At 47.2% G+C, this 65,832-nt stretch overlaps 2 protein-coding genes, 1 long non-coding RNA gene and 2 pseudogenes across 3 annotated transcripts; 3 read left to right on the forward strand and 2 right to left on the reverse strand.

The window, feature by feature from the left end:
- Positions 1 to 1,032: 1,032 nt before the first annotated feature.
- On the forward strand, positions 1,033 to 31,191 carry LOC144116251 (uncharacterized). The gene is made up of 2 exons (XM_077650968.1): positions 1,033 to 1,281; positions 28,775 to 31,191. Exons 1-2 carry the CDS (start codon positions 1,101 to 1,103, stop codon positions 29,131 to 29,133), a joined length of 540 nt encoding a protein of 179 aa, XP_077507094.1. The 5' UTR covers positions 1,033 to 1,100; the 3' UTR covers positions 29,134 to 31,191.
- LOC144116250 (uncharacterized) lies at positions 6,295 to 10,787 on the forward strand. Its single transcript, XM_077650967.1, has 2 exons — positions 6,295 to 8,195; positions 10,106 to 10,787. Exons 1-2 carry the CDS (start codon positions 7,841 to 7,843, stop codon positions 10,147 to 10,149), a joined length of 399 nt encoding a protein of 132 aa, XP_077507093.1. The 5' UTR covers positions 6,295 to 7,840; the 3' UTR covers positions 10,150 to 10,787.
- Positions 31,192 to 31,323: 132 nt separating the features above from the next.
- On the reverse strand, positions 31,324 to 33,371 carry LOC144116252 (uncharacterized; annotated as a pseudogene).
- A 4,525-nt stretch (positions 33,372 to 37,896) lies between these two features.
- LOC144116253 (uncharacterized) lies at positions 37,897 to 50,738 on the forward strand. The gene is made up of 3 exons (XR_013311806.1): positions 37,897 to 38,048; positions 42,866 to 43,028; positions 50,629 to 50,738. It is a non-coding gene; the product is annotated as an uncharacterized LOC144116253 (long non-coding RNA).
- A 1,208-nt stretch (positions 50,739 to 51,946) lies between these two features.
- On the reverse strand, positions 51,947 to 55,220 carry LOC144107473 (uncharacterized; annotated as a pseudogene).
- Positions 55,221 to 65,832: the final 10,612 nt, after the last annotated feature.

Raw genomic sequence — 65,832 nt, forward strand, 5'->3', positions numbered from 1 at the left:
TAAAGGAATCTTGTATCGTTCATTGAGTGCGTCCTTTTTCCCGATATTTGCTGTGAATTTCCTTTTAACCCCATTATTTTCCACATCTTGCGGTTCCAGGGTGCCGCATCGCAAGTTATGTAATCAACAAATAATCCTGCTTTTTCTGCTAGCATGACAGCTTCGGGAATGATTTTTGACAATAAATGTCCTTTCACATTGGTGTTTGTCGCAAATGTGCCCAAGATCTGGGTCCACCTTCCAGTTAGAGGCACAAACATTACCACGAGGCCATGATTGGAAAGGACATGCTTTTCTCCTTTTGTTGTGTAGAGCTCGAGATCGACGAAACCAGCCACTTTACCCGCTGTGTAAGCAGAGAGATGCTCCGAGAGTTTCATCTCGTCAATTACTGAGCCCCCATGGCACTTGAAGGTGCCCATCCCTGATGTCTTTTGTTTTAATGTTTCAAGCATCTTTTCATTAAATCCAAAGCTACCCATGTAGTTTGACATGTACTTCCGTATTGTCGTCTTTCCTGGAAGTACTAAAATGTTTTGTCTCCGAATGTAATCGTAGATCTTGGGACTACGCATTTTTAGCAGAATACACTCGAGCATCCATTCCTTGTTGAAATTCATTCCTCGTGTGTTCTTTCGCTTCGCTGCCTCAAAACATTGCCTTTCAGCTAGTTGCTGCTATGGAGACAAGTGTTTTAACCTGTCTTGCAGAATTTTCTCGCTTGTGTCTGCAGTTTCATTTTTCATCCTTGGAATGCTTTCGCTCAAGGTCTCAACTTTGGATTTTAGCCTCTTGATATTCATATTTGCAGCTCGGAGTCGGCGGGATGTCTTGCAACTAGGCTTGGGAACCTTTTTCTGCAGGCGACATTTTCTTGTTTGCAGAGATTTACGTAGCGGTTCGCCGACCGGTTCGCGCCGCACAGCCCCGCAGGCGCAGCTAGCATAGCTGCGCTCGAGAGCCCCGGAAGCGGCGCCACTCCCTCTCCCGTCACCTCGGAAGGTCCCTGCGACGCGCCTTTCACCGCGGCGGAGTTGAATAACGCGCTGCAGCGCTGCCGCCGTCGGTCGGCGCCCGGACCAGACGGGGTGACCAACCAAATGCTACGAAACCTGGATTCGGAGCAACGACAGATCCTCCTGCAGCAGATCAACCTGGTGTGGGAACGCGGGGAACTACCGGAGGACTGGCGCACAGCGGTCGTCTGTCCCATTCGCAAGCCAGGGCGCCCACCCACGGATCTGAACGAATACCGTCCAGTGGCGTTAACATCGGCAGCGGGTAAGCTCATGGAACATATGGCGTTGCAGCGTTTGAACGAGCGAGCCGCGGATGCTAATTTGTTTGACGAGCGGTAGACGGGTTTCCGTGGGATGCGGTGCACGGCAGATTCGATTTCGGACGTTGTCACAGCGCTGGAGCACGCCAGGACGGCAAAACAGGTCGCGCTGCTGCTGCTGCTGGACGTCTCGAGCGCTTTTGACAACGTCCACCGCGCACCAATTCTCGCGGCGCTCGAAGGAGCCGGTGTGAGCGGGCGCTTGTTGCAATATGTTCGCGGCTTCCTTACGGGGCGCACTACGCGCGTGCGAGTAGGGGGCAAGTTCTCCGAGCCTCGCCCGGTGGAACTGGGCGTGCCGCAGGGCTCTGTCTTGTCCATTATGAAAAAACCTGGCGCTATCAAACGACGACACAGAGGGGACACAGCGCTACTCGCAACTACAAGAAATTTTATTCAGAGGCTTCTATATATAAACAAAAACCAAAACAACCCAAAGTAATCGCACGCCACTTGCCGACCGATGTACAGGAAGAGATTAACACACGGATTTCAATCGCTCTTTCAAATAACCTATCTCTCCTTCAGACAATCCAACTGAAGGGTCACTGACACATGTATGCCCCGTTTCCGCGATATGATAGGCTTCAACAATCTCCCGCGTTACACGTTTTTCATAATGAACGTGTACCAACTAGCTCAACTTTCTGCCCTGTTGCAACTAAACTCTGTCTTGTCACCGTTCCTGTTCAATGTGGCCATGTCGGTGGTGCCGGCCTGCCTCCCCGCGAGCGGCCGACACCATGTGTACATGTCCATATACGCGGACGACATAGCTCTGTGGTGCCGCGGGCCACCGGGCGAGGCGCTCCGCGTGCGGGAGAGGAACGTGGAAGCAACGTGGCTGGGAGCTGCAGCGACTACGTCCGAAGCTAAGTGCTTTTGGTATTTACACTTGTATACATGCTGTCGGGCGGTAGTTTTAGACCGAGTTAAGGGTAGGGAGGCCAGCGGAGGTGTGTGAGAATAATTTTTGGCGGGCTTTTACGTTGCGCAGGGTCGAGGGCTATCGGCATAGGAATTTTGGCGGGCTTTCACAAGGCGTAGTCGGCCGGACGATGGGTCGGCAAGCTAGGAAAGTTACGGTGGACGAGGACGGGGAGTTAGTACAGTGCCAGGAGTGCGACCGTTGGTGCTACTTAGATGAGACCGGGTTCGGGAGCTTAGCCGAGGCGGATGAGGCTAGCTTCGTGTGTAAGATGTGCAAGCGGTTTGGGGACGCCGTTCATGCGTTAAAAGGGGAATGGGAAGCTGGGTTTGATGCACTTAATGCGGACCGGCAGGTCGAACGAGTGGCACGGATTAAGCTGGAAGCCCAGGTCGCCGATTTGATTAAAAAGGAGGAGAATAATGCCGCCCTGTTGAAGCGAATGGTGGGCGAGATTAAAGAAGAGCGGGAAAAGCGGACCCAGCTAGAAAAACAGGTTGAAGCGCTCAGGTCGCGGCCGGCTGGGCACCCCAGTTCGGAGAAGTGTCAGGTGGGGGACGAGGCTCGTCGATCGTACAGTGCTGAGTGCAGCGAGCATTGAGTGAGAAAAATGAGAACGAAATGAAAAAGGTTAAAGCGGGCATGGAAACTCGCGACAATAGCGTACAGCGGCAGGAGAGTCAGCTAGAGCGATCCGGAGGCCAACAGATGGAATTAGGAAGCGAACGTTTGGCGCGCAGGAGAGTTCTGGTGGTTGAGGACTCGAATGTAGCGAGGGTTGAGGGAGGCGTTCTGACGGCAGTGAAGGCAGACAGGCGGGTGCAGGTGGAGGCTCAGTCGGGAAAGTGCATGGTGGATGCAATGGCAAGAGCCCGGGAGGTGGTGGTGGGCAGCATGGATGGCGAACACCTTGTGGTCATCCATGCTGGTCTCAATGATGTACTGCAGGGGAGGAGCCAGAATCTTGTAACGCAGTTGGAGGTGGGGATGCGTAGGCTTAGAGAGGCCTCTGAGAGTGTGCATGTGACCATATGCACAATCCCAGAGGTCCAGAGGCAGGCTCGCGAAACGGAAAGGAGGGTCGTGGAAACTAATCGGGTAATTAGGCTATTGAGTCGACGACTAAGATACGAGGTGATGGAGGTCAACAGGGAAGTGTACGAGGTTAGGCCCCACCCTTTTGCACAGCATGGCATCCACTACGGTGGTGCCACTGGCAAGAAGGTGGGTAGTAGGATAGGTCGCCAGGCAACAGCTTTTTTGGGGGGACCCAGAGCTCTGAAGGAACCAGTGTAGAGAAGGAAGAATTAAGATCAAACGGACAATGGAACCATAGGGGAAGAAAGAGACGCAAGCGCCAGGGCCAAGTTAATTCAGATATAGGTTTCATTAACATGCAAGGTGGCAGGAATAGACTGAAATGGGAGGAAATAGAAGAACAGTTAAGACAGGAGGAATTAATGGTATATGGTTTAGCGGAAACACATCTTAGAGACATGGAGCAACCACCCTGTAACCCAGACTACGCATGGGAATATTGCAATTGAACAGAGGGCAGCAGAAAGGGAGGTGGAATTGGGGCATTCATTCATAAAAGTATGAATTTTCAAAGGGTTAGACTGGGATGCAGGGAACATTTATGGCTAAAAGGAACAGTGGCAGGCAAGCAAACACTCCTTGGCTTTGTATACCTGTGGACAGGGGTTAATGCCAAAGAGGAAAACAGGAAAATGTTAGAATGTATTGCAAGCGACATTGATGAGCTACGAGGACAGGGCGAGATAATTATATTAGGCGACATGAATGCACACATAGAAGACCTGGATGGGTACACGGATTCGACAGGAAGCATGCTGCAGGACATGTGTGACAGGCATGATTTAGTTGTATGCAACAGCACCGAGAAGTGTGAAGGGCTCATAACATGGGAGGCGGGGAGTCTGCACCAGACGATAGATTATGCACTAATGTCACAGAGGATGTATAACAGATTAGGGGTAATGAGCATAGATGAAGATGGTTCCAGAAGTCTAGGTAGTGACCACAAGCGTATCAAGTTGAGCTTCAGAAGAAAAAGCAATGTAGGACTGAAGCAATATGAACAATCAGGGGGAAATTTTTACTCAGAAAAGCAGTTGGAAGTAGCAACCAAACAAATCGAGAAAGTAATTTTTCAGGATAGTGAAACAGAATGGACTTATACCAAATTAACTCGATTACTGGAGCTAGAGGTAGCTAAGGTGCGAGTAAAGCTAAAAGGGAAAAGATGCAAACCCAAGAGTTGGTGGGATGAGGAGGTCAAGAGGGCAATAGCAAAGCGCAAGGAAGCATCCAGGGAACACAGATATTCCAAGAGGGGGGAACCAAAACCCGAAGTAGACAGAAAATGGGATACCTTCATAAAGTGTAGAAGGGACGCATCCTATTTGATTAGTGAGAAAATTAGAAGAAAGGGTGCCCAATGGATGTCAAAAGTAAATAAAAAGGATAGAAAAGCAGCCCAAAAATTCTGGAAACATCTAAATGCAATGAGTAATAAAACTAGGCTAGAACAAAGGTTTATTGTTACAGATGAGGGTATTCGACTAGAAGGGGATGAAGCAACAAAACACATAGGAACAAGGATGACGGAAAAATTTTCAGCAAAGCACGTGGTACATAATTTATCGAAGGATAGACCGGTTACAGCAATAGCTTCACTTGAGCAAGGAGAGTGGGAAAGGGCAGAGAAGAAGGTTCCTAGCGGCACATCAACAGGACCAGATGGTATCCCGATTATGTTGATAAAGAAGTTAGGACCAAAATCCAAGCAAACATTAATACAGGTAGTGAACAAAATGATAGTGGATGAGAAAGTCCCCGATGAATGGCGATTAAGTAGAATGAACATGATATATAAGGGAAAGGGGGACAAAGCAGACGTAAGTAACTATCGCCCCATAACAGTGACATCCGTGGTTTACAGGGTGGTGTTGCAAATTATAAATTATAGACTGCAGGCTTGGGTGGAGAACGAGGGGGTGTTAGGGAAACTACAGAATGGGTTCCGGAAACAAGGGAGGTTGGAGGACAATCTATTTTCATTGACACAGTGCATAGAAATGGCGGAAAAGGAACATAGGCCCTTATTGCTAGCATTTCTGGATATTAGGGGAGCCTATGACAACGTTACTCAGGAGCATTTGTGGGACATATTGGACACATTGGATGTGGAAAATGGAGTAATTAATCTTTTAAAAGATATATATAGAGGTAACAGAGTGCTCATAAAATGGGAAAAAAATGTATCAGGGCCTGTAGAGATACAGCGGGGGCTTAGACAAGGATGTCCTCTGTCCCCTTTGTTGTTCATGTTGTACCTGCAAGGTTTGGAGGCCAAGCTAGAGGGGAGCGGACTAGGCTTCAACCTATCTTTTTTCAAGCAAGGGGAATTGATTAAACAGACATTACCGGGACTAATATACGCGGACGATATAGTGATAATGGCTGACAGCAAGGAAGACCTGCAGAAGTTGTTAGACATATGCAGTACAGAGGGAGATAGATTAGGCTTCAAGTATAGTAAGGAAAAATCTGCAGTCATGATATTTAATGAAGAGGGCGGCGAGCATAGAATACAGGAGTTCGTGCTAAATGTAGTGAATGAGTACAAGTATCTTGGGGTGTGGATAAATAACAGTGTTGAGTATCTGACAGAGCATGAAAAATATGTAATGAATAAAGCTAGTAGGAATGCAGCTGTCATGAAAAATAGGGCACTGTGGAATTACAATAGGTATGAGGTGGTAAGAGGGATCTGGAAAGGGGTGATGGTCCCTAACCTGACCTTCGGGAATGCGGTCCTGTGTATGAGGCCAGATGTTCAAGCAGGGCTGGAAATTAGGCAACGGGGAGTAGGGAGGTTAGCTTTGGGATCACATGGCAATACACCAAATCAGGGGGTACGGGGTGATATGGGATGGGCGTCTTTCGAGAGCAGAGAGGCTAGCAGTAAGATAGCATTTGAGGAACGATTGAGAAAGATGGAGGAAAAGCGGTGGGCTAGGGAAGTTTTCAGATACCTGTATATAAAGAATGTTGACACGAAATGGAGAAAGCGAACTAGAAAATTGACAAGCAAATATCTGGACAGCAGTAAGGGGGCAAATCAGCAATTATCGGTTTAGAAAAAGGTTAAAGGAACAGAGAGAGCTTTGTGGAAAACAGGGATGCTGACGAAATCGGCACTGGAAACATACCGGACCTTTAAACAGGAAATTGTCAAAGAAAATATCTATGATAATTGTAGGGGAAGCTCTTTGTTGTTTGAGGCCAGGACTGGAGTTTTGCGGACTAAGACGTAAAGAGTCAGGTACCATGAGATAGACACTCTGTACATGGCGTGCGGAGAGGAGGAGGAAACGGCTGAACACTTGATACTTTTCTGTAAATGGCTTCACCCTACAGTGGAAAGCAGCGGGGCTGACTTACCCAAGGCATTGGGGTTTAGGGATAGTGAAGGGAAAGTGGATTTTAAGAGGTTAGAAGTAACCAAGCGAATGTTATCTGATTGGTGGCTAAAAGCAAGACAGGAGTAAAATTTCACAAGACATGGCTAGGTGGCTTGAGCCACCGCCCGATGTAAAGGGTTCAGCCGTATCCATCCATCCATCCATGCCTTCAGGGAGCGCTGACAGCAATCGACGTCCGCTTGGACGGCATAGGTCTGTCGCTGAGCGCGGGCAAATCAGTAGCCATGGCTTGCGTTTCGCGCTCGCGCGCGCGCCCTGCGCCACTGTCGCTGGGCGGGACTCCAATTCCTTGGCGCAAATCGGTGCGGTACCTTGGCTTGGACATCGACTGGCGCCTTTCCTTCCGCCCCGCGGCGACCAAGGCGTGTCTGCAGATGAAGAGGATCACCGCCGCCGTACACAAGCTCACCGCTCGAGGCCAGGGCATCAGCCAGCAAGCCGCGCTGCGACTATACAACGCCGCAGCATTGGGGGGCGGCACTCTACGCGTTGCCGCTCGTCTCGGTGCGCAAACCGTGCTGGAGGAAGCTCGAACTCCAGAACCGCAAGTCCCTGCGCGTGTGCCTCGGCCTGCCGAAGGACTCGCAGTGCGCCGCAACACTGGCCGAGGCAGGAGCGTGGCCGCTCCAGCTCCAATTAAGCAGCGCTCAGGGCACTGCACCATATTGATCGTCTACATCGCGCACCAGACGGCGGCCCGCTATTGCGACGGATACGCACGCACCCACGCTCGCAAATGGGTGCGGCGCTATTGGACTATGAGCGCCTCACAGAAGCCGCCCCCCCCCCCCCTACGGCCCCTGCCCGCCCTGGCCTGCTGCCTCGGAGATACAGCGCGAGATCGTCGGCATCGCGGGAAAGCGGAGCACACCCCTCTGCGCTGTGCAGCAGCTGACCAGAGCCGTCATCCAGGAGGATCTTCAGGGCCATGTCCTCGTGTACACAGACGGCTCAGTGGTCCGCGACAGCCGTTCCATCGCAGCGGCGGCTACCATCCCAGCCCTGCGACTGCACAGCCAGACTCACGCCAACTTCCTGGGTTCCTCTACCACGGCGGAGCTGATGGGGATAAAGCTGGGCTTGGACCTGCTGCTCTCCATCGCACCTCCGCCACCCAGGAGTGCTCTGCTCTGCGACTCCCGCACCACCCTCACCCGCCTACAGTGCATCGGCCGCGGTACCCCCCTAGTGCGCGGCATTCGTGCAAACATCGAGCGCCTTGCACAGCAAGGATGTGTTGTGCGCGTGCAGTGGGTGCCCGGTCACTGCGGCATCGCGGGCAACGAGGAGGCCGACGAACTTGCGACCGCCGCACACCAACTACCTCCGAGCGATCCCCCGCTAGCGCCGGAGGACGTGCGAGCGGTCATACACGATCATCTCCGACGGCAGCATCCCGACCCACGCATCGCGGGAGGTGAGCGCATTCCCAGGATGAATGGATGGATGGATGGATGGATGGATACGGCTGAACCCTTTAAATCGGGCGATGGCTCAAGCCACCTAGCCATGTCTTGTGAAATTTTACTCCTGTCTTGCTTTTAGCCACCAATCAGATAACCTTAGCTGGTTACTTCTAACCTCTTAAAATCCACTTTCCCTTCACTATCCCTAAACCCCAATGCCTTGGGTAAGTCAGCCCCGCTGCTTTCCACTGTAGGGTGAAGCCCTTTACAGAAAAGTATCAAGTGTTCAGCCGTTTCCTCCTCCTCTCCGCACACCATGTACAGAGTGTCTATCTCATGGTACCTGACTCTATACGTCTTAGTCCGCAAAACTCCAGTCCTGGCCTCAAACAACAAAGAGCTTCCCCTACAATTATCATAGATATTTTCTTTGACAATTTCCTGTTTAAAGGTCCGGTATGTTCCCAGTGCCGATTTCGTCAGCATCCCTGTTTTCCACAGAGCTCTCTCTGTTTCTTTAACCTTTTTCTTAACCGATAATTGCTTTGCCCCCTTACTGCTGTCCAGATATTTGCTTGTCAATTTTCTAGTTCGCTTTCTCCATTTCGTGTCAACATTCTTTATATACAGGTATCTGAAAACTTTCCTAGCCCACTGCTTTTCCTCCATTTTTCTCAATCGTTCCTCAAATGCTATCTTACTGCTAGCCTCTCTGCTCTCGAAAGATGCCCATCCCATATCACCCTGTACCCCCTGATTTGGTGTATTGCCATGTGCTCCCAAAGCTAACCTCCCTACTCCCCGTTGTTTAATTTCTAGCCTTGCTTGAAGATCTGGCCTCATACAAAGGACCGCATTACCGAAGGTCAGGCTATGGACCATCACCCCTTTCCAGATCCCTCTTACCACCTCATACCTATTGCAATTCCACAGTGCCCTATTTTTCATGACAGCTGCATTCCTGCTAGCTTTATTCATTACATATTTTTCATGCTCTGTCAGATACTCAGCACTGTTATTTATCCACACCCCAAGATACTTGTACTCATTCACTACTTTTAGCAGGAACTCCTGTATTCTATGCTCGCCGCCCTCTTCATCAAATATCATGACTGCAGATTTTTCCTTACTATACTTGAAGTCTAATCTATCTCCCTCTGTACTGCATATGTCTAATAACTTCTGCAGGTCTTCCTTGTTGTCAGCCATTATCACTATATCGTCCGCGTATATTAGTCCCGGTAATGTCTGTTTAATCCATTCCCCTTGCTTGAAAAAAGATAGGTTGAAGCCTAGTCCGCTCCCCTCTAGCTTGGTCTCCAACCCTTGCAGGTACAACATGAACAACAAAGGGGACAGAGGACATCCATGCCTATAAGCCCCCGCTGTATCTCTACAGGCCCTGATACATTTTTCCCCCTTTTATGAGCACTCTGTTACATATATATATATATATATATATATATATATATATATATATATATATATATATATATATATATATATATATATATATATATATATATATATATATATATATATATATATATATATATATATATCTTTTAAAAGATTAATTACTCCATTTTCCACATCCAATGTGCCCAGTATGTCCCACAAATGCTCCTGAGTAACGTTGTCATAGGCTCCCCTAATATCCAGGAATGCTAGCCATAAGGGCCTGTGTTCCTTTTCCGCAATTTCTATACACTGTGTCAATGAAAATAGATTGTCCTCCAACCTCCTTTGTTTCTGGAACCCATTCTGTAGTTCCCCTAACACCCCTTCGTTCTCCACCCAAGCCTGCAGTCTATCCTTTATAATCTGCATCACCACCCTGTAAACCACAGATGTCACTGTTATGGGACGATAGTTACTTACGTCTGCTTTGTCCCCCTTTCCCTTATATATCATGTTGCAGCATCAACGGCTGCCGCGCCCTCTCGCGGGCGCAACGCGCAATGATCCTCCGCGCGCGCATTGGCTGCGTGTGGCCTGGGGAACGACGGGTGCGCCACGGACTAGCGACGAGTGAAGTGTGTGTTGGATGCGGTGCAATGGAGACACTGGAACATCTGCTCCTTCGCTGCACCGCGTTCGCTGACGCTCGTCGTGATATGCTCGCGGCCTACAGGGCGCTGGGCATCCTACCAGACTCGCTCAAGACGCTATTGTGGCCGCAGGGCAGTGCGCGTACCCGCGAGCGAACCATGGTGAGCTTGTGTGTATTTCTCGAACAGACGTACGGGCCTCACGTCCCGTCTTTTCTGCGCCAGGTAGTGTTATGCAGTGACTGAACGTTCCGCTTGTGCTACCTCGGACGCTTAAAACAGCTGGCCGCCCCACCCCAGCTGTTGTGTGCAAGTGCTGTGCGCGTGTGTCGCGGTTGTTTCTATGTTCGTTGGCGCACGCGCGCAGCCTGAACAATTGAATTATAATTTGTAAATAGTGTATATATGCCCTCACCCCTATCTCTTTCCTACTATCCCCTCACCTCTTTCGTTTCACTTCTTCAAACTGCCTGCTATCCTTTATTTCCGCTACCCCAGCTCAAGTGCCGCCGATTAGTGATGGCAGATGCCGGGGTGAGCAAACATCTTTTACCTTCCTTTTTGTTATTTTAAATAAATAATCACTTACTACCACTTACTTACGTAGATATTTGCAACGTAAGCAAGGTTGCCCTGGAAAAAGACAATGTAATTTTTTAGGTAGGAATCAAGACACTTCACAGACATAAATGCTAAGAGCCTAATCAAACACTTTCGGATCCTTCTCACAATCAGCGCACACACACACACACACACACACACACACACACACACACACACACACACACACACACACACACACACACACACACACACACACACACACACACACACACACACACACACACACACACACACACACACACACACACACACACTTCTGAAATGGAATTGAATAGATGGTGACTGCTGCCAGCGAGACAGATTTTTTTAAAGCTATTCCAGCTAGACGCAACGCGGAATTATTCTTTACAATTAATAGATTCCTTGACGCATGCACTATAAATGACGAATTGCCTTAAAATTTCACTGAACCTGTTAAAGTCATGTCACAAACTAAGCTTAGCGGTGCTAATTTTACGGCAAGTTAATTCGTTCATGTTTGAGGGTGGAAAAGTTTTAGCGCGCCACAGTGCCTTTTGTATACAGGTTGAAACAAGCGCTGTGTTGCGCTAAAAACAATTTTTCTCCCTCAAATTAAACTTTAGCAGAACAATTGTGTTCAGCTTGTGCTCATCTTCTTTTGGTGCTTTCCCAATGCAGTTCACGCTGAAGTAGATGCCTCCATATTAGTTTCCGTTTGTGCAAAGAGACCTTTCGTCAATTCGAACGATACCGACGACATTCTGCTGCTCCGCAACAAATCGGAATGCTAGCTGCCCTCCTCAGGACACCTTCAGCTTGTTGAAATGACACAATATTACTCTCTTTTACTAGCTTGCCCAAAAGATGCACCTTGCACGTCACGACCGTGCATTCGGCCTCAGTGTCGAAAAACACTGCTCTTGCGACAGTAACTTCATTCGTCGCAGCATTTAGTGCCCAGCACACGTAGCACACTCCGGTAAATCCAGGGAACTCATGCAGCGCCCAAGATTTCGAAGGAGGTGTGAGTCCACGCAGGTCGACGACATTAAAAACTTTGTCCGTTGCGGCAACACCTTCGCATTCTTCGTTGTCCACTGCAACGTCCGCACCATGATCTCTCTCTTGATCGCGGTCCGAGCGGCGAACTTTACATCTGGTATCGCATGGCTCCTCTTGCTGCCGTCTTTTTCTTTGGAGCCTTGGAGTCGTACTTGTCTTGCTCAAATTGGCGGGCAAGTTCGAAAGAAGGGTTGGAACTGCATTAGGGGCGAGCTTTGCAGTCCCCCTCGGGTATCTGACTTCCTTTCCATCTATAACGTGGACATATTCACGCAAAATGAGGTGCGGTTGAAAGTGGAGTTCGCAAACTGCACAATCGGGGCCAAGCGGCCTGTCAAGCCTGCGCATATTTCGCTGCCAAACAAGCCTTTGGGTTTGATCTTCGGGAGCCTTGAAAAGAGATAACTTCCGCTCTTGGGCTGTCCTTGCGTACCCAGTTGTGCAGCCTGGCGCGTAACAGTGGTTTAACCGCCGCTTGGGCGGCATCATCAAGACACTGACGCAGAATAAGGCACGAAAGAGGCGAGGTGCCGCGACGAAAGCAATGCGAAGCGATGCCAGTGCTGTGGCATGTTGCAAGTTGCGCGTCCGCGCCATAAGTGTCGCCACGGTCGGAACGATTGCAGCGATCCTGGTATCTGGCAGCAAACGCGGCTGGAGTCAATGACACAACGCGTCTGCGCCGCCAGTGCCGCCGCGGGCAACGCTGCAGCGCAGTGGCAGCAGACGACAGCGACCGGCGCAAGCATAGCGAGCAAAGTTTTGAGCAATTTATGCCTTTACCGCCAACTCCCAGGCACCGCCACCGTCGCATTTCAAAATCGTCCCCATTGGCTCTACGGGAATGTCACACCCATGCGCAGTAGCAGACGACAAGCGCGCTCGCTTCAAGTGCGGGCGACGACAGCGCCGCCGCTACTTTCTCCCGAAGGAGGCACGCGTGGTGGTAGTGATTTATTTAAAATAACATAAAAGGAAGGTAAAAGATTTTTGCTAGCCCCGGCATCTGCCATCACGTGCGGCGGCACCTGAGCTGGGGCAGCGGAAAGAAGGATCGCAGGCAGGTGGGAGAAATGAAATAAAAGAGGTGAGGGGACAGAAGAAAGACATGGGGGGAGGTAAATAGTACACTACATAAAATAGATATGCACTGCATAAAAACATTAAAAGTGAACACTATAAATGCAAAATAAATATACTATATACATTATTTACACAAACAGTCAAAAAGTCAGTTGTCTTCGCGGCGCGCGTGTGCTGATGACGGGAAACTCGGCAGTCATTGGTCACACGCGCGCCGCACTTTGCACACAACAGCTGGTGTGGGGCGCCCAGCTGTTAGAGCGTCCGAGGTAGCACACACGAAGCGTTCAGTCACAGCACTGTACTACCTGGCGCAGAACAGGCGGGACGTCAAGCCCGCCTGTTAGGAGGCACGCGTCGAACGGTGAGCCGGGGGCCTCCGCTCGAGCCACTGTATATGTTCTAGTTCACTGTACCATAGAGCTACTACTAAACAGACAAACGCAAGTCGACGCACTGGGTGTGGCCGAATTGCGTTCAGTGAGTACTTTGTTACTGTAAAGTACCATTCTTTATGGTTGCTCGTTCGAAGTGCCCGTTTCAAGGCAAGGTCTATTTTGCCCGCTCTCTTTTAGGCATGGAGCCGGAGAGCAGCCGTTATCACGATCATCGTGACGCCTTCGATATACCTGGCGAAATATTCCGTGGACATTACCGACTCACGAAGGATTTGGTGATGGGGCTGTGCGACGAACTGCGCGACGATCTTGAGCGGCAGCGCGTGTATACACAAGTACTGCTCTGACAGTGGAGCAGCAGCTGCTGTGCGCGCTCCGCTTTTACGGCATACGGCACAGGCAGCTTTCAGGGAGTGATTGCCAGCGACGAACATTTGACCATTAGCGCCTGGGACAGGAATGGATTTCGTTCCCATACACTCCGGCGGAACTGGTGACTGAGCAGGGGAAGGGGGGGGGGGGGGGGGGGGGGTTCAGCGGCTGGACAGCAGATTCCAGGGGTGCATGGGTGCCATCGACGGAACTTTAGTTTGCATCCGCGCACCATCTGACGCAGTCAACAAGCCGGCGTACTTCTGCCACAAAGGGTACTACGCATTGAACGTCATGGTGGTAAGAGCGACAGTAACCAGCCTTGTAACGGTGCTCTTCGATGCCCTTTGTTCATTTGTAACATAGTCGAATACAAGTCAAGAACGAAGCGCCATGAGGCCGTCCAGCCAGTGGTGTCGACCGATTTTCATGACGCCGCGGTTAATCAGGTTAAGCCGTGTTTCAGCTCATTGCACCTGCGAGCTCCTCAGACCTCATGCTAACATGTGCAAGGCGATTAAGTATGGATTAACCGCGGCGTCAAGAATATCTGTCGATACCACTGATTGGAGGGCCTCCTTTGAGGAGTACTTCGGTATGTACGTACGTGCGCTGCATTTACGCGAGCATTTGTTTACAATGAAGAGAAAAAAACGTCCTATTGGAGAGTGCGGGTTAACATATGTGACCTCAGTTGAAAGCATAAAAAATGGTTCGATCGATCATGACTTTTGAAAAACAAACATGCAATGCCCGCAATGTGTAGAGAGACAGGAGTTCAGGCGTTCCGACGTTGTAATGGGTGTTAACTAGCCACGTGGCATTGAAGAAAAAATAAATGAGGCACTAGACTGGGTACTTCTTTCCGCAGTGCATGTCTACATTAGTAAAGAAGCCTAATCTTTACATTAATAGAGTAAAAGATTAGCACGGACAAGATACACGCAGAACTCGCGTGCTCTCAAACAGGACATGCACAATTACTGTTACTTTTTAACGCTATAATGCTTCGTGCTGGTGCTTTTTCATCACGTTCACAGTGAAATTTATTTTGTAAGTCACAAGTCTACCAAGTGTTCCAGGCACTTGTCTTGGAAACATGGGCAATATGTTGAATTCAGTGTGTTGCTTATGATGCGTTTTGCTGTACATGGTGTAGTAGTCATAGTATTGATTGGAGAAATTTCATTTACAATTTCGTTTCATTTCCTCTGCACTGCTCCTATCGAGGCCTCCAAAGTGTTATCAGATGTCAGTACTCGCAAGTAAGCTGACATGAACATGTAAAAGCACTCAAGTAACAGGAGGAGCAGTGCTGCACATGGCACAAGTAAAAAAAAGCGTGCCGAACTTATGATTACTACTTGTCATAAATATTGTTCAAGAATAACATCTACTGTAATAGCATAAATAAGCATAACATCTGCATTATAACATGTATGCCATACTATGGTAAACTGAGTAAAAATAAGAAAGGCATTTGTGCACATTTCTTCACAGGTGTGCGATGCAAACCTGCGTATCAGGGCACTGGATGCGACATTCCCTCGATCTGTTCACAATTCATTTGTGTGGTGTGCTCACCCGGTACACTATGACCTGTGCCATCATAACTTCCTCCAGTCTGGTGAATACTTACTGGGTATGTGAGCGGTGGGGAAATATCTGCACTGAACAAATGTGAATGCAGTGAGTAGCTTTAACAGAGAAGTTTAATATTAATAATAATAATAGTAATAATAATAATACTTGATTGCGCCAAATGTTTAAATAAGGTTCAAAAATCCGGCCTGCCAAAGCCTCATATGGCTTGAGTAGCAGAGCCCGACAGCCAACGTAACCTCGCAGACATACACACTGGCATAAACGCTCATTAAAATAACATCAAATTAGTACAGTGCCAAAATAAAAATAGAAAACCCATGTTACATGTAAAAAAAAAAAAAACCTCTTCAGAATAAATTGCGAGGAAGGAAAACCAAAATGGCATGACAATACCTCAGATCATGTGCAAAAAATAAAGCAGTAACCAATGAAATCACAGGATTTACATAACATGTGGTAAAGCATATGTGTACAACATCGTAAGCCCACTAATTAGTGTATCGCAGCATCTTTCTTATTTTATATTTAGTTTTTGCCCGGCGAACACTTGGAGGTAATCTGTTAAAGTAAAAGGGAACGTAATAATCTCTTACTCGCTTTCCATATCTTGTACACCGTCGGGGAATACAAAAAGCTTCCTTCGGTCAGAGACCGTGTGGGTCACGAAACCAAAAATGCTTCAGGACAATCGTTTCCATCAAAAGGCGATCAAGATCAGGTAGCGAAAATACCATAAAGACATCTGAATTACAGTAAAGGCCTAAATCATAGCCAATATTTTTTAACAAAGATCGTAGGAGAGAGTTGATCCTGTACTTGCAACGAACTGCACAGTGACCGTAAATCGTTATGCCATAATGCAGCACGCTATAACCAAGAGCATTTACACAATAACTTGGCATATTGAAAGCGGATGGGGTACCTAATGTTGTAAAGCACACAGGAGACGGTTCGGAGCATTTTACAAACACGGGATTAGTGATCATTCCATGAAAGAGCACTGTCAAAGTATCCTTCTAGGTATTTCACTGTAGTTGTATAGCTCAGGGGTACACATTGACATAGAGAACAATCAGATCCGTGCAAGGACAGGTGATCGTTTAAATCTGCCTTCTTCATCGGGCTGTGAAAGAACCAGTCCATAGCAATAGTTGCTGCAGCTTGAAGAGAAGAAAGTGATTCATAGTAGTGTGGCGACTGGGATACGAGGACAGTATCGTCAGCGTACTGATACAGGCCAACAGGCACAGCGTTTGAAAGGTCATTCACGTAGACGTTCCATAACAGGGGACTAATTATAGAACCTTGAGGAACGCCAGCTTTTATTAGCAAAGAAGCGCTGTTTGCCCGCTTAATCGAGACGTATTGCGTTCTGTGCTGTAAAAAATTTTTCAAAAGCGAAAGAAACAGTCCACGGAAGCCTAACCTGCACAGTGTACACAATAACACACTGTGACACAGGCTGTCAAAAGCCTTGCTGACATCCAGAAACATTGCACACACTACTTGGTTATGTTCAAAAGATCGATTTAACATGTCAGAAGAGTCCTTCAAAAGCATTTTCATCCCTTTACCTAGCACAAAACCATACTGACGCAGTGACAGGATTTTGTGCTCATCTAAAAAACCTGTAATTGTAACCTGCAGATGTTTTTCTAATATTTCAGTCAAACAGAGCAAGACAAATAGGACGATAATTGTCATATGTATTATGTGCACCACCTTTGTGAATTGGGGTAATTATAGCAGCTTTCATGTTCGCCGGGATTATGCCACTTGAGATAATGCTGTTGAACAGCGATATCAACACACCTTTAAGTATGTCGAACAAGATTCGCAGATCATCAACTGAAATGCTATGTATTCCCACAGATGTATTGCGCAAAAATAATTGAATGTGGCTCATGAACGCAGTGAACACTTGCCATGTCATATGGATGTCACATTGATGCGAGGCCACAAGCCAAGGAACAGAACGACATGATGAAATGTGTTTTAATGGCTGCGGTCCTAGCTGAGCACTCTATCCCGCGCCACTGCCCTCTTCTTCTCCGTAACAATATGAAGGCTTTGCAAGTTCATTTTATGAGGCATATGTGTTAGTTTGAGCACCATTTGATTGTTAACAAAAATGTTTGCTTGGAGTATAAAGCAAGGAATACTGTATAAGTTAAAGGCACACTGAGGACAAATATAATTTGGGGTGTATCAATAGGGTATGGCATTGTAATTTTAAAAAGACCACTTTCTTTAAGAAATGAGGTGTTATAAAATACAAAAAGCCAGCAAACGAGATACAGGCTTCGCCATCACCATCACATTTTGCAAGTAAAACGTGTGCACCGACACCAATTTTTGGTCGCTGATTCTACAGGCTATTCACTTCACAGCGGTGGCACCCCACCCTTTTTAGCAAGGACATAAGAAGTTTGAGTCGAATGGCAGGAAGAATTTTTTATCCAAATTCCTCAGTGGTAAATGCGTGTTTTGTTGCAATACAAACGTCAACATAGGCAGAAAGAGTCAGTGAATCCAGTTTTACTGACAACAGTTGCTGGATGGAGTGTTCCTCAGTGTCCCTTTAAAGAATGCAAGCAAAGAACTTAGAAAGCAGGCACAAGTAACACAATATCGAGTAATACATAACCTATGAATAGAGGCATAAAATTAAAAAGAAAGATAGTTCATAAAAGATGAAATAGTCATTAAATAAAAACATTGCACCACTCAAACTAGTGACGTGGAAGATATATTGACACCGCCCATTCATCGTCGTCGTTCTACTAGAACCACGAGAGTGCAGAATGCGCGCGCGAGCTGGCCTTAGAAAAAGAAGCCGAAGTGTCTGGCTGCGAATGCTCCGCATTTGGGACTGCTACTGACGTCCGCTGCAGTCACCTACTTTGACGTATCCAACCGAGCTGTACCACCCGCGACATCTGGTGGAGGGCGCTGGGTAACGCATTCCATGCCTCGGACTCCCCCAGCAAGCAGGGATTCAAGTCCTCGAGGGTCATCTGCCATCGAGGTGACGCCTGTACACCACGGCAGCCGCCGGCTCCAAGGCCTTCAACCCGAGTTTGGGCTTCTGGAGTCTCGCTCAACCCAAGCGGTTCGTTCAGCGCCATCGTCGATGACCGTCCAGCCCGAAATAGGCATGCAGACGACGATTAGTTCACCTTCTATTGTGCTGCAGCAGCCTCGGGAGCCACCGATCTTCCAAGGTTCTCCAGGCGAAGACCCGGAAGACTGGCTGGAGAAATTTGAACCCGTGGCCCGGTACAACAGATGGGTGGAAGACTCCAAGCTTCAACACGTGTTCTTTTCGCTGGAGGGCGCAAGCTCGTACGTGGTTCGAGAACCGAGAGTCGTCCATAACGACGTGGAACGTATTTAAAGACCAGTTCCTGAAGGATTTCACCACGGTGATTCGAAGAGAACGGGCCGATCTGCTCCTTCAGTCCCGAACCCAGCTACCAAATGAAAGCATACTGGTATACTTCGAAGAGATGGCAAAGTTATTTCATCGAGCTGACCCGGACATGACAGAGCAGAAGAAACTCCGGTACCTTATGCGAGGTGTCAAGGAGCAAATCTTTGCCGGACTGGTTCGCAATCCACCGAGCACGGTCGCAGAGTTTCTGTCGGAGGCAACCACCATGGAAAAGACACTCGATATGCGGTTGCAGCAATACGAGCGTCAACCTTTGGCCATGACTGCGGCAACCACGGACATCAGTAACACCCACATGCTTCGCGAAACCGTACGAGCTATCGTTCGCGAGGAGCTCCAGAAGCTGTTCCCGGCTACGCCGCCTGCGCCAACGGTTACTGCTCTATCCGAGGTTATTCGGGAAGAGGTGCAACAGGCGCTTACAACACCAGCTCCCTTTCAGCCGTCCACAGCCCCACCGCAAATGACATACGCCGCTGTTGCTCGTCGCGCACAACCGCCGCCGACTCGTCTTCAGGAAACCCCGGCCTCTTTTCGGCCGCCACCACCTGCTCGTCCTGCTCCATCGTATCCCCGTAAAAGTGACATCTGGCGCACTCCCAACTACCATCCTCTCTGCTATCACTGCGGTGAGCCGGGCCACCTGTACCGCAACTGCAGGTATCGTCAGATGGGCCTGCCGGGGTTCCCTGCAGATGCACCACGTCCACAGCCTGGGCAGCGACCCAGAGAAATCAACGATTATCTGGCCGAATCTGCCGGTGGGACCCGCAGGTCGCCATCCCCACGTCGTCGGTCTTACGGTGACTTTCCTCGGGGAAGGTCGCCAAGCCCCCGCCAGGAAAACTAAAAGCAGCAACCTTTGAGGGGGAGGTTGCTCACCGACGAAATGTAACAGACCCTCCTACGCCGCAACTAGGTGGCCACCCGATGCCACGACCGAATGCCGTCCAACACCGTGAAACGCCGACTCGACGGGAACGCCACCTGACGTATCAAAATGAACCCGCGCCGCACCGCAGCCGTGACCGAACACCGCGCCGTACCGCTCACACGCCGTCTACGACAGCAAACCTGAGCATTTCCCGCGACGGAACAGACGTCACTGCACTCGTCGACACAGGGGCGGATTACTCTATCCTCAGTGGAAATTTCGCCGCCACTCTGAAAAAGGTCACCACTCCGTGGATGGGCCCACAGATTCGTACAGCCGGGGGTCACTTAGTTACACCGACCGGGACTTGCACATCAAGAGTAGCAGTTCAAGGCGCAACCTACCTGGCAACGTTCGTTATACTCGAACATTGTTCACGTGACGTCATTCTCGGGATGGATTTCTTGACCGAGAATGGAGCGGTCATCGACCTCCAGTCAAAGGCCGTGTGTTTCTCCACAGAGAACGCAATACACAGAGATCCAGACCATCCGACCGCACTTTGCATCCTGGATGACCACGTCACCATCCCACCTCGTTCGAGTATTATGGTTTCTGTCGGCGCTAAGACTGTGCGGAATTTCGAAGGCGTCGCGGAAGGCAACCAGATCTTGCTTTTTGCCAGGAGCCTTGCTGTCGCCAGAGGAGTTGTTAATCTCGTCGACGGAGAAACAGAAGTGCTGATAACCAATTTCGGTGGTGCACACCAACATCTGAACGTGGGAACCGTTGTGGCTCACGTTGATGCCATCGCCCATGTCAGCAGCACACCCAGTATTTCCACAATGTCGTTGTCGCAAGAGCAGAGCCCAGTCACTGGTTTCACGTTCGACGTCAATCCAGCACTCTCCCCGACGCAGCAACAACAAGTTAAAGATCTTCTGCGCTACGGCGACATCTTCTCGGTATCATCGTGGGTTGGACGAACTCACCTAGCGAAGCATCGCATTATTATGGACGATAACGTGCACCCTCTCCGACAGTCCCCCTACCGAGTGTCTCCCGCTGAACGCGACGCTATTGGCCGCCAAGTCAAGGAAATGCTCCGCGACGACTTAATTCGTCCTTCTCGGAGTCCCTGGGCAGCGCCAGTCGTCCTTGTGAAGAAGAAAGACGGAACATTGCGGTTCTGTGTAGACTACCGTCGCTTAAACAAAATCACCAAAAAGGATGTCTATCCTCTCCCCCAGATCGACGACGCTCTGGATCGCCTTTGTAGCGCTAAATACTTTTCTTCGATGGACCTCAAGTCAGGTTACTGGCAAATTGAGGTCGATGAGCGGGACCGTGAAAAAACAGCTTTTATTACTCCAGATGGCCTGTATGAATTTACGGCCATGCCCTTTGGACTGTGCTCTGCACCGGCAACTTTCCAACGCCTCATGGATACCGTCCTTGCCGATTTAAAATGGCAGACGTGTCTCGTCTATCTTGACGATGTTGTCGTCTTCGCCCCGACTTTCCAGGAGCATCTTCACCGCCTCGAATTGGTCCTACAAGCAATAAGGTCTTCTGGACTCACGCTCAAAAATGAGAAATGCCACTTTGCGTATTGTTGCATTTGGGTTGCAAGCCCCAAGGGTAGCGTTGGCCTGGCGGCCTGGGGCAAAGCTGGAAACATCCGAAGGTCCCGGCAAAGGATGAGTCGACTGGCAACAGAACAACTTGTTTATTCTGGCATCGCAAAAGAGCAACCGGTCAGGGCAACCACGTTACTCGAAGGGCGAAATCGAAGTCTCTCGTTGGCGTCCGGGGCAGCTCGCTTTATACCCACGGAGTCGAGGGCAAGAGGGAACGGCTTGGGAAGAGGCGTCCGATACGGCGACGCTTGAACATGTCCAGACGTGACGGGCGCGTCAGCCAGGCCGGCGCCGGTCAGACCTCCTCGCCTCCCAGTTGGGGAGCTCCTCTCCCCGGCTGCCGCGCTTTGACAAGCGTGGGCAAAACATGCACACACACACACACGCACGCACGACGACACGTGGCACTGAAACCTGCCTGGACGCGCTTGGCGGGAGGCGTTGCGGCCGCGATGAACGAAGCCGCGGCGTCCGTTGCATCCGCGCCGGCTATACCGCGCGTTGTAGGCGAGACGTAACAGACCGCCCCGCCGGGAGAAGGAGATCCCGATGGTCAGGGGACTGCATCCGCTGTCCAGAGGGATGTCGCTCGATGATGCTCGTAATCGAAACCGATCGTCCCTCGACGTTGCTTGAGCGCAGCGCACAGAGAAGGCCTCGTTCTCGGGTTCAGGATCACATAGGACACTGCAAAGTCACTTCGGGAGAGTTGCCATTTTTGTGCTCGTTCCCAGCAAGCGTTAGAACTACGCCGAAACGCAACCGCTCAGTCAGCAAGCACGAGACAACCCTCACTAAGCTCTGCCAGGCTCTTTCCCCTTTTATACTACTGCCTAGTTCCTTACAGTAGTCAAGCAGCACTCAGAACGCGTCCACAAATTGGAAAATTGCACTAGAAAGCACATAATCACTTTGAAACACTAAACAAAAGCAATATGTTAAAAATCCTGCCTCAGGAAGAAAACATCAGTAACCAACAACTTTGAGGCGGATTCCTACGTTAGGGGCTTCGACTTAAGCCATCGGCGTTACCGTTGAGACTCCCCTTTTTGTAACGCACCTCAAAGGAATATTGTTGCAAAGCGAGGCTCCAGCGCAGGAGGCGGCCATTTTTGGGAGATATGGTCTGCAGCCATTGGAGAGGGCAGTGATCCGTCTCAATGATAAACCTCGAGCCGGCTAGGTAGCATGACAATTTCTGAACGGCCCACACGAGACACGCACACTCTTTCTCAGTGGCGCTGTACGCCTGCTCACGACAGGTCAGCTTACGACTAGCATACAGGACGGGGTGTTCCACTTCTCCATTGTCCCTTTGGCACAGTACAACGCCCATGCCTCGCTCACTAGCATCGCACTGAACAACGAACCCTTTTGTGTAGTCTGGCGATCGTAGCACAGGCTGGCTTGTTAGGGCGCTCTTTAAGGCGCTAAAAGCTCTTTCCTTTGTCTCGCTCCAGACGACTGTTTGGGGCTCTGTTTTTCTTAGAGCATCCGTCAGGGGAGCCGCGATATCGGAGTACCTGGGGATGTACCTCTGATAGTAGCCGGCGACACCTAAGAACGACCGAATATCGGTCTTCGTGCGCGGTTGCGGGAAGTCTCGCACAGCGGCCACCTTTATTTCAGAGGGGCGGCGTCGACCCTGTCCAATCACGTGACCGAGGTAGACAACCTCGGCCTGTGCTAATTGGCACTTGGGAGCCTTGATTGTCAAGCCCGCTTCGTGCAGGCGGGTTAGCACTGCCCGCAAGTGTGCCATATGCTCAGACCAGGATGCGGAGAATATCGCTACGTCGTCTAAATACGGTAAAGCGAATTCTTCCTGTCCCCGCAACACTTTGTCCATGAGGCTTGAAAAGCAGTATGGCGCGTTCTTCAAACCAAAACTCAAAACTTTAGGACGGAATGTTCCCATTGGTGAAATGAACGCCGCATACCTACTAGCCTCTTCTGTAAGTGGAACCTGCCAATAACCCCTGACAAGATCTAGGGTGGAAATAAACTGAGCGCTACTAACTTTCTCAAGGCGCTCCTCGATGTTAGGGATCGGATAAATTTGATCCTTAGTGATGGAATTAAGCCTGCGGTAGTCGACGCAAGGACGAGGTTCCTTGCCCGGTACCTCAACTAAAATCAAAGGGGAGGTATAATCACTCTCACCCGCCTCAATAACACCGAGCTGTAGCATTTTCTTTACCTCAGCCTCCATAATATCGCGCTGGCGGGGTGACACCCGGTACGCCTTGGATCGTACTGGCTCTGGCGAGGTAAGTTCTATATCATGAGTAAGGACAGAAGTCCTACCAGGCCTCTCAGAGAACTGACCTTGAAACTCTTGTAAGAGTTGGTGTAGTTCGGTTTTCTGCTCAGGCGACAGCGGTGCTTTACTGAGTAAGTCACTAATGACCTGATCAGTGTCTTCCCTGTTCGTCACTGAGCCTAGTCCCGGAAGCTCGACCGGAAGCTCTTCTAACTTTCCCTTGTCGGGCATTTCCTCTCCAGTACCTGGTGCCTTCAATGCTACAGGCTCAATTTTATCCAGTTCTGACGTGCTCGGAATATCAGCTTGCTGCGCCTCCGACCCTTTTTCATTGTTCGACAACGTCGGCCCCGCAACTACCGCCTTTGCAGCGAGCTCCCGAAATCTCGATCTGGTTAAGGCCTGAACGCTAGCCTCACCAAACAAAAGACCCTTCTCGCGCAGGAGGTGATCGGACCGGTTCGAAAATAGGTACGGGTACTGGGGGGGCAGCATAGATGACACTGCGGCCTCCGTCTCAATTACTCCGAAAGGTCCTTCAATAACCACTTTTGCTACGGGCAGACACACGCTGTGAGCTTCCACGGCTTGCTTGATCCATGCGCACTCGCCCGTGAACATATCGGGTTCTACGTAAGAGGGGTGAACTACATCCATCGTAGCTGCGGAATCACGAAGCACTCGGCACTCTTTCCCGTTCACGAGGAAGTCTCGCATGTAAGGCTCGAGAAGCTTCATGTTCTCGTCAGTGCTACATAATGACAAACACACGACTTCTCTTTTTGTTTCTGGACACTGCGCCGAAAAGTGACCCGGCTTCTGGCACGTATAACACACGCGCGCTTGCCTCGCCTCGAACCGCTTTCTGCGTTCGGCTTCGGCTGCCGCCGTCTCCTTACGTTCGGTCGGACTGCTTTCACTCGCATCCGCACTACGCGTGTCCCCCCTTGCTCTCATGGGTGTGAACTTCGGCCTCTCAGACTTGGAGCCAAATTCACCCTTTTGACCGTCCTTAGCTCCGCGAGCCCGACGCGTCACAAACTCCTCGGCTAGCTCGGCGGCTTTAGCCACTGTACTAACGTCTGGCCTATCCAAGACCCAGTACCGCACGTTCTCAGGTAACCGACTATAAAACTGTTCCAGCCCGAAACACTGCAGAATTTTCTCGTGGTCACCAAACGCTTTCTCTTCTTTGAGCCACTCCTGCATGTTTGACATAAGCCTGTAGGCAAACTCTGTATATGACTCATTTCTGCCTTTTTCATTTTCCCGAAACTTCCGACGGAACGCCTCCGCTGACAGCCTGTACTTTTTTAGCAGACTCGATTTCACTTGGTCGAAATCCTCTGCCTCCTCTCTCTTCAAGCGAGCGACTACGTCGGCCGCCTCGGCGGGTAACAAAGTGAGCAAGCGCTGTGGCCACGTTTCCCGAGAGAACCCCTGCTTCTCGCACGTTCGCTCAAAGTTAACCAGGAACAAACCAATGTCCTCTCCAAGCTTAAACGGCCGCATCAGGTCAGTCATTTTGAACGATACCCGTTCTCCTGCACCGTGTGCCTGACTTCCATTACGAGCGCGTTCCATCTCTACCTCGAGACGCTTCATTTCCAAAGCGTGTTGACGGTCGCGCTCTTCTTTCTCTTTTTGCTCTTTACGTTCGCGCTCCTCTTTCTCTTTTTGTTCTTTACGTTCGCGCTCGTTTTTCTCTTTTTCTTTTTGTTCCCTCTCCTCAATCGTCTCAAGGCATTCCGACAGCTCGTCATCCTCAGCCTCCAACTCAAGAATAGCCCTTAGCAGTTCCGGTTTTCTGAGTTTGTCTGAGACATCCAGACCCAACTCTCTTGCAAGCTCCAGCAATTTCGGTTTGCGCAACGACTTCAAATCCATGGCTGCTCCGAATGCTGCTTTCTCTACTGCCTACTATTGTCTTGCCGCAAACTAACCCGGCAGCAACGACAACCACAATTACCAGCTCTGTTTCTGACACTAACAAAAGCCTGGCAAAACTCAGAAGAAGAAAGTCCCGCACTCACCAAACCTTGCAGCCAAAAATTCAGCGCAGTCGTTCCGCTGCAGGCAACCAGTCATCACACAGGGCTCGTTGCACTGCTCCCGGATGGTCGTTGTGCTGCTCAGCATACAGTTGACCGCATATCTTCGCTGCTGGCCTCCGTTGTCGGGATCTCACCGCTGGCAACCAGTTGTTGCAAATGGGTTGCAAGCCCCAAGGGTAGCGTTGGCCTGGCGGCCTGGGGCAAAGCTGGAAACATCCGAAGGTCCCGGCAAAGGATGAGTCGACTGGCAACAGAACAACTTGTTTATTCTGGCATCGCAAAAGAGCAGCCGGTCAGGGCAACCACGTTACTCGAAGGGCGAAATCGAAGTCTCTCGTTGGCGTCCGGGGCAGCTCGCTTTATACCCACGGAGTCGAGGGCAAGAGGGAACGGCTTGGGAAGAGGCGTCCGATACGGCGACGCTTGAACATGTCCAGACGTGACGGGCGCGTCAGCCAGGCCGGCGCCGGTCAGACCTCCTCGCCTCCCCGTTGGGGAGCTCCTCTCCCCGGCTGCCGCGCTTTGACAAGCGTGGGCAAAACATGCACACACACACACACGCACGCACGACGACACGTGGCACTGAAACCTGCCTGGACGCGCTTGGCGGGAGGCGTTGCGGCCGCGATGAACGAAGCCGCGGCGTCCGTTGCATCCGCGCCGGCTATACCGCGCGTTGTAGGCGAGACGTAACAGTATACAGAGCTGAAGTTCTTAGGACACGTTGTGAATCAAGCCGGTGTTCAGCCTGATCCTGAAAAAACAACAGCTATTGCCCATTTTCTGCCGCCGCAAGAACTGAAAGCTGTCCGCCGTTTTCTTGGATTGTGCGCGTATTACCGTCGCTTCGTGAAAGATTTTGCTCGCATTGCCGAGCCGCTGACGCGCCTAACAAGGTCGGACACACCTTTCACATGGGAAGCAGCGCAAGAAAATGCATTCCGCAGCCTTCAAAGCCTCCTGCAGGCGCCTCCCGTTCTGGCTCACTTCGACGTAAACGCCGACACGGAGCTCCATACTGATGCCAGCAACATCGGCTTAGGTGCTGTCCTGGTCCAGATCCAAGCAGGTCAAGAACGGGTCATCGCTTATGCAAGTCGACGTTTGTCACCAGCCGAATCAAACTATTCCGCTACCGCCGCTACCGAGAAAGAATGCCTTGCCATTGTATGGGCCACTTCGAAATTCCGACCATACCTTTACGGCAAAAATTTTAAGGTGGTGACCGATCATCATGCCTTATGCTGGCTCGCAAGCCTTAAAGACCCGTCCGCTCGCCTCGTCCGATGGAGTCTGCGGCTCCAGGAATACGACATGACTGTCGTGTACAAATCCGGGCGCAAGCACTCTGACGCCGATTGTCTGTCCCGCGCCCCAGTAGATCCTTCTACCGACGCCTGTAATGATGACGACATCTTACATCGAACTTCGAGAAGTAATGGAATTTCTCAACGGCAGCAACACGACCGCCCCACGCGCTTTCAGGCGCGTGTTGCCATCTTTATGCATCCGCAATGGTCTTCTGGTCAAGAAAAATTTCGCTCCAAACAATACGCAATACCTAATCGTCGTACCGCCTAGCCTGTGCAATGAAATCCTCCAAGCCTCCCATGACGAACCCACTTCTGGACATTTGGGCATAGCCCGTACGCTAGCCCGAATCCAAGAGAATTACTACTGGCCTCGTCTCCGTGCTGATGTCACTCACTACGTCAGAACGTGCCGAGCCTGTCAGCGTCGCAAGGTACCGTCAACCAAACAAGCTGGGTTCTTGATGCCCATTAGACCACCCACAAGGCCCTTCCAACGAATAGGAATGGACATGCTGGGTCCGTTCCCACGTTCGAACTCTGGCAACAAATGGATAATTGTCGTGACGGACTACCTTACCCGCTATGCAGAAACGTCAGCTCTACCCAGCGGCACCGCTTTAGAAGTTGCTAAGTTCTTTGTGCATCAGATCGTACTCCGCCATGGGGCACCTGAAGTGCTGATCACTGACAGCGGCCCTGCGTTCATGGCTGAGCTGCTGCAGGAGATCTTGGTTTACAGTCATACCGACCACCGCCGAACAACGTCGTACCACCCTCAAACGAACGGGTTGACTGAAAGACTGAACCGAACCCTTTCTGACATGATTTCCATGTACGTCGATATTGAACACAAAACGTGGGACGAAGTGCTTCCTTATGTCACCTTCGCCTACAATACGGCCATGCAAGACACAACGCAGATGTCCCCATTCCAACTCGTCTACGGCCGTGCAGTGACGACGATGCTCGACGCAATGTTACCACATCTGGACGACTCTAGCCTTCACACTGATACCTACACGTTCCTGGAACGCGCCGAAGCTGCTCGCCAACTGGCCAAAGTTCGAATTCAGGACCAACAACTTCGAGATGCAGATCGCTACAATCGGCGCCGTCACGACGTCCATTATGCGCCTGGCGACCGTGTGTGGGTGTGGTTCCCCATTCGGCGACGAGGACTGAGCGAAAAACTCCTCCATCGCTACTTCGGACCATACCGCGTGGTCAGGTCATTGGGCGACCTCAACTACGAGGTCATTCCCGATGGATTTCAGAAGTCCCGACGGTCCCCGTGCCCTGAAGTGGTTCACGTGGTCCGCCTGAAGCCTTATCACGATCGGTAGCCTCGCCCACTAACCCCGTTCAGTCCTTCCGACCTCTCCACTCACTCCCAGCATCGGGACGATGCTTCTTTTTGCCGGGGAGTAATGACACCGCCCATTCATCGTCGTCGTTCTACTAGAACCACGAGAGCGCGGAATGCGCGCGCGAGCTGGCCTTAGAAAAAGAAGCCGAAGTGTCTGGCTGCGAATGCTCCGCTTTTGGGACTGCTACTGACGTCCGCTGCAGTCACCTACTTTGACGTATCCAACCTAGCTGTACCACCCGTGACAATATAAATAACGTAAGTAATAAATTAACAATGGGTATTGAAAGTAATGTTGACAGACATAAGTATATATATAGATAAGCATGAACAAGCAGCCTATAAAAGTGACGTAAATAAAGTGTCAGTAGTTGCTACCATAAATAAAAAGGAACAAAAAAGCAACAAACACTTATATTGAACAAGGGCCATGAACAGACTCTAAAACGTTTTTTTCCATTCACATACAGGTGATGGCGCCTACCCATTGAAGCCATGGCTCATAACACCTATCCCCGGGCATTCTGCACTCAGGTCTGTTGTTGAGCGGACAATTGGTGTCCTGAAGAGTCAGTTCAGATGTCTTCAAAGGTACCGAGCACTGCACTATGAACCGGAGGTCGCTGCGAAGATTGTTGTAGCCTGTGCAGTGTTGCACAATGTGTGCATTTATGCCCGGCAGCCTTATCTCAACACCTACGACAGTGACGATCCTGATGGGGACACAGACCAGTGTGAAGAAGAACAGGAAATCCCCGCATTCTACCCGATAGGCAGGAGCAAGCGTGAGCAGCTGCTGCAGGCATTTGCTCACAGGCGGCACCGGTAGGCATCCTGTCTGCTGCACTAGCTGCCTCACCAGCACCAGCCACGTTGTCAGCACCGCCAGCTACGTCCACGTCGTCAGCACTGCCAGCCACATCACCAGCACCTTCAGCCAAGTCAACAGCACCATAAGGCACGTCACTTACATCTGCCACCAGTTTTTGCAGTGCTGCATACTATGTTTCATGCAGTAGCAAATATGTTGCCGCTTTCGGTTTTGTGTTCATGTGTACCGGGAATACGCAATTGCAACATTTTTTCCCCCATGCGTGTGCCATGGCGCGGGTTCCATGACATGGTGCTTTGCTGCGTCTATAAACCTACAGAACGTTTTTTTCCCTTGGCATTTTTTTCTGAAACAGGAAATCCGTGCTTCTTGCTGTACGTCAGTACCAACTGGATGTGATCTGAACACAGTGTTAAAGTGATGCTGAAGAAATTGCAGTACACGGTGTACTCCTTTAAACTAGTGGGGGTTGATGGCATGCAAGGTTTCCAGCAGCAGGGGTTCTTTAATGTACACTGACATAGCACAGCACATGGACATGTTTAGCATTGGCCTCCATAAAAATGTAGCCGCAGCTTGAATCTGCAACCTTGTGATGCTCAGCAGCCAAACCTCACAGTCGTTCAGCTGGAACAACATTGGCTACTTCCAAGCTGCAAGCTCTACGTGTGGATTGTGCAGTGATGTGGGGTGGTGCAGTGTTGTGAAAAAATCATCTTTGTGCATACTGTGTTTGTGTGCCATGTGCATCATCATTTCAGTTGCCATTGAAGAATGGGCAATGCATGATATGTGCCTTGGTCCTGTGCTCTTTATGTGAAAAGTGGCTCTACTCAGTGTAGTGTGAGTGTGTATGCAGCACGCCAAAAGAAGAGCCATCACTTTCAGCACCCAGCCATGAAAGAATATCGATTCTTTCCCTTCAGTCTCGAGTTTCACTGTTATGGTGGAGTTATAAGTCTTCTCGTTTGGGACAAAACCCACTGGTGAGCACTGTATTAGTGCTATTTTGCCATTGGCAGTTCAGTGGGCCATGAGGTGTGCAGTCCCAGTTTGTAATGCTGAATTCTTTTGATTGCCTTAATTGCATTAACATTTCGTGTTTTGTGCGCCGTTTTGTGCATCGTGGGTGACTTCTTTTCTTTGCTGCCTTGGCAAGAATTGAGCGCAGCTTCCACTTCATTTAATTGATTGGTGAGAGTGCACGTGCAGCCTGCAAAGATAACGTAATATTCCTGAAGGCGCCACACGCAGCCTGTCAGTCTGTTGAGTCTAATTATTGCGTATATCGGACTGGCCTGGTGTTCATCATGTGTGGCCGCACATTATGTTTGATTTATGGTCTATGCGCATTTAACACCCCAAAGCAACTCAGGATATGAGGGATGCCATAGTGGAGGGCTCCGGATAATTTCGACCACTTGAGGTTCTTGCACCGACGCACAATGCACAGGCCTCTAGAATTTCGCCTGCATCGAAATTTGACTGCCGCGGCTGAGATCGAACCTGCGTCTTTCAGGTCAGCAGCCGAGCACCATAGCCACTGAGCCATCGCGGCGGTGCACACATTATGTGCATGGAAGCAAGTGCTACCGCTACGGCAGTCTCCTCAGCCATCGCGCTTGAGCTCATGCTCCCAACGGAGCCCATAATCTGAATTGAGCCAGTGCCATTTGCAACCACTAGTCCCTTAGTGTCTGTGCCGGACAGGTATTTCACCGCATCGACATATAGCAAATTTTGGTCACAGCTGTATTGGCACATGGGTGGCTTGACTCTGGCTGTTCTACAGCCAGCGTGCAGCTCGGGGTGCATGTTGCTCGGGACTGGGGCTACTGTGATCTTAGCTGCGAGTTTGGGCGGGGTGGCGTGGTACCTCTGCTGCAACGGAATAGTCCTTTGGGCTTCCACAAGCTCTTCTGCCGTGTTGTGTAGCCCCAGCTAGAGCAGGTGGTGTGTCGAGGTGTACGGGGGCAGTCCAAGGGCTGTCTAGACCGCCAATCGCAGGAGGACATTCAGCTCATTCAACTCGCTTCGACTGTGTCGTTGATAAGGTGCGTGGAACTTCACACAGCTGATTAGCAATGCCTGCATGATTTACATGGTGTCACTTTCCATGACTGTTCGTTGGATGGATGGATGGAAAAACTTTATTTTCGTCAGAACGCATGTGCGGACGATTCCGTGCTAGATGACCATCAACCTATGGCTGACGGCAACCTGGGTGGCCCACTCCACGGCCCTTGTCTGGACGACCGTGTTTGAGCTGGCCAACACGGCCTCCCACTGCTCGAGAGAAGGATCATGCAGAATATCTGCCGCTGGCAGCGCTATGCTACAGCTCCATAATATGTGGTCATAGGTTGCCAGTTCCTGGCACCATTTGCATTCCGGCTGAACATCAGGGTAGATTTTGTTTAACACGTATAGGTTATGGAAAGAGCTAGTCTACAACCTTCGCCAGACGCTTTCCTGTGCCTTCACCAATTGCTTGTCCGGGGGCGGGTAAATTCTCCGCTCAAGTTTGTAATGGTTAGTAACGTCGTGAAATTACGCCAGCCCATCTCTTGTGGACCTCCCCGAAACGTCCGGCTCACCTGCTCGGCTGATGAAACCTCGAGCATTCATGTGAGCCGCCTCGTCCCAGGGTTCCCAGAGTGTGCCGGTACCCAGACAGTTTCCACCTCTGCAGTCCCTTGCCCCATGGCCTGATGTAGCAATCGTGCCGCTGTGACAGATATTCTGCCCCTCGCCAAATTTTGAATGGCTGTGTTACAGTCGCTGAAAATCAGGTCAGCTTTAGTATTAGCTATAGCTAGCGCTATCGCTGCCTCCTCTGCAGTTTTTGAGGAGCGGGTTTTGACTGATCCAGAGGTGACCAAGCGTCTCTGCCTGTCCACCACCGCAACTGCAAATGCGTCCTTGTTCTTATACTCGGTGACACCTGCGTAGATTCCCGTTGTACTTCCCATACTTAGCATGTAAAGCTCTGGCTCTTGCCTTCCTGCGGTTCTCGTGATGTATCGGATGCATATTTTTGGGCAAAGGTTTTTGTACAAGCCCTTGTGCATTTCTCGCTTCACCTGAACTTTATATGTCCGCGGCTGGAGCATCAACTCCAATGCCGATCCTCTCCATCCAATGCCGATCCTGTCCCTTCCTACTCTCGTTTTTGAAAGTCTACTGAGTTGCATCACCAAGTGCACCTCCCGCAGTTGTTCCAGGGTGTTGTGCACCCCTAATCCCAGCAGCCTTTCGGTAGACGCATTGTTAGGCAACCCAAGGGCCGCCTTATACGCCTGCCTAATCATAGCCTCCACCTTGCCTTTCTCCGTCGCGTCCATCTTCATGTAAGGTGTCGCATACACTATTCTACTGAGCACAAACGCCTGTACCAGCTTACACAAGTCCTTTTCCTTGACCCCTCCCTTACGATTGGCGATTCTCCTGATTAGCCTCACGGTAGCATTGACCGTATTTTTAAGCCTTTCCAAGGCCTCCCTATTCTTCCTGTTAGTCTGCAGATACAAACCCAGGATCCTGATTGTTTGGACCCCTAGCAGTGGTGGCGGCACATAGTGCCTCGCATGTATCCCTCTTGGTTTATCCCTAAGCACAAAAAGCTCGGACTTGGGCTGAGAGCACAAGAGTCCTGCCTCCCCTGCTAGCTCCTCCACAATATCCACTACCTGTTGTAGAGTTTCCTCCATTTGTGCGTCTCTTCCCCTTGTTACCCATAGAGTAATGTCGTCCGCATAAAATGTATAAGTCCCGATATCCCTGCCAGCCTCGGCGGTATCCTTATCAACGCGAGCATTGAACAATAACGGCGATAAAACCGACTTTTGTGGTGTCCCCCTGCCCTTAACGGGAAGGGATCCGATTTAACTTCTCAGACTGCAATATCCGCAGTCCTACCCTCCAGAAATGATCTGATGTATCGGAAGGTTCTACCCCCTGGTCCTATGTCTGATAGGTTCCTTAATATTGCCTCGTCCTATATCCGATAGGTTCCTGAATATTGCCTCATGGTTAACATTGTCAAAGGCCTTAGTGAGGTCGAGCCCCAAGATAGCCTTGGTGCCCGTTCCGTACCCATGATCAACCACGTCTTTTTTTAGTTGTATCATGACGTCCTGCGTTGATAAATTAGCCCTGAAGCCAATCATTGTTTCAGGTATCAACTCCTTGTCCTCCACATAACCCTGAAGCCTGTTGAGGACCACAGGCTCCATCAATTTGGCCAAGCAGGACGTCACTGAGATGGCACGAAGATTCTCAATACAGACCTTCTTCTCTGGTTTAGAAATAAATGTAATCCTAGCATGCTTCCACTCTGCAGGGATCTCCCCGGCCGCCCAATACGACTCTTGGAGATGCAGCGGATCAAGTGTGCCACCTGCGCAGATCACTTCTGGAGCTGCTGTATTGTGTAGTTCGCTCGGCTGTTAGATTGTAGGTACAGGCCCAGCACCCGCAGTCTGTCTACCCTAGGGGTGGGAGTGCCTTCGAGGTGGACGTCGATATTGGGGTCGACTACTTGGGTCCCCGAAGGCACGCGGATAACGAGCAGTTCCGAATTCTCAGGTGCGCACATAAGTCCGCTCTCAGTTGCATAGTTTTGCGTCACCTATATGGCTTCTTGAAGGCTATCTTGAGTGTGGCCGTCAGAGCCTGTCGTCATCCATATCGTTCTACTAGCCTTAGTAGCACGGCCCGCCATGCATGATCTCACTGTGTCACTCTGACTACCAAGGGACATTTTCTCCTATGTTTCTCAAAGTTTTCGCAACTGCGTACGAGCCTCAACTCACTGGGCGCCTGGTTTCGACTCTGCATTAATGCAAGCATTGCTTGCAGAGTCCGCACCAGCTCCTCTGTGGCGTCAGCCTGGCGCGCCATATGGCCTTCAATCTGTATTACAAAGACAACATAACTATTCATAAACTATGAATACTTTAAGAGAGGCAACGGTGAAGGAACTGCTGATTACTTACCCTTGCCATATGGGCCCTGATGTGCGCCAGGTCACCGCCTATTTGTTGAAGCTGGTGCTCCTGACTACTCACCAAGCGCCCGTGCTGGTTTTGTTGGCTATAGTTCAAGACACGCCTTCTCTGTGCACAGGCTTGGCGCAGAGGCCTATGAGGAAGGCTATGAAGCCACCTGTGCACAGGTGGCAGTGCTTGGGGGGTGGTGGCTAGTGATGTTGAGGTGCTGGCGTGGGTCTTTGCATGTGTGTTATTGCACTGTGTTGTGAACACGTTTCTGAAATACTGGAGTAATTACTCATTACCATTCACCTAAGTGCACCCTTATGGTTACAAAGGATAGCTACACAGTTTATTACAAAATCATCGTGCTCTGGGTATTGAACCTGGGACCACCCCCTGTCCAGTGCAGTTTGTGTGTCAAGCGAACCAGGATGGCTAACAGATGGTAGGCAGAGAGCGAATCGATCAGCAACTCAAAGTGGGAATGGTGCATGTTCAATTAGTTTAGGAGGCACTTTAGACTGAATGCCTATGTGCAGAAATGTGGACATTTCACATGCAGCAAATTTATGGCATGTATATTGTTATTTTCAATCTTTTACTTTACTGCATTGTGTGCCATCTTTAGGACACATAACTGTTTAGCTCAGGTACTGCTCGCTGAAGTGTGCCTACCAAGCACATTGCAGCTTGGCCACTAATTCATAATGATAATGCTGTGGTGACAAGCACAATTGTCCTGAAGGAGGCATTCCTTCAGAGTAAATCCACAGCTATGAGGAACAACTGGTGCAGTGACTATTATTATTTGCTGGAACACTTTAATTCAGTGCATCACCTTGCTTTCAAGTACCAACTACATGAGGCATGCAAAGCTGCTGTGAAGTGGTGTATGTCACAAACCTGGATTCATGTAATCATGCTCGCCGGGTGGAGCCGTTGTTGCTGGTGCTGGCCTGGCTGCCTGGAAGTGCAAGAGATGAATTACATTACCTCATGCGTCATGTTTCAGTTGCAGCACGTTGCCTATTGAGGCTTTCAGCAGTTTGTTGCCATGTCAATTTGTGCAGGAATCTTTAAACATTAAAGGTACAAATTTTTTTCGTAAACCTGTGTGCAGCACTGTTTATACAGCATGCTAATGAACCCTGTAACTTGGAAGCAATCTTTGTGGTGCTTGTTTGTGTGTGTGTACACCCACTTAGTGTGCTGTTTGCAGTGCAAAGGTACAAATTTTTTTCATAACGTTCACATAGAGGGATGCCTTGAAATTGTTTTGTACATTTCAGAAAGTGCACTACACAGATTGCCAGCATAGCTCTGTGCATTTGTGTGTTGTGAAAATGTGCGCTGTCTTCCTGTCAGTAATTTGAATAAAAAGGATTAGTATATGTCTTAAACGTCAGCTCATTCCTGTCAGGCATCGTATGCTGCACCACGTTATCAGAAGACTTACGACAGCGACACAAAACCTGCGTAACTCTTTGAATACTTCATGTGCAAACTTGTATTCCTGAGCATATAATGCACATCTGAAACTGCCTTGCAATTTCACACTTCTTGCCTGCTAGCAAGACCTTTTTTCTATGCAAAGCTTAAGACATTTTTGGTAGCAAGGTTTCTCACCTGCGGAGTCTCTGCCCGTGGGCGTGCTCCGAAAAGAGCGGGGGCCCTGCAGCCACCGGAGCAGTCCTGGCCGACGATGGTAAGAATCCATGCGTCGACCTTGCTTAGGACTGCTCCAGGGTTCGGCAGCCCTCCGCCCGTTCTCCTGCATTAATAATACGAGGGCTGACTATTACACACATGCACTTCAGTGGTCGGACGGGCAAAAGAGAAGATCTAACTCTGTTATGCATTTCATGTATTATTAATGCAAGTCAAGCCTCCGTGACGCCTGCTGCGCTCTGTAAGCACGCCAGCTTACCTTTGGTCGGCTGCAGCCAGCGCTCCAGCTTTGCGGGCGGCTCGCACCTACTTCTGCCATAGCCGCCTCCACCCTTCAGGCGAGTGAGTGGCCGGCCCTATGGCATTCAGCTGTGCTGCCAGCTGCACGCACAACGCCCGCCTTTCCTCATCCGATATGCTGTCATAGGCCGCGTGGGCCAACGCGCGGTTGTTCTGCATAAAATTCAGGAGCGCTTCGAGCTGGATAGCGCCGCAGTGCAGTGCATAGGCACCGCGCTGCTCGCTATCGCCGTCACTGCTGCCCGCTGCAGAGTCCATTTTAGATCTGCTGCGATTGTGTGCTTCGTAGAGCTCTTCCCCGTATTTCTTAGCGAACGTCCGTGAATGAACAAACACACAAATTTTTCATGTAAGTTCATTTCTTTATTACATTTTTTTCATGCGACGAAAATAAGTTATAAAGCAGTAAATTTTCAGTGAACCATTTCGTTTTGCCTTCACTGTATGGCCGCGCAAATACTCTCCCCCTTAACGCCACATGTGCCAACGAAGCAACAGTCGGGGACTGCCAAACAATTCTCAGTCATAGCGTTTTTCATGCTCTGCCGCCAAGTTTCGTCACTTCTTGTGGGTATAGCAGCGGCAGCGTCGCGAAGAACATCGCTTCACGCAGTTGCCGCTAAACTACCTTCATTATTTTTGCGACTATTTGCGCTGCGTTGAGAACCAACGCCAGAGCCATATATTCCTTCATTGGCCAACGCATATGTATGCACTAATACGCTGAGACCGCAACGCATTGCACTGTTTCGCTCAGTGGCTGTATTACGGGACGCGTACGCACCTACGCACCGCAAATGATTGGCTTCAGGCACTCTTTAGGGCATCGATGTTTCTTGAACTTGGCGCCAAGTAGCAGACGACAGTATGTATCGTTTTCATATTTTTTTCTTTCTTTTCCAATTTCGTCATACCATTCTGCGTTGACGTACCTTGGCAGCGCCGCGACGTATGTGTCACCGGTACGCCCCGCTCTGGGCGGATCAGCGAATATCGAGAATAGGGCCCCAGGTCGAAATAACACAAGCGTTATTTCAACTCATGACGTCGAATCCGGTTTGAAGAAAAGACGTCACGTCCGGCAATTTTTTTGCGGTTTGAGCCATGTTTGAGCCGAGCCGAGCATTGCTTTCAGTAGCACTATGGCCGGTTGGCGGAAAGAGCGCGCGATCATGTTGCACGTGAGCAATTTGTTCTTTCTATTTTTGGTATACACATACTGAGTGATTGCCTGTTATCTGACACTCGGCATTCCGTTGTCAACTTCCTAGCGCCCGAATATTTTGTGTTTGCAGATAACCCAGGACTAGCACTGAGCCCGCTTGCCCAGCAGTGGACCCAAAAGCCCGGAGGGAAAGACTCATCTGTTTTATCCTAAGTCCTGCTCAAGCTCTGTGCAGGTCTACAGAAAAGAGCATGCACTGAGCGTGTTTTTATATCTCTTGTCAACCCAGCCCATCATAACTCATGGTCATGTAAAACACACATAATTGCCAGCTTTTGCGTGCTCCCGAAAAAAGGCGGGAAACTTTTGACAACAGTCCAGTTGAACCACGACCGGCTTTTCGTAAGTTGAACTAACCGTTTGTGCGATGAGTTTTGTACGCGGTCGATTTTTTGTGGCCCCGCGACTGGGAAAGTCTGTAGAGTGTTGACTTAATGCTGCACTTTACAATTGTGTGCTTCTGTTACAATTCGCTTTCTAAAACAGTTGCAAAGATTGTGGCTAGATAAGTGATTACGCTTTGGTGTCTGCAGAGCGAAACATGTTCTTCTTTTAAATTCATATTTATTTCAGAAAATAGCACTTGAAAAACTGACAGGCAGTTTTCTGGTATGCACGGACCTTCCCGATTCCTGCTTCGAGTCCAGCGTTCGCCTGCTGGCGCAGAGGCTGAACAAATGGGACGTTAAAATGCTGAGGCAGCAAAGGCTTTAAGGCGCCACAAGGTGAGCCCTCCGCCTTCTGTGAGAATTTTAAAATGATTGCTGTGCCACCTGCACCTAGCATCGGTTTTACGTGGGGAAGGTGTTTGGACCCAGGTAGCCTACTAGCATGGAGCGCATGAGGCAACTGGAAAAGCAAGCTTCCTTTTAAGGCGTCTAATCTTGAGACCTTTTTACAGCTGATGCTGTAAAGAGGCCTTAGAGAGATGAACATTGTGGATAATGTGCTTGATGTCCTTTGACTGTTTGGTAGCTTATGAGGTGCATAAAGCTCACAAGGCACTGTTGCAGTGTGTGACAGGTCATTGTGGTGATATTAGAAGACATAGTACAGCACAATGGGACAGAGAAAACGAGCACACAGGATAAACGCTCGTCCTGTGGGCTCCTTTTCTTTGTCTCGTTGTGCTGCGCTATGTCTTCTAATATGCTATACCAACAAGCCCAAACTACCACTTTCTTAAGATTGTGGTCATGGTAGGTTTCTTTGATTTGGCTGCACTCTCTGCACTAGTTCTGTGAAGTTCCGCGGTGGTGCCGGCAGCGGGCAGCGTCAGTTCAGGCAGTTCAAATGCAGCTTGGCACTGGCCGCTTCCAAAACAAATGGTCGAGTGCAGGCCCGATTGTCCAATAGCCTTGCTGTCATCATGAAATTGCAGCCAACTGCATGCCGCTGACACCAACGACCACCAGATTCCTGAAACACTTGGAAGAATTTTCAACTAGCAAATCGGTATGAAGTTTTGCCATGAACCTGCTCTAGGAAATCGTCATTTCACACAGTAATTTAATTGCTGGCTAGTCTGCCACACACTGATTTCAAGGTGATTGCACACTGCTTTTCAATGAATGCGAAATCCTGACATGATAGCATCTGCAAATGGTAGGAGACAAGGCCTTTTGCATTTTTAAGGCAAAGGTTTGTGCCACGTTCTCTTTTATATTTTTGTCTTGCCCCCTTTCCCCCTTTCTTTTTTTTTTTGATGTTATGAATGCAGTGTTTTAGCAACAAGCTTGAATTAGCACCTTCGAAAAATTTTTTTGCTGGTCTACACGTGATTGTCTCTATGTCCAAGTTTTGCTCCATTTCCTAGTTCCTGGCATTTATTGGCACTTTCACTTCATTAAAACTTTTATGACTGTGCTGGCAGAAATTTTGGAAAGTTTCTTTTCTAGCGCTTGCAAGTAGTTTCCATATTTTCGTTTTCCATGGGGCTGAAGTTTCATGGCAGGTCCAGTCCGTTAGCCATTTCTTAACGTTTTCAGATACTTTGTCCCGTAACACTTGTGCATTGTGGAAGAGCCGCAGCTGCTCTTAAGATGCTTTGTCTCCTTGCCTTTGTGCAGAGCAGCAGTGGCGTTTTCTCCGCAGTGCTCAGGTACATGTGGGCAAAGCATCCAGAAATGATGACTAGCTTGGCTGGCATTTTCTCTCGGTCTCTGAATGCATCGTATGATCAGAATTTGGCAAAATTATGGACATGTATACCAGGGAATCGTTTCAAAAAGTTATCCAGGATTTGTGTTGTGAATAAAAATAGCACAACACGCATAATTTTTGGCTTTGTGAAACTGCAGATTACACGAACCGAAACAGAACAGCAAGGTTCTACTGTATTTCTATGAAGGGCTGTGATGGTTTTAAAGGGTGTCTAGCAACCTAGAGCTGTCAGAGGGATTTGTTTACCTGAAAAAATCTGAGAATTGTGAAGGATACCATCAAGAAAGTGGCCAAGTCTGGGAAAAGGACGGACTGAAATTAACGCAGGGGTCTGGCGCGAGTTTTAATGCCGCTGTGAGTGTCCATCACATGACCCGTTCTCATTGGCATGACATATTTTTGCTTCTAACGAGTATTAGGCATGGCAGCCTGTCTGTTTTAGCTGTCTTTTTCTTGACTTCAATTAAGTGAGAATTGTATATACTGGTTGCTTCTGTGCAGGTTGCCACACTCCTCATTAAATTTGGGCTGGTGCATATGAACAACACAGCTACGTTCAAAAGTATTTTCTGTGGAATAAGCCATAGTCATAGTAATGTGCAGAATTCATGCACTTTCAGTATGCTGATGCAAGGTGCCACGCCACCCTAGCGTGGCATCAAAATCGATCTGTAAATCTTGCTCTCAGGCCTCGTCAATCTTGTAGGCTATTGCAGAAACAAACAAATAGAGGCTAGTTCCTCTGCAGTTCGAGCCGTGATGACGAGGTCATCAAAAGCTGTTACTTTTTGTGTAAATCGCTTGGTGCTTTTCCCGTGGCATTGCTGCTATCGAAAGAGATGCCAGAGTGTGCCTTCATTGAAAATGCAGTGTTTCTCAATGATGAGCAAACCAACCTTTGTCAGCCCTCTTGTTCAAGGGTTCCTTCTTGAAAGCCTGAAATAATCTTTTGCAGTACAATGAGCAGTGTATGAAGCAACTAAAAGCATGCAGAGTGTTCCGTTTAGAAATTTTCCAGATTTTTCTCAAAGAAGAGTTGCTTGTTTCTTCTTTGAAAGCACATGTAAAGTCAGCACATATGGCCACCACTCTTGTGAACCATTAAAAGAAAGCAAGAACTTGTGAGCATAATTTTAACAAACTTCCACTAAAGTCCGGATCAGTCAGGCACTTTTCGTCCAGTGAGAAGGGAAACAGCTGCTGAAATTCCTGCACAGATTCCTAGTTTAAATGTGCCAGCATCTGTGGGTCCGTTACGACCAGGGATTCCAGTGTGGTGAAACCCATACACAACGAGTTAAGCGGGCCGTGTCCCGTCAAGAATGCGGCACTTGGGGCAACATTCCACGGCTGTAGGTGACACAAGGGAGTGTGGAAGAGGTCATCTTGTTAGTGCTCTCACTCTTGCTGTAGCTTAAGCTGCTGTTCATCGATTCTTTGTGTCATTTTTATGTTTCTCAACAATGCCACGTCACGTTATACGCCTTTTCAGTGTCTGAACTGTGACAAGAAGAGCATCTCCACCTCAGCCGTGGCCTCGTGCTTGTGTGCTCGCCTCGGCTGCGGGAGGTCGTGGGTTCGATTCCCGTGGTCTCCAGTCCACCAGCCAGTTAATCCAATGAGAACAGGCGGTCCCCCGGCCTGGTGCTCGGATCTCCAGGGGTGCACTGCATGGGAAGGATAGCTTGCGCCTCAAAATTCGCATCAAATGCGGGCACAAAAACGACTCCACGTGGTTAAAACCCACACACAGTCCAAATCTCTCGACGTGTGGCAGTTACAAAACTTACAGCGTTCATGAAACGTTCACTTCTCTAGCCTCACGAGAGATGTGCAATAGCACTCTCCGCTCACAAACCCCCTTCGAGCAAAGTGCACCGGTATTTGCTCGCTACCGATGTGGCTGGCTCACACGCATCGGCAGGTGTGCATGATGGGTTAAAAAAAACTTTGCTTTGCTTAAACCTGGAGTGACGCGATAGCTACAGCTGGCCGCGTGGAACTTGGTCACGTGGCAAACGACGTGGTCAGCTACGGCACCGCGCCGGCAGCGGCTGCTCAGCACCACGTGACAGCATGACAGCGCCGCCACGGAAGGCTCGAAATGCTAGCGTAGAGTAGCTATTGCTACAAAAAAGATGGGCTTCTACCGCACAAGGCGGATTTAGGGTTGCTTGACGGCGGAACTTATCTCTGATTCGTCAAGGCAACGGTTTGGTCGAAGACCCTCTTCCCAAGCATCTCGCCTTAGATGAGCCGAGCACCATGCCGGGGGAAATCTTGTGCCCATTAAAACACCGGTGGGTACCCGGCGGCACTTTGAATCGAACACAGCACCTCCCGAATGTGAGGCGGATGCTCTACCACAAGGCTGCGCTTCTGTGTTATGATCTTCGCCAAACGGCCAAGAAATGAAAAGCCGAAAGATTGTCGTTCGGCAGCTTACAAAGTCAAGCTGTCATGTTTTTTTCCTGAACACAGTTATGGCTCAGACAAATTGTACCATTCTACATGATTTCCCCTCATTAATTGAGATGCTCAATAAGCTTTAGGATGTGATAAATGATGAATAGGAATGAAATATTTGTGTGAAATGTTTCTTTTCATCACTGCATTTTGTGGAAACATGTTTGTATTATAATTTCAAATATCTGTTTTAATACTTGAACTACTCGAAAATAAAACAAATCGCAGTACTGGCCGGCATTTCTAAAGGCCCTGATATTCACAGCATGTGTACGAGAGCAGACGATGCAGCGGTCTCTGTGTCACTACTTTTGGAGCCCACATGGCCAGGGTTGCTGCTCTTCCTCGGGAGTGACGTCATAGCGCACCCTGAAACCGAAATCGCTCAGTATAAATAATGCAATAGTATTTAGTGCGCATATTTGAATTGCAGAGCACGTATTACGCACCTGGTGGGAGTATGCTATGTTTGAAACTAAGAAGAATCCAGCTAAAAATTTGGTGGCTTCGCCCCTTTAAGGTTTTGGGTTTGGCATATGGAACTTGTCACCTCCTGTGTGCCAGCGTCAGATGCCTTTCAGAAACCCTTTCATTTTGTCTTGACTATTTTCATTAATTCTTGGTCTCTGCCTTGTACATACTTCTTTTTGTGTGTGGTTTCTCCAGCAGATCTTGAACAATGTTTCTTTGATCCTTTTTTCGGGGATCTTTCTAATGTCCGTATGCAAAGCCACTACAGGAGTGCGTGGGCTGCTGCTGTAGTATGCTGGGAGATGTCCTTATCTTTTTTTCTCTCATATGCATTCTATTTTTTGTGTAATTGTTTGTGGGTTCTCTTAGTGGTTTATTAGTTGCATATTATTGTTCTGAGTTTGCATACTTTTTTCTCTTTTCATGGCATGACTGACACTAGTGGTGGGACTGCAGCAGCCGACCTTGCATGGCGCGACATTCTCTGGTCCCAGGCACCTATTCCCTGTTCCAGGCTACTGGCTCAAGATTGTGCCCACAAGTCTGCACCTTGGCCTACAGGCAGAGTCGCATTAGACCCACATCGGCCAATACTTCCGTGCCAAGTAAAGTATTCCTACCGACATGCCTTGTCCGTAATTGATGAAGCGTATGAATAAATGAGTAACAACTTCGTCAGTCATATAGAAAAACCGTGTTACAAAGCAGTGTCTTTTTTTAAAACCATACCCAGCCACCACATTGTTTCCTCTGAGTAACCTACTCATCTTTGAGGTTAGTGCTTGCCGTGTGTCGCATCACAGTCTGAAGTGTTGCTGCAGAACCACATATTACTTTCCTGTTTATGCCATTTCAGCAGAAAATGCTCCATAAAGGTAATGAGCAAAAGAAATTTCACCAACATGCTGCTTTGAGGCAACTGTTAAAACAGTGCTGAAGCCCAATGAAAATATAAATCAGGTAATGAACAGGATGTTTGTGGGCACTGCACGTGTCTACTTTTAATGCATAGGAGGGGCCAGTTTCAACTTTTTTACAGGTGGGCAGTGCCTTTTCTAATTGTGTCACCACTGAGTATGGGATGCTTGTACCCATACCACCACCTCACTCAGTACTTGAGCATTGACAGTGCTAGGGAAGCTCTTGCTGAACTTTGTAATCGGGCGGCCATTTGAATTGAGTGTTCCTTGTAGGTATTTTACAGAGGAAAAGTCCTAGCAGTGCTGCGGGGATTGCAACTCGCAAACGAGGCAGATTCTGTAGCACTTGGCCCTTGCTGGCAGTTTTTGAAATTGGTATTGCCCAAAACTGCACTGTAAAAGAGCATAAAGAAAACGATGTTTTCCCACAGTAATTAATGTCATGCAACATTACATGCAAACCATCACATGGCCAGCTTTTACATTGTCTTCAGGTTCAAAACATCTGCCAGTTTCTATACGGTAGCTTCAGCCTGTTGCATTGGAAAACTACATTTCTCTAGAAAGCAGTTTTTTTAGCAGGAATTGGGTTAAACCCAGTGTTGGCGGTAACATGTTACAAGTACTGGCGTTACCGGTACTGCGTTACTTTTTTCGGTAACTTAGTAACGTACTCGTTACCATTTCGGAAGTGTAATGGGTAACATACTTACGTTAACATTTTTCGGTAACATGAGGTGTCACATTACTAGTTACTTTTTGTTCCAGTTGTGGCCCACTCCACCCCCCATTTTTAGAAAAAAAAAGCACAGAGCACCTTAAGTGATGTTCTAAATAAACAAAATGTACAGGTGCTCTCGAAGACTCTTGTTGCAGCTCGCATGCATGCCAGATAACACCTGCCCTTGACGACGCACCCAACTAAAAAAAAAAAGACAGAATAGATGCATTAAGCACCAAATAGGCTCAGGAACACGCATTCACACACTTGCCTTCACCGGCCTCCCCTTCTTAAACCACTCACACACACAACTCTCTTAAGAGTGGAAGCATGCCGAGCATTTTGGAGCATCAAATTTTTCTGATTAACCATAAATTTGTTGAGAGTTCAGCGATATTTTTTACGAAGTTATAATTGATGATGAAGCGTCATTTTGTGTTTAATGTCACATTCAGAAAATGGCTTCACCATGTGCCACAGAGTTACAAGCCATCACATCTACAGGCAACTTTAGGCCACTATACATTGCTAAGCTGCTGCACATTTGTGCAAAGTATTCTAGTTCAATCAGAATTTCGCGTAAAATCTTGTTTGGACTAGAAGTTTTATGTGGAATGTGAGCTTTATAAAATTGTTATTGCAAGTTCTTAATTTGAAGGCTAATTAAAATTAATGGCCATGAAGTAATGGCAAAGTAACATGCGGTACTTTTTTTCGGTAACGATAACGCGTTAGCTTTTTTGTAGGTAACGTAGGCCGGTAACGCGCTTCTTTTTTTTTAGCGTAACAAGTAATGTATGCAGTTACTTTTTTTCGGTAACACCTACAACACTGGTTAAACCTGGTTTTCATGATTTATGCTTCGGGTGCACAAACTGGGTAATATTGGGCTTTAACAGCTAACAAGAGGCCCTAAATATTTGCTAAATTTGATTTATAGTCTTCTCTTATTCTTGTGAGCTATCTTTCCTTTCCTCAAGCAGAACAGCGACCTAGCTGAGCTAGGTGGCTGAGTGAATTTGCATCACCTGTTAATGTCAGATTAATTTTTTGCTTGTTCTAACTTTTCTCAGCTGCTGAGGGCTATTATTGCCAGTTAGGTGTGTAAGGTGCGTACTGTACACAGAAAGGAAAATTGCTTAATTCAAACCTGCGGTGCTTACAAACTGGCACTTCGCTCCTGTCAAAATCGCATATTTCAGAGCGACAAAGCTGCCGGTAATATAAGCGTACGCAACGGCCGTAGAGCTTGCCTGTCCTGACCGATGAAGCATGGCAATGCAGCGTGCTGCATGCGGCCATCGTGGAGAACCACTCGTCCACTACCCCAGTCACAATAAGGTGCTTTCGAAGTGCAGTTTCTCTCTCCAGCTGCGCTCCTGTTCATATCACGACGTGGGACCAGTTTATTTTAGCATATGCAGGGCCGATCGAGTGGAATCTGTGAGGCACCGCTATTAATGCTGTCAGTGCTGATGAGCGGTTGCAAAAGAATGAAAAGACCCGTACCAACCACTCTGGTCGGGCTCTCGCTATTCCGAACTCTGTGTAAACAACCATTTTTCGGTCCCCTTGCCCTTCGTTTCAAATCAGCATAATTTGAACACGTTTTCGGTCACATAATGGTTTGAAGTATCGAGACGCCGAATGTCTGACCATTGGCACGTGGCCGTACATATATTTCCCACCCATAGCGCGCACACAATTTGTCCCTAAATGTAATGCCCCTTGGATATATTGTCTTCATCTCCAAAAGACTTGTCGCATCTCCAAAAGACTTGTCGCAAATCTCAAAAGTTTATTATAGCAACAAATTTATATATAACACTGCTCAAATGGAGCACGGCTACAAAACCACCGCCGCACACACGCGTTCCACTATCTTGGCGCTCTTAATTCAGTTCCAATAGATTGACCAAAAGTTTGAGCTTTAAAAGCGAGCATGAAACAACGAGAGTTGACTGTGTGAGCGTGTGTTTGAGGAAGGATCACGCATAAAGGCATTACTACTAAACGCACTGATCGGCACGTGCTTGCATGCGGCACAGCGAAACGGTGATATTGATACGAGATATAATTCTGCAGCTGTTGGGGGGGGGGGGCTTCTAGCCCTCGCAATGAAAAGAGGCAGGATTGATTTTTCCCTTTGCAAAAAAAGCATCTAGTAGAACCCCACTGTTTACGTTCGCGGTTGCTGCGTTTTACCCGGTGCTACGTTTTATTTTTTATTTTTTCATATGAGGCCAGATAGTCCAGCTACCACAGATTAAGCCCCTACAACTGAAATTCGATCGCTTATATCTGTTACATAATGCAGTTATTGCATAGTTCCCTTGTAGTACGTCGTGAAAGACATCTCACGATGGTAGTTTACACCGTCCCGGAATTCATTCCATTCGCACGTAATGGCGACGCCGGCCAGAAAAGGCAAGAGTACACACGTACTCTAGTGCTTAATTTTTGTTCACCGCTGCATTCGGCGACTTCTGGAAGGAAGCACCCAGGCCAACGCCAACACACTTACAGGCCATGTTATTTTTGTGCGTCTGTTGGCACAGTTACATCGACGCTGCGACGACAGCACAAAAACTGAACTATGCCGTGGCAGACGGCACAAACAGCGCTCTACGAAATGCGGTTGCGTGGGTTGGCTCCGACAATTTTGTTTCTGCCATCCGCGTTATTCTTGTCACCTGCACCTTAAAATACACAATTTATAGATTCCAATAGGCGATGATTCTAGGGGATTAATGCGGCCACCGCGATAGCAGCGAAGAAGGGCACGCATACTGCATCTTCGCACTCTCTAGGCATGCTCCCTCTTCATTGCTAAATCCCTTCCACAGACAGCTGCTCAGGCTAACCGAGACTCGTCGCAGTGCGTTTCTGAAGCTTTGCACATATGCAGAACGATCGTGAGAACCACACACTAATTCCAGAGAAGCATATGGTGCATATGTCACAATAATAAATAAACTGCACGCAGCGCTGCACAATTTTTTTCACGCTAAACATTCGGCTACTACGTTTCCTGGCTGTTCTGTTGTTTTTTTTCTTTTCGTGGTCCCATGAAAAACACGACGGTAATGTTCTGTTGCATTCAACCCTTTGGTGCATTTAACATTTATATATGAACACGAGTGCAAACTCAACTCTCACCTCAGGTTGTACTTGCAGGCCAAAAATTGAACTTCATATTGCCTCTGGAACTTTAAATAAAATAAGTAATGTTTTGCTGTATATCTAATGAGATCAAATCATCTTTGGAATACCAAATTTCATCTATATGATTCAGCACATTAGCATACCAAAAAATCATATATTTTGATGTCAGGTGTACATGGCCCATAGGGCCATCCTCTCCCAGATGCACACAAATCACGAACGTCACCACCTGGACGATAAGACCACAGATGTCACACATGCTCAAGAATGCTGATTCCATGGCGGCAGCTAAAGTTTTTCGGCCAGAAGAATGGGTAACAGGGCGAGTTGATGCAGGTTGATCGCTTGCAACAGAGAAATAATCACTAGAGAAATGCATCCCAGTATGTGCACTCACAACTGCAGCTGAACTAGATTATTGCGATGTGAAATATGTAGTATTTAGGGAAGATGAAAATAAGTAAGGCATGCATTGCACAGAACAAAAAAATAAATGCCATTCAGCAGGTGCATGTGAGAGTTTTCAGTGGCAAGGTATATATATGCCAAGCCTAATTTACCTTCTTGAAGGTATCCTACATGCTATAATCACTCAAAAATTGATAGTTTACAGTGTGTTTCTCTGAAGACATGATAATTTTTAAAAAGATTTTTTTGTGTTTAAACAGCGCGTCAAAATAAACTAACATGAGTTATTTAACCAGCAGGCTGGTAATCTAATACATGAGATTTAATTTTTTACCAATTACAGTAATGTGCCTTACTTATTGAAAGGTTCATTATAACTGACCGTAATATCCACATCAGTTTTTAGATTTTTCAAAATATTATTCTCGTTGTGGCTGCAGCGCAATGAGTTTACGGTGCCCAAATGGGTGAAACCGCATGGGCCAGAAGGGCTTGCAGCCACGCTTACAAGTGCGTACCCAGCTATCTCCTCTAGCAGTTCCCGCCACGGGCACTAAAGTATAGATACATTTTATTCTCTGTTACTGTTTTTCCAAGTTCAGCCGGTGTCAAAGGAGATCTCTTTAAGAGCTAGTATTCCTTATAAAAAAGAACGAATCAAAACTAGGACACATCTTGCACACGAAGATTACAGCAGAAGCCTTAACACAGCTGCAGTGCATTCCTTCAGGCTTTCAACTGGTACCAACTGAAAATGTAGACTATTGGAAATCTGCCATGCTTATGAAGTTGACATACTGTTGGTCCAAGACAGAAGCATTTAGCTTCTATTAAGTCGCTAACTGGAACTGTTTGCCGTTGTGTTTCAGGTGCAACTCAGTTTTGATTATAGTTTCACTTAGTTCTAACTGGAACAATGCTTTGGAAGACAAGGTGTGCCATCACATATAAGCAAACAACTATGATTCTTTGTTTAAAACTGTGGCCAACAGCTTTTTTGTCGTGACTGTGTGATCTTGATTCATATGAGCTGCAACTGTGCCAAATTCTAAATTTAGGATGTTTCCCTTGTGTGTATGTAAATCCAGATGGCAATTACGCAGTGAAGGCAAATTATATTTCACCTTAACTAGCTGATATTATATCTTCTCGACCGCAGAAAAATAAAAAATAGGTTTAAAGCTCCTTCAAGTAAGGGCTGTAGCAATATAAGACCTATTACATTTTCAATGAAAGGTATGGAATTTTTATCAAGCAGAAAGAAACAATAGGGATTAAACTGTAATGCGGGACATAGGTCATATTATTACTTGGGCCTCACAAAGCTGAACTTTTCTCATTAAATAGGAGTAGAAATAATTTGCTTATTATTAACATGTCAGGTTGAAAGCTCTTGAAATTTGTTATCAAAGCTGCTGAGGCAAGAAAACTATGTCTTAAAAAATCTTAATAAACGTCTTAATAAACTACTACTATAGCATTAAAGAATATGCCAGGATATTTGATTCAGTTCACATGTTCTATAGGTATACAGCTGCAGGAGAGAGAACCATGGCTAAGTAAAAATACCACTATCTATAAGCCTTCCTGAAACAGATCATTTTCTTGTGTGTTAACTGAAATTCCATTGTCAGAAAACCATTTAATCACACAATTTACATTCTCCCGCGACTAATGCATTGCTCTCTCAAAGTGTGCTTGATCTGTGAGCAAAACTGTGCTCTCCATGCACTGGAAGACCAAGCACCTTAAGTTATCGAGGTGAAACCATTCGTTATTAAATTTTTTTAAAGAATACGGACGGTGAAATAGAATTCAGTGGTTTACCAGCCTCTATATATTGGCAGTTTATCACCAGGTTCGGTTTGGTTATTTAATCTAATAATAAACGATCATGCGAAAAATTCTTAAGGATAGCAAAAAAGGACCTTAAAAGCCAAGCAAGTACAGTTTGCTTGGTAAAATCTCATAGCTCACTGCACCAATGATTTTCTGAACATTGAGAAAGAAAGCGCAGTTAAACAATTTCTCAAATGACGAATACAGCGCATTTGCAAATTTGCCAAGAAAAAATGCAATGCCCCTTCCTGTAATATAGCCATATTGACGATTCGAAAGAACATGGAATGTGAAAAAATTTTGTCATGCATTCAAATAGGAATTTTTCTAGTATTTGTGATGGAATCATAACAGCTAGGTAAATTTTTTAGTTGCTCTCAATGCATTCTTTTGCCTTCCCTTGAATAGTGACCCATATAGAAGCTTTACAGATCATATTACGGCATTTTCCTGAACCTCATCAATCAAAAATATCAGAATGTTTGCAAAAGCACGATGATTTTATGGTAACAGTGAAGCGGGCTTATTTCACCAGAAACTGCACTCACCTGGCCAGATTCCCTTTCGAGGGCCTCAGAAGATATGTTAAAGCAGGTAAAGGTTTTTTTAAATGTGCAGTTGTTGAGTTAATTCCATTCTCGCTGCAGCCTGAAACATTGACTGAAATTATCAGCTTTTTATGCAGGATCATGCAGCAAACCATCAGTACAAGGCAAGACTCTATCTCTTCTGTGAAGGAGCTAAGTGTGTGACATCTTTGCAGCGTTTTTTTTTTTTTTTCAATTAATAATAACACTAACAATAATAATAATGCCTTATATGCATTAAAACAACGTTATGTCTAAGAAACGCTTCTAAAATACTTCAGATGCAACTGCAGCACAAGCACCCAGATTCACATAAAGCCGACACAAAATAATCGTCTTGTGGCAACATGAGAGGATCTCTATTGTAGCCTTCCTAATCCAGACAAACCTCTCACTGCTCCCCAACTTCGTATTCTTCAGTGCATCATTTTAAGATACACCTCTCACCCCTGGCCATTGTTTTGTCTACCATCTCAGAGCCTTCCCTACTTGCCCCATTAGCACCAATCCCTATGCTAACCTGGAACGTTCTCTTTCCTCCTGCCCCGTTGCCTTTCAATTACAGCATTACCCAAAGCCTCGGACAAGCTGATATTAAACAGTTGGGTTTGGTGGCCCTGGTACAGGATGTCCATGGTGCTAAGTGTTGCGTCATAATAAAGCTGTTTCTCTTTCACATGCACACACGCGACTTCTGCAGCATCCATCCATGCGTGTCTTCCTTAATTCGAATGTGGATGTTTGTGCTGCAGTTACACCCAAAGTATCAAAACAACTTGCCTGAAAACATCGTTTTCCTCCTAATATATTTTGCTTACTGGTGATTATATTGCAGTGCTTATGTATTTTTTGGCTTGGTGGGTGCCATTTATCAAACTTTTTTCCCTGTGTATAAATTAAATGGGTGATTTGTTGCTTTGTCTGATGTCTTTAAATAATGGTGCTCATTCACCTACTTCTATTTTTGTACCGTATATAGGACAGGTGACCCCCTTGCTTGTTCTGCTGTTCAATATGCAAGCAATGAGTATGTGTGCAGTTTATATCCAAGTTGAACGAGACCACGCTTGTCTGTGGTTTGGCTTTATGGGGTTTATCATCCCAAAGCGACTCGGGTGTGAGGGACGCTGTAGTGGTGGGCTCCGGATAATTTCAATTACTTGGGGGTTGTTTATGACTTATCGCACAGGAAAGGCCTGTAGCATTCCATCTTCATTAGAACGAGGCCAAAAGGGACAGGATCAAACCTATGTCTTTCAGGTAAGCAGCTGAGCACCGTAACCACTTTAGTCACCTCGGCGGCTTGCCCATGCTTTTAATTTAGTGCTCTGGTGTATACATTGCATTCGTCATCACCTTTTGAGTCACCTCATCAAGCACTAAGAGCAATAGGTTTTTGTGGCTGCTCCCTCCTTGCACGAGAAAAAAATTCAATTTGAATTTGAAAAAATTATGTATTAAAATATTTCGTTTCATCGCCTTACTTATTTACTCTCAAGGCTCAAGTGCATTATTAAGAGAAATGGCTGAACAGAACAAATTATTAACCCAACAAATCAGTTAGTTTTCTTTAAGGTGATGTTATGACGATCACAGCGATGAAGGCAAAAAACGTGCTTGCAATCGTTAATTGTGTGTTGAAAAAATGAATTGGAATATATATTGTATGACATGAGAGAACACAGTCTTGAAACGTGATCATCACGTGATAAAATGTAGGGCTCATTGTAGTGCTCATGAAAGGCTGAGCATCACTGCACAAGCAAAAATAAGTAAATGTTGTAAAACAGAAAACAAGACTGACTGTAGTGTTCAAAACTGAATGTTAAAAAAAGGAAAGAAAACAGGCAAAAATGTATAGTAAAGCAAAAGAAATATCAATATTCAGTCATGACAAATTTGGCATCAAAGGACATTTGTAATGTTTAAAACATTTTGGCATCCTAATATCTCTTCCAAATTTCAGCAAGAATTGTGTACAATTTTAGAATGTGCAGTAAAATAATTGTTTTGATCCAAGTTTAACATTAGTCTTTGCTGCTTTGTCAACGCCAAAGACTGATAAAATTTTTCTCAAAACTTGTAATATCTGTAAGTACAGTCTGAAACACTTTACGTATAACATGACCATACCTCTGAATTGTCTTGTTGAGATTTTAGGGCATCGTCAGCGGTGTCTACCACTCATATTAATAAGAGAGCAAGAGCTGCATTACAACTATCCAGCATTAAAATAATCATTAAACTGCAAAATCAAATGGCCCCAGTTGAAGGATGCATTGTGCATACTTACAGAAGCACTTACTGTGGAACTTACAGAAGTAAGTTCCAGTGGTTCTTGTTAAGCTGGTCCCAAGACGTGATCCCAGCTCTTTTTAACAGCAGTTCAACAAACCTTAACAGAAGCACAAATTTAGTGCCATGCAATTGTGGCTGGCCATGCGCATGTCAAGGACCTCATTGCTATAGCAAGTACACCATACATAGATATCGACACAGTAGCAAGATTTATTACAATGAACAAAAGCTTTTCCTTGATGCCAACCAATATGAATTTGCCAATTTTGAGTCTTTTCGTGACACTTATGGCAAAGTGAAGTGTGCCTTCACAATTAGTTCTGCTTATATGCATTTCTTACAAATTGACTTATTGAGAAAGTTGGCTTAGATCTGAAGAAAGCATATCAGTCTGAGCAGTTAAGACACACAAACAAGGAATGAAAATATGATAAATAAGCTGCAACAAACCACTTAATTTCATACTGAGACTGAGCGCTCGTGTCTCGTGGTGTTTCTATGTGGTGTTGTTCCCTTGTAAAGAATCTAGCGCTCCCCAGTTTCAGTATGCACGACCAACTGGCCCCCCCCCCCCCACAAAGCTTTACTTGGCAATTTATTTCCTGTTCATATTATTACGCTATTATACCCGGTATCCTAATCTCTTAAAAGACGTTCAGTCTCACAAGCAAGCGAATGTGCTTTAAAGTGGGGGGGGCATACTCCATTGAAATGCCATCTAGCATGCCCTACTTACAGAAGTATCCCCACAGAACACCGCAGCAGTACACCAATTGTCTGGAATGTTTTTCTGCCACCCTTGCTTTCTGCCAACACAAAAAGTGCGTGTATTCAGGCAGGACAGCTTAAGAGAAGTGGTACAAAACGGATTCCGAACCTGCTTTTTGACGTCATTTGTGCAATATGTTGTGGGAGCAGGGCACAACTGCTGTTAGCTTAGGTGCATAGGGCGCACTTTGTCGCGGAGTTCCCATTTTGCGTTAAAGGTAGAATGAAACTTGGGTCACTGATCATGCCGAACACATTGATTTACATTTCGAAACCCTTACAGGTTTCTTGTTCACAATTAAGGACCCATCATGAAAGAAGAAGCTTATGTAGCCTTAACTAATCGGCGCAATGACTTTGCATAGGCCTGGTGAAGGCTTCTCTTTGTTCTGTTGAGTGTATTCAGCATGGTCTCTATTGTTATGGATTCCAGGTCCAGCCACGCTTATTTCAGTGGCAACAATTTCCACATTATCGCAAGAAATTTCATGCCCTGTTTGTGCATGTTCTGCCACAGCACTTGAGGCTGTTTGATTCCTCCCGAAATCATTGCAGTGCTCTTAGCTGCCTTGGTAGATTTCCTGTCTCCCCGATGTAGACTGAGTTACAATTGTCGCAGGGTATATTGTAAACAATTCCAGGAACTTCAAACGAGGCAGAGCATCTTTAACATTTGCAAGATCCCCGTGCAATTTAATAGTTAGCACGTGGGCAATATTCACCTAGTGCCTTTCGAAGACTTGTGCCCTTCGCTTATGTCTAGAATGTACAGGGCCGTCCACCCTTAGTATGAATACAATGGATGGATGGATAAGGCTGCACTCTTAAGGTTCAAGCCACCTAGCCATGACTTGTGAAATTTTACTCTTGTCTGGACTTTAGCCACCAATCAGATAGCCTTCGCTTGGTTACTTCTACCAACTTAAAATCTACTTTTCCTTTACTGTCTTTAAACCCCAATGCTTTAAATGAGTCAGCCCTGCTGCTTTCAACTGTAGGGTGAAGCCCTTTACAGAGAAGTGTCAAGTGTTCAGAGGCATCCTTCTCCTCTCCGCACACAATACACAACATTTCTATCTCGTGGTACCTGACTCTATATGTCTTAGTCCACAAAACTCCCGTCCTGGCCTCAAACAACAAAGAGCTTCCCTTCAACTATCATAGATATTTTCTTTGGCAATTTCCTTCTTAAAAATCCTGTATGTTCCCAGTGCCGGTTTTGTCAGCATCCCTGTTTTCCACAGAGCTCTGTCCGTTTATGTAACCTTTTTCTTAACCGATAATTGCTGATTTGCCCCCTGACTGCTGTCCAGATATTTGCTTGTCAATTTTCTAGTTCGCTTTCTCCATTTCGTGTCAACATTCTTTATATACAGGTATCTGAAAACTTTCCTAGCCCACTGCTTTTCCCCCATTTTTCATAATCGCTCCTCAAATGCTATCTTACTGCTAGCTTCTCTGCTCTTGAACAACGCCCATCCCATATCACCCTGTACCCCCTGGTTTGGTGTATTGCCATGTGCTCCCAAAGCTAGCCTCAATACGCCGCGTTGTTTGATTTCGAACCTTGCTTGAACATCTGGTCTCATGCATAGGACCGCATTGCCGAAAGTCAGGCCAGGTACTATCACCCTTTTCCCGATCCCTCTTACCACTTCATAACTATTGTAATTCCGCAGTGCCCTGTTTTTCATGACAGCTGCATTCCTACTAGCTTTATTCATTACATATTTTACATGCTCTGTCAGATACTCAGCACTGTTATTTATCCACACCCCAAGATACTTGTACTCATTCACTAATTCTAGCGTGAACGCCTGTATTCTATGCTCGCCGCCCTCTTCATTAAATATCGTGACAGCAGATTTTTCCTTACTAAATTTGAAACCTAATCTATCTCCCTCTGTATCACATATGTCTATCAACTTCTGTAAATCTTCCTTTTTGTCAGCCATTTGCACTACATCATCCATATACATTAGTCCCAGTATAGACTGTTTAATCCATTCTTCTTGCTTGAAAAAGAAAGGTTGAAGCCTAGTCCACTCCTCTCTAGCTTGGTCTCCAACCCTTGCAGGTACAACATGAACAACAAAGGAGACAGAGGACATCTTTGCCTAAGCCCCCGCTGTAACTCTACAGGCTCTGATACAATTCTTTCCCATTTTATAAGCACTCTGGTACCTTCATATATATATTTTAAAAGATTAATTACTCCATCTTCCACATCCAATGTGCCCAGTATGTCCCACAGATACTCTTGAATAACGTTGTCGTAGGTTCCCTTAATATCCAGAAATGCTAGCCATAGGGGCCTGTGTTCCTTTTCAGCAATCTCTATACACTGCATCAATGAAAACAGATTGTCCTCCAACCTCGTTTGTTTCCGGAACCCATTTTGTAGTTCCCTTAGCACCCCCTCGTTTTCCACCCAAGCCTGCAGTCTATCCTTTATAATCTGCGTCACCACCCTATAAACCACACACTTCACTGTTACGGGATGGTATTTGCTTATGCCAGCTTTGTCCCCCTTTCCCTTATATATCATGTTCATTCTACTTGATCGCCATTTATTGGGGGCTTTGCCATCCACTACCATTTTGTTCACTACCTCTATTAATGTTTGCTTTGATTTTGGTCCTAGCTTCTTTATTAATATAATCTGAATACCATCTGGTCCTGTCGACGTGCCACTAGCAATCTTCTCTTGCTGTAACGCGAGCGCAGGGTTGCGCTCTCTGGAGGGCCACTGCGTCCGACACGGCAGTGCATCCAAGCGAAGTGGCAGATGACGCGAAGTGCCATGCCCAGGTCCAACTTCTCCTGCGCCACTCGACTGCGATGAGTGACCGTGTCGGACGCAGTCGCCCTCCAGAGAGTGCAGCCACGCTCTCGCGTGTTCAGGGTGGACGACCCTGTACGTATGGGACCGCTGCTCGCTTCGACCGACGGATGCATCGGGGACTGCAGAACCACCGTGCCTGATCGTATTTCTGACCATTGCCACACGTTGTAAAGAATTCACATTATTAACTTGCCTATACTCTGCGCAAATCAGGATGAAAGTTCGAAACGGATGAGCGCACTTATGCCCACTCGACAAATCCATAAATTACGCGAAATGAAAGCGTATTTTCATATGGTCAATTAATTACAAGGCACGGACACTACACAAGTGCGAGCACACAAACGTCCTTTCACAACGAATGTGCCCACCCCACACGTCCCCACAGAGCATCCAGAGGCCGATCAAGCAAGCAATGATGCAAAACGCCCGCACGACCGTGATCCACAAATCACAAATGACGCCAAGCCAATCCATAATCCATGGGTGAAAACAATTTGGCTTGGCTTTCCGTTATTACGGAAATAATGCCGGCGCTGTGTGCTGTGCGATGTCAGTGCACGTTAAAGATCCCCAGGTGGTCGAATTTATTCCGGAGCCCACCACTATGGCACCTCTCTCTTCCTTTCTTCTTTCTCTCCCTCCTTTATCCCTTTCTCTCCCTCCTTTGGAGCGTTCAACCCCATAAACCAAAGGAAGGAAAATTTTCAGACTTGAGGCATGCCAGAGTCCACAGAAAAAATTACTATCTTCTCCAGTGATCAATTATGCTCTCTCGCAACTTTGTGACGACTGGGCCTCCCATGTTTGCTCGCGCTCGTCGCCTTGCACTGTATCGCCTTGCTGTCACCAAACATGAATTTGGACACATGCTGGACCTTGGCTTCATGCGTCTCTCTCTCCTCCAGTCTTTGGGCACTGCCGCTCCACATGGTGCCCAGGATGAGCGGCGACTGGCGACCGTGTGGCGATTACCGTGCGCTTAACGAGGCCACAGTCCCTGAACGCTACCCGATCCCCTTCTTATTGGCATCGACCTTATCGGCCAGCTCAGTCAGGGATTCCAGGGTCTGAGAAGAAGACATGCTCAGGATCATGTGCACCTGCGGAGGCAGGCGCTGCAGGAAGAGCTCCCGCAGGAGTGCGCTGTCGTGTGAAGTACCCACATTTCCAGCCAGGGCGTTCATACGACACAGCAGCTCGGTAGACTTGCGATCTCCGAGGTAAGGAGCTGCTGCGCCAGATGACGTGGCTCCATTTTAGAAGTGCACTGGATGAGCATCGCCTTAAGATGATCATAAGGGCGATCGGCAGGCGGAGAACGTAGGTCGTCGCAAACAACCGCAGCAGTTGTAGGCGTGAGCACACCAATGACGTGGTCGAACATGGTATTCTGCGAAGTGACATGGTGCTGATGGAACAAGGCCTTGATGTTCAGGAACCAAAGTTCTGAGTCTTATGACCGGAAGTCGGGGAGCTTGAGGGCGGAGACTGTGGGCTCACGAGGAGGTAGCGTAAGAGGCAACGGAGTCGGTACACGAGCGAAGGAATCCATGGCCATGGCTTGCACGATGGAAGGCAGGCAGGCAAAGGCAGCCGGGGTCTCGAGCTCTGGGCGGCGGTAGGTCTAACTAAATGGTTGAGGCAAGTGCAGGTCAGGAGCAGAGTGCGAAGAAGCGAAGTCCGGAGTCACCAAATTTGTGGAGAACTACCGACACAAGCCGTTGTCGGGTCTCCACAAAATATATTTGACAGGACCCACCCAGACAGATGCGATTCCAGTGTGCAGCCACGAAAAACTGAATCTGCTAACGCTTGGCAGGTGTGCTGGGGCATGTCGTCATCTTTGGCGGCCAGACCACTATACCACGCTGCAACCTCGTATGTGCAAATTGAGGGTCACAACAGTTTTCAAGATCTGAATGATATAGTTTTTTTCCTGCCATATGAAGTCGCTATGTAACAAAATGAGCACATTTTATGCATTCTGATGAATTGCAAAACAAGCAAACCAAGACAAACTTACCGAAGCCATACCAGGGCTACTGTACAATATGGAGGCACCAATTTTGAAAGTGATCATCTGCGTTCATTTTGCATGCCTGGCTTAATAAGTTTTTACATGACTTTTTAGATTCCAACACATTTTATTTCGTCTGTGTTTGTAGGAACTGCATTCTATACATAATGGTCTGATGCTACTCAAGTCGCATCCTCAAATGCACATGCAGCACTTCACTGGGATTTTCTCTGCATACTGAAAAAGTTCACTGAAAACCTATCTGCATGTTTGTTGTATGATTTGTGTTACACCACTTGTACTGACTTCCCGGTACTATACCCTGTCGAGATTTTGCAGTTTGGGTGATGTAGCAAACTCATGTACTATTCACGTGCAGGAATAAATTATTTTTATTACATTGCTGTCGTTTGCTTCAAGTTTCTAAAAAAAAATGATTCATGTGTTTAACAGCGACTTGCATTTGATGCTTATTTTCAGTTGAAGCAGAAAAAGTAACACTGCTCCCCGCATGTATGCTTGTACGTTCCTGAGAATACTTATTTATAGCCTGTGCCATGCTGTGTTTTTGTTACCTCCTGCACCAACCCCCAATTTAAGGATAGCTCAGTCGCTTGTTAAAGAAAAATGATAGCACATTTTTTAAGAGACAGCAGAACAAAACTTTATTAGTTGCACACCCACATTCCAAGGCAGGGTAAGAACCAGAAAGACAGCAGCAAAAAATTGGCTGCAGACAGTCACAGGCGAAAAAGCATCTGGAAATTTGCTGGCCTTAAAAGCCACAGCAGAAGGCATTGTAAATAGAGATTAATGGGAGACGACAGTCTTGTAGTGGATGTGACCCGTCTGATGATGAAGACCAACTAACCCGTGTGTCAGTTCTGCAGCAGTATACAGTCAGCATTAACTTTCAAGCATCCTTTTTATGCTCATTCGTACTTCATTCATAAGCAGTGTTCATGCTTGGTATCAGAACAACACTGTTTCAAGAGTAAAAAGAAATCTTGTGCTAGAGATGGATTCAAGTCGATGTAAGAATTTTTTTCATTGCCCGTTAAGTAAAACTAATTCACGAATGCTTTATTTGTCCAAGCACTAAGCGATGTGCTCACAGCTCAATTAAAAGCTCAGAAGTTGCATTGTTTCTTTTTTACTTCCTAATCAAGAGAAAGCTGACAGACATGCTGAAAGCACCCAGTTCAATTATGTCAGTGCATCTTACAGTGTGCTAATTGGCATGTAAGGTAAACTATTGAAGTTAACAATCTTTTACTCTACATAAAGTAGTTCAAAGTTGAGTATATATATGGTTTTGGTATACGAATGAAAAGATAACTGATCATAATTAATCAGAAACACAGCCGTTGCAGTGGCTCAGTGGTTATGGTGCTCGGCTGATGACCCAAAAGGCCCGGGTTCGATCCTGGCTGCGGCGGTCGCATTTCGATGGAAGTGAAATGCTAGAGGTCCATGTGCTGTGCGATGTCAGTGCACGTAAAAGAAGCTTAGGCAGTCGAAAATTTTCCGGAGCCCTCCACTGCGGCGTGCCATAGCCTGAGTCGCTTTGGGACGTTAAACATGAACCATAACCAGAAGCACAATATTGATGTCTGTGTGCCACATCAACAGGGTGAAAAATGTTCCACTGCGGAACGATTCGTACTGAGTGTTAGTGTGAAGTAACACATTACGTCGCACTGCTGCGTGTAGCTTTATAAACCGCCATTGTTACATATGTATCAAGTTCAGTGCCCTCCTTGCTACTTTTGCTCTTCCATGTTCACCTTTACTGCTATACATTCTTTTGACATGCTGGTTTCATTGACGTCATCGAGTGAAACCATCAGAAAATGTGACGTGGCCTCTGTGGTGATGCAGTGCCGAAGCCATTCTGCTGCACGAAGTATGCTACATGTTTGATTCCTTGTGAAAGGAGACTATTTCTGATGCAGACTAAGTACAAAAACTAATCTCCGCGCACATTATTTCAAATCACGTGAAACAACTCCAGGCAGTCGAAATAAATGCAAGGCACTGCACTATACCGTGCCTCATCACCGAGACTGGGTTGTCTTGGAATACACCATAACGTCATTATATTCATGTCAGATTTTACGTGCATTTTAATGCAGATGTGTCTATTATGACATTTTAATATAAAAAACTCGCCAGTTCTGCAGCCTAAGCGGCACTGGAAGTTAATAAGTAGTCACTGTACTCCCACGTCATGTTTTCAGAAATTGTGTAGGAACAGGGGCACTCTAAGCAGCCTTCTGCATTCTAAATTGGCTCTCTACTCCCAGTGGCCACATAACTCACAAGTTTGTATTTGTAATTGTGGGTATTTATAATCTGTAATTCTAGGTATTTGTAGTATTAGTAATTCTGGGTTGTCTTTCCAGAATAGTATGTATTCAGTAACTAAATCTGTGTCGTTAGGCCATATTGTAGGTTATGAATACACAGAGACTCCTGGAGTGATAAACTGCTAGCCCTATGCCTGGAAATTTTCTTGTGTACATTCATGGAAATGCCTAGACCACGGAAATATATTTCAATTAATGCTAACAAAGAGAACTTTTGCTCAGGTCGTACGAGGCTATCTTAATTCATGTGGGAGCTGGCTCTTCATGAGAGGGAATCTGTCAGGGTCAAACCAGCTGATATTTTGAATTGCAGCCCTGGAAGTTTTTCTTGCAGCTTTTTCAGCAGGCTGACAACCATGCCGTGTTTTTGTTGCAGCACAGATAATGTGCATGATACTCTTAGTCAGGTTTAAATGACTACTAGGAAGTTGCCCTGAGTCTGCAGCGTCCTCAACAGCCAGTCTGCTTTCACACAGGTGTACAGGTTCCGAATGGTGGCAGTCCCTCAGCGAAGTACCTAATGAACAGCGAGTTCACTTTACTGCCCAAATGCTAAAGGTGTGGGGCATCGGCGCTTTCAACTGGGTGGTCATGCTCGTGCTGTGTGGCTCCCTACGCGACTGCACATGGAAGCCTAGCAAAAGGAATGTATAATTCTTTTTGAATGCGACAGCATATAGAGGCCCCATTCACAAGAAAGTGGACTTCTGTCCGTGCATGTCACGAAAAAGCAGGTGGCAATGAAATTATTTCAATTTCAATGCAATTCCCACCTGCTCAGCATGGAACTGCGCATCAGCTCATTGGGTGAGAGATAAGACAGCCTCTCCAATAACTACCGGCGAAAATGAGCCTTATGGGAGCTCAGGAAGAGCAACCTGTGTCTCGCAAGCCCCATCGGTGGCTCCGTTTGCAGCAGCCACCGGCTGGGGCACTGGCGCATGGCTTAACCACTGTGCCAAGAGTGGTATCAGGACTCCCCACAATTTACGAACCTATGAAAGAGAAGGAGTTCTTGCGCGGGAGGGACCTTGTGCTATTGAATGGCACTCCTAAGGTCAGGTTGTGCGGTGCTCAAGCTTTTGTTCATGTTTTTGGCTTAACATGCCCCGTGGCCCTCCATCTCTGGCTGCGGCAGCTCACCACCTTCTTCGAGTCAGCAAGGCAAGATCGCCAAACCTTGTGGCAGTGAAACCTGCCATACGCAAACAAAGGAATAAATTTAAGATAGTGCACACAGAATTTTGCATTTGCAACGAAACTGTTGTCTTACATATACACACATCTTACAGAAATCACCCGTTTTAAAAAACTATCTTGTCGTTATTTATAACAAATGGCATGCAACCAGGGTCCAACTACAAGTATCATTGAGGTTGCATGTGAATGCGCGATTGCAACATTATTTCTATTGTATGCAGATTGATATCACGGTGACGTATGTACAATGTCTTGAAAACAAATGCATTTTGTCTGTGCTGGCATAACGTTTTCACGTGCATCTGTTGACTAAAGAATACAACGGTGTGCTGAAATTCAAAGACTCGCATATACTTTCACTGGGAGCTCTGTTCAGTCCCGCTGTCATGAGTCCGAAAATGGAATAGTCGTTCTTCAGAGACAACCTCACTGAAGTATAAGGTCCGACAAGCTGTATATATAACTAGCATAGATCGCATTTGAGAGGTTTCCAATTATGAACAAAATTGTACAAAGTAAATGCACCACGAGCCTTAGATCGCATTTGAGAGGTTTCCAATTCTGAACAAAATTGTGCAAAGTAAGCGCACTGTGAGCCCGGCGTGAACACGTGTGCAGCGGCATTGACACCTTCACCATTCTTCCTTTCGAACGTGCACTGTGGCGGTGCCGTTGCGCAATTTCACCCCGCTACATCTTCCTTAGGCACGATACTTTACACTTCGCAGCCAGGCTGGCCACGCAGACAGGTGCACACACGGCACAAGCAAAAGCCAGCGAAAGCGAGCGTGCCTCGACCCCGTTTTTTCTTCATTTATTCCTCTTCCATAGGTGGCGCGATATGCGCAGCCGATGTCCTTCGAACACCTTGTGGTCATCCATGCTGGTCTCAACGATGTGCTGAAGGGGAGGAGCCAGAATCTCGAGAAGCAGTGAGAAGTGGGGATGCGTAGGCTTAGATGGGCCTCTGAGAGTATGCATGGGACCATATGCACAATCCCAGAGGTCCAGAGGCAGACTAGCGAAACGGAAAGGAGAGTCGTTGAGGCTAACCGTGTAATTAGGTTAATGAGTCGACGACCAGGATACGGGGTAATGGAAGTTAACAGGGAAGTGTACGAGGCCAGGCCCCACCCTTTTGCACAGGATGGCGCTCACTACGGTGGTGCCACTGGCAAGAGGGTGGGTAGTAGTATAGGTCGCCAGGCGACAACTTTTTTTGAGGGACCCAGAGCTCTGAGGGAACCAGTGTAGAGAAGGAAGAACCAAGATCAAAGGGACGATGAAACCATACGAGAAAAAATTGACACAAGCACCAGGGCCAAGTTAATTCAGATATATGTTTCATTAACATGCAAGGTGGCAGGAATAGACTGAAATGGGAGCAAATAGAAGAACAGTTAAGGCAGGAGGAATTAATGGTATATGGTTTAGTGGAAATGCATCTCGGAGACATGAAGCAACCATCCTGTAACCCAGACTACGCATCGGAATATTGCAATAGAAAAGAGGGCAGCAGAAAGGGGGTGAGATTAGGGCATTCATTCATAAAAGTATGAATTTTCAAAGGGTTAAACTGGGATGCAAGGAACATTTATGGCTAAAAGAAAAAGTGACAGGGGAGCAAACACTCCTTGGCTTTGAATACCTGAAGACAGGAGCTAATGCCAAAGAGGAAAACAGGAAAATGTTAAAATGTATTGCAAGCGACATTGATGTGCTAGGAGGACAGGGCGAGATAATTATAATAGGCGACATGAACGCACATATAGAAGATCTGGATGGGTACACGGATTCGACAGGAAGCATGCTGCAGGACGTGTGACAGGCATGATTTAGTTGTATGCAACAGTACCGAGAAGAGTGAAGGGCTCATAACATGGGAGGCAGGGAGTATGCACTCGACGATAGATTATGCACTAATGTCACACAGGATGTATAATAGATTAGGGGTAATGAGCAAAGATGAACATGGTTCCAGAAGTCTAGGTAGTGACCATAAGCATATCAAGTTGAGTTTCAGAAGAGAAACCAATGTAGGACTGAAGCGAGATGAACAATCAGAGGGGAATTTTTACTCATAAAAGCATTTGGAAGCAGCAGCCAAACAAATTGAGAAAGTAATTTTTTAGGATAATGAAACAGAATGGACTTATACGAAATTAACTCCATTACTTGATCTAGAGCTAGCTAAGGTGCGAGTAATGCCAAAAAGGAAAAGAAGACACAAAACCAAGAGTTGGCGGGATGAGGAGGTCAAGAGGGCAATAGAGAAGCGCCAGGAAGCGTCCAGGGAACTCCAAAAAAAGAGGGGAACCAAAACCCGAAGTAGACAGAAAATGGGATACCTTCATAAAGTGTAGAAGGGACGCATCCTATTTGATTAATGAGAAAATTAGAAGAAAGGGTGTCCAATGGATGTCAAAAGTAAATAAAAAGGATAGAAAAGCACCTCAAAAATTCTGGAAACATCTAAACGCAATGAGTAATAAGACTAGGCTAGAGCAACGGTTTATTGTTACAGATCAGAGTATTCGAATAGAAGGGGATGAAGCGATAAAACATAGGAACAAGGATGACAGAAAAATTTAAAAGAAAGAAATGTTGCACATAATTTATCGAAGGAGGATAGACCGGTTACTGCAATAGCTTCACTTGAGCACAGAGAGTGGGAAAGGGTAGAGAATAAGGTTCTTAGTGGCACATCAACAGGACCAGATGGTATTCCGATTATGTTAATAAGAAGCTAGGACTAAAAATAAAAGCAAACATTAATAGAGGTAGTGAACAAAATGATAGTGGATGAGAAAGTCCCCGATGAATGGAGATTAAGTAGAATGAACATGATATATAAGGGAAAGGGGGACAAAGCAGACGTAAGTAACTATCGTCCCATAACAGTGACATCTGTGGTTTACAGGGTGGTGATGCAGATTATAAAGGATAGACTGCAGGCTTGGGTGGAAAACGAGGGGGTGCTAAGGGAACTACAAAATGGGTTCCGGAAACAAACGAGGTTGGAGGACAATCTGTTTTCATTGATGCAGTGTATAGAGATTGCTGAAAAGGAACACAGGCCCCTATGGCTAGCATTTCTGGATATTAAGGGAACCTACGACAACGTTATTCAAGAGTATCTGTGGGACATACTGGGCACATTGGATGTGGAAGATGGAGTAATTAATCTTTTAAAATATATATATGAAGGTACCAGAGTGCTTATAAAATGGGAAAGAATTGTATCAGAGCCTGTAGAGTTACAGCGGGGGCTTAGGCAAGGATGTCCTCTGTCTCCTTTGTTGTTCATGTTGTACCTGCAAGGGTTGGAGACCAAGCTAGAGAGGAGTGGACTAGGCTTCAACCTTTCTTTTTCAAGCAAGAAGAATGGATTAAACAGTCATTACTGGGACTAATGTATATAGATGATGTAGTGCTAATGGCTGACAAAAAGGAAGATTTACAGAAGTTGATAGACATATGTGATACAGAGGGAGATAGATTAGGTTTCAAATTTAGTAAGGAAAAATCTGCTGTCATGATATTTAATGATGAGGGCGGCGAGCATAGAATACAGGAGTTCACGCTAGAAGTAGTGGATGAGTACAAGTATCTTGGGGTGTGGATAAGTAACGGTGCTGGGTATCTGACATGAAAAATAGGGCACTGTGGAATTACAATAGGTATGAAGTGGTATGAGGGATCTGGAAAGGGGTGATGGTTCCTAGCCTGACTTTCGGTAATGCGGTCCTGTGCATGAGACCAGATTTTCACGCAAGGTTAGAAATCAAAACGCGGCGTAGGGAGGCTAGCTTTGGGAGCACATCGCAATACACCAAATCAGGGGGTACAGGGTGATATGGGATGGGCGTCGTTCGAGAGCAGAGAAGCTAGCAGTACGATAGCATTTGAGGAGCGATTAAGAAAAATGGGGGAAAAGCAGTGGGCTAGGAAAGTTTTCAGATACCTGTACATAAGGAATGTTGACACGAAATGGAGAAACCGAACTAGAAAATTGACAAGCAAATGTCTGGACAGCAGTAGGGGGCAAATCAGCAATTATTGGTTAAGAAAAAGGCTACAGAAACAGCGAGAGCTCTGTGGAAAACAGGGATGCTAACGAAATCGGCACAGGGAACATACAGGATCTTTAAGCAGGATATTGCCAAAGAAAATATGATAATTGTAGGGGAAGCTCTTTGCTATTTGAGGCCACAGGACGGAAGTTTTGCGGACTAAGACATACAGTCAGGTACCATGAGATAGACACGT

This window comes from Amblyomma americanum, chromosome 1 (assembly GCF_052857255.1).
Source record: "Amblyomma americanum isolate KBUSLIRL-KWMA chromosome 1, ASM5285725v1, whole genome shotgun sequence".
NCBI classification, from domain to species: Eukaryota; Metazoa; Arthropoda; class Arachnida; order Ixodida; family Ixodidae; genus Amblyomma; species Amblyomma americanum.

Excerpts from the sequence above, each read along its gene's own strand:
- LOC144116251 (XM_077650968.1), top strand. The coding sequence starts at position 1,101 with ATGCTACGAAACCTGGATTCGGAGCAACGACAGATCCTCCTGCAGCAG. Across the intron at positions 1,282-28,774 it reads GGCGTTAACATCGGCAGCGG|GTGATGGCGCCTACCCATTG; the intron begins GTAAGCTCATGG and ends ATTCACATACAG.
- LOC144116250 (XM_077650967.1), top strand. The coding sequence starts at position 7,841 with ATGGGGATAAAGCTGGGCTTGGACCTGCTGCTCTCCATCGCACCTCCG. Across the intron at positions 8,196-10,105 it reads CGACCCACGCATCGCGGGAG|CATCAACGGCTGCCGCGCCC; the intron begins GTGAGCGCATTC and ends ATCATGTTGCAG.